The sequence below is a fragment of the Pipistrellus hanaki genome, assembly GCF_964339955.1.
Source record: "Pipistrellus hanaki genome assembly, chromosome: 2".
NCBI lineage: Eukaryota > Metazoa > Chordata > Mammalia > Chiroptera > Vespertilionidae > Pipistrellus > Pipistrellus hanaki.
In genome coordinates this window covers 199,259,358-199,320,305 of record NC_140504.1, presented here as the reverse complement: position 1 = coordinate 199,320,305, position 60,948 = coordinate 199,259,358, and the positions used below count along the sequence as shown (strand labels likewise).

Below are 60,948 nucleotides of genomic sequence, written 5' to 3'. Positions count from 1 at the left end.
CACGGGGAGGGGCGTCCGACGAGGTGGCACCGCCGGCCCTTCGCGCCGAGCACGTGTCCGGCTGGGCCCCCGCGCCCTCTGCCATCCTTGCTGGTCCTGTGAGGCTCGGACGGGCAGCCCATTTCTTGAAAACCCACCCCCGACACTGGCCCCAATGTCTCCCTGGGGGGCGGCTCCGAGTGCCCACCGAGGCCGGGCGGGGGGTGAGCGCCAGCTGGGCCGGCCTCGCTGCAGGACGGGGAGCGTGGGGGTGCGGACGCCCCCGGAGCGGCCACCACGGGGCGGGCGTGGCAGGACTTCAGGGCTCGGTCGTCAGCGTTGAGAACTTTATTAACACAGGGGCTCTGGGGGCGTGGGGCCCTTGGGCCCCGGGGAGGGGAGAGGGTGGGCCCCGGGGAGGGGAGAGGGTGGGCCCCGGGAAGCTGGGCGGCGTGTCTGCCCTCAGGAGGAGGAGGTGTCCGGAGGGGGCGCTGGTGCCTGGGGGAGGGCGGCCCTCCTGGCTCCGGGCTCCGGGGCCTTCTCCCTCGCGGACACCCGGAGGTGCTTGAAGGCCGTGGGCAGCCTGTGGCCCAGGAACGGGGGGTCGGTCACGTCCTGGACCATGATGACGTATTCCCCTGGGGAGACGGGAGGGGCTCCAGCTGGCTCCGCGGCCTCTGCCTGCCGGCGGCTGCCCACCCCGATGGCGCCCGGAGCCTCCCGCCCGCCCCCACCTGCCCAGCTGCTGGGGCACACGGTGAGGAAATGCATTTGGGCCCTGGCTGGTGTGGCTCAGTGGATAGAGCATCGGCCTGCGGACTGAAGGGTTATGGATTCGATTCCCGGTCGGGGCACAGGCCCGGGTGGCAGGCTCGATCCCCAGTGTGGGGCGGGCAGGAGGCAGCTGATCCACCATTCTCATCATGGATGCTCTCTCTCTCTCCCTGTCCCTTCCTCTCTGAAGTCAATCCTATATAATAAAAGGCTAATATGCAAATAGACTGAATGGCAGAACGACCGGTCGCTATGACGTGCACTGACCACCAGGGGGCAGATGCTTAGCTCAGGAGCTGCCCCCTGGTCGTCAGTGTGCTGGGGGGGGTGGGGGGGGGCGCCGGGCAGGGAGCTGCCAGCACAGCCCCCAGGTGGGAGCCTCTCCCGCCTCCGGGGCAGTTGGCACCCCCGAGGCCCCCGGATGTTAACGGGCGCAGGCTGGGAGCCCCCCCCATGCACGAATGTCGCACACCGGGCCTCTAGTAAAAACAGTTTTTAAAAAGAAATGAATTTGGCGAGTAACCCCTGCACCCTCAGGACTCAGGCTCCGGGGAGGGGGGCAGAGCTGGGGCCGGAGGGGAGGGCGGGCTGTGGGGGGGCCGGGCAGGGCCCTGTGGGGGGCGCGGGGGGCAGAGAGCCCCTCCCGCTGAGGGCCACGTGGCCGGACCCTTTAGAAAACATCTCCCCCTTTTAGGAGAAAAGGAATTCGTTTCCTCTAAAGTGTTTTTCCAAATCATCGCGCTCCGAAGGCCTGGCTGCCCCAAGCCTCGCCCCTCGGCGGGGGAGCAGGGGGGGGTGGTGGGCACTGTCGGGGCCGCTCTGCTCGGGAGCAGTGTGGGGTCGTGGGGAGCAGGGTGTGGGGGGCCGCTCTGCTGGGGACGGGGCGGGCGGGGGGGCAGAAAGCACTCCGCTCCGCAGCCAGGACGCTGCGGAGAGCTCCAAAGTTGGGGAAACATAAAAAAGGAAAATAAGGCCTAACAGAAAGTGCGGTTGCCATGGAAACCGCCCTCTCCCTCCCGGCCTCTGGCCGCTCACACAGGAATGCGCTGAGCGGGCGGAGGCGGCCTGGCCCGGGGACCGAGCGCCGGCCAGGACCGGCGGTGCCCGGGCAGGACCGGGGGGGACAGGCCGCAGGGGTGGGCTCGGCCCGGTGGTTCCTGCCGAGCCGCAGGCGGGGGCCCGGGGGCCGGTGCGGCGGGGGAGGGCCGCATTCCGCAGCCGGAGCGAGAAGGGGCTGTGGCAGCGCGTGTTTGCCGGCGGCCCCGTCTAGGTGTCGCCGGAGCTCGGCCGCCGGGCAGGGGCACCGCGGGGGGCGCCATGGGCAGCGGCCCGGCCCGGCCGCCTCTGACCCCGTCCCGAGGCCTCGGGGACGGAGGGAGCCTGGCTGGGGCCACCGCCGGCCTCAGAACCTCCTGCCCGGCTTCCGCCACGTGGCCCCGGGGGCCCCAGGAGCCGGCTGGAAGCCCCTCCTCAGGCCCGGCAGTGGGGCGACCCCACCCCGGCCCCCAAGACGGCAAGGGGCGCCCCCCTCCCGCCCTCACCCCTCTTCAGACACGCCTGGGTCCTGAAACGGGGTGATCCCAGAGCTGCACCCACACAAGGACCTTCCTGGGGGCTGGGCTTGGACCCAGACACCCCTGGGCTGAGGGCGCCCCTCCCCTCCCCCCCACAGCCTCCAGGGACCCCGCCTCTGGGGATGTCAGGCTGGGCAGCCAGGGTGCCTGCCCCGCCCCTCGGCCCGGCCTGCAGCCCGTTCGGAGGAGGGAGCAGGCGCCCGCCTCCCAGCGGTGACAGATGATTGCTGGGTGGGGCGGACGCCTACCTGGGAGCGCCTCGGTCCCCGGCTCTGCCTTGGCCGCCCCGTCCGGCCTGCGAAGAGGAGGGAGGCCCTGAGTGCAGCCTCGTATGTGGCACCCCTCCCCTGCCACGCACACGCATACACACGCACACGCACACAGGCCACAGTGCGGGGCCCTGGAAGGTCGGAGGGCACCCCCAGGCCACCCCCTCCCCTCAGGGTCAGCGTGTCGGCCCCTCTGGCTGGCCGGCCCTGAGGAGAGGGGCGATGAGGCCGGGCCACGCTCTGCCCTCGGCCTTGGCATCTCGATGTCTGAGCACCAACGTGGCACAGACAGCGGTGGCCAGAGGGACAAGCCCCCCCCCCGGACGGCTGACCAGTGACCGGAGGCGGCGGTGGCCACAGGGCTCCGCGGGGGCCGGGCCCAGGGCAGGGCTGCCCTCCGGGAACCAGTCACTGCCGCCTGGCGGGGCGGGGACGGGAGGGCGAGTGGGGGGCGAGGGGCGGCTGGCCCGCGTCTCTGCGGCCCCCGGTGGGCAGCTCCAGACCCACCCGGCCCGTCCGTCCGGAGCAGAGGGCTTTGGGGCCGTGGTCGCTGGGCAGGAGCGAAGGGCCTGCCCGCCGGCTCCTGGGCCCCGGGGTCAGCGGCCCGCGGACCGGCTGTGCCCGGGGACCTGACGCCCGTCCTCAGGGACCAGGCAGGGGCGGAGATTGGGTGCTCCGAGGGGACGCCCGGTCCTTGGCCCCGGGCAGCGGCTTGGGTGGCGCAGAGGCCCCTGGCGTGACGGGCTGGCTCTGCCCTGAACGGCCCCCCAAAGGCCTTGGAGGGAGCCAGGAGCCCCCAGCCCCATGGCCCCCCTTCTTGCCGTCAGAGGGCAGGGACTGGGGCTCCCCGATGGCTTGGCAACCAGCCAGGCTGGCCCTGGCCGAGCTGCAATACCACACGGTGATAAAAATTTAAAGACAAAAGATTTTAAAATTCCTTCGCGTCGGCTCGGCCCCCGGAGCCACGTTTGGGGTTGGACGTGCGGGGAGGGGCGGCGCCGAGAATAACAGAACGGTTATGAGGAGCTGAGGTTTTTACGGGGCCCCCCGGGCGGCCAGGGGCCGGGGCGCGGTGGGGGAGACGCCGGAGGCCCCACGGCCGAGGTTCCCGGGGAGGCGGCTGGAGCCGGGGCGGCCGTGGGCGCCCGACACCCCGATTGGGCACCGGCTGTGTGCACAGCGCCGAGCGAGCCCCCTGCCCCCCCAGAGAGACCGGGCTGGGCCGACAGGGCGAGGGCGGGCGGGCCTGGGGTTTCCTCTCGGGCCGGACGAGGCTCAGTCCTGGGCTGAATGTCAGCCAGGAGCCCAGGTCGCTGGTTCAGTCCCGGTCAGGGCAGGTGCCCGGCGGGCGGGCTCGAGCCTCAGTGTGGGGGGTGCAGGAGGCAGCCCGCCCAGGACTCTCTCCTCATGGGTGTTTCCGTCTCCTCCTCTCCCTCCAAACCCGGGGAGACACGCTGAGGACACAGCTGCTCTGGGCCGGCCGGGCCTGTCCCCGTGTTCCCGTCTGGGGGTTTGGTTCCCACCAAACGTGAGAATGTTTCCGTTGTTTCCTTCCGTGTTCGGCACCCCCTCCTCCTGCCCCACCTCGGAGCCGGAGTCCTCCCACAGCTCCGCCGCCTCTGGCCGGCAGCATCCTCCGTCCGTCCGTCCATCTGTCCATCCTGGAGTTCGCGCGCCCTCCCCCCTCCCGCTGCCCCCGCCCCCCGCCGTCTCCCGGGAGCTGCTGTGACCTCTCCACATCCTGCTCCTCACACCTCCGCGTCCCCACCGCCACGCCGCTTCCTGAACACGGCGCCCGGCCGCGCCCCCTCTCCCCCACCTCACCGCCCGGCCGTGCCCCCTCGTCGCCCCCCGCCCGGCCGTGCCCCCTCCCGGCCCGCGCCCCCTCGTCCGGCTGTGCCCCCTCCCGGCCCGCGCCCCCTCGTCCGGCCGTGCCCCCTCCCGGCCCGCGCCCCCTCGTCCGGCCGTGCCCCCTCCTGGCCCGCGCCCCCTCGTCCCCCGCCCCTCGTCCCCCCGCCCCCTCGTCCGGCTGTGCCCCCTCGTCCCCCGCCCCTCGTCCCCCCGCCCCCGCCCGGCCGTGCCCCCTCCTGGCCCGCGCCCCCTCGTCCGGCCGTGCCCCCTCCTGGCCCGCGCCCCCTCGTCCCCCGCCCCTCGTCCCCCCGCCCCCGCCCGGCTGTGCCTCTTCCCGGCCCGCGCCCCCTCGTCCACCCGCCCCCGCCCGGCTGCGATTGGCTGGGCTTCTGGTCAGGGTCCCCTCCTGGCACTCCCCGGGTGCCGGGGCCAGGCGCTGAGACCCCCCGGGGGCCGGACACCCTGAGTTCTTGTGTTCTTGGTGCTGTACGGGGTCCTGCCCCACGACCCGCGTGGCTCAGGGGCGGAGCGTCGATCTGGGAACCAGGAGGTCAGGGCACCGGCCCGGGCTGCGGGCTCCGTCCCCAGTGGGGCGCGAGCAGGAGGCAGCCGATCCCCGAGTCTCTCTCATCATCGATGTTTCTCTCTCTCCCTCTCCCTTCCTCTCTGAGATCAATAAAAACATTAAAAGGAGGAGGAGAGGAGGAGAGCTCAGCGCGGCTGGCGGGAGCCGGCGAGGCAGAGCCGCGGTGTTCCGTATCGATGCCTCCCGCCGGAGCTGGGCCTGCGGAGAGGAAACGGAGGCGGCGGGAGGCAGCGGCCTGCACACGGAGCCTCCTCGCCTACGTGGCCCTGCGGGGACTCGCTCCGCTTTTCTTAAAGAAACTGGGCAGCAAATAAAGACTGGACTTCACATGTGACTGCATGACACCAAGAACTGGTCACAGTTTCCACTGTGCAAAGGGACAGGCCCCGAAGAGGTGAGACTCTGGCTGAACGACGTAACATTTCTGCTGGTTAAGAACGTTTGGCTGTGGTAACTGGCCTTCAGCTAAAACAGAAAACTGCCTGGAAACATGAAAATATGCTTCTCATGCCGTGGTAACACAGCCCCCATGGGTGCTGCTGGTATAATGGTAAATAATGTCAAGCTCCGTTTCCTAGCAGTTATTATATAACTTCTTCTTCTTCTGTCTGCAGAAGAAGGAGAAGGAGACAGAGTCGGGCCCTTTGGGGCTTTGCTGTTAAGCTTTGCCACGTGGGTTTGAGGGGTTCAATCCCCAGTGAGGGGCCCGGTGCCCACACCCCGTGGCCGCGCCCTCGCCGTCCGAGGCCCGAGAGGGTCCCGTCAGAGCTGCGTGGCCTCCGGGCCCTGACGGCCTCTTCTGGGTCAGGGCCTCAGGGCTGGCGGACGAGGGTGAGCACACGGACCCCGAGCGGAGCCGTGGCCCAGGCGTGGCCATGCACCCGGCGGACCCGGGGCCGCAGCCACGCTCCGTGCCTGGCTCTCAGGCCTCCGAGTGGCCGGGCCGGGATACCCACGGCGGAGCCGAGAAACCGCCACCACCGCGAGGGGGCGGAGCCCCGGCCCGCACAGCCGGCCCTCCGCTGGGGCAGCTGGGACGGTGAGGCTCAGGAGCCGCGTTGGACCCGGGGCCAAGCGCACGGTGGGCGGCGAGAGGAGGGGCCCTTCCCTGGTGAGCCAAGCCCGTCCGCCCCAGCCCAGCCTGCCCTGGGGTGTGGCCTGGCGCCCGAGGTCAGACAGGCGGCCGTGCTGAGACCAGCTCAGAAACCACGGCCCAGCCACCTGGGGGCAGGGGCTCGGCGCGGGTGTGCCCCCGTGGCTGGTGAGGGAGGCCCCCGGAGCCAGGGTCGGGCCCGCTGTGGGGGGGCGCTCGCACAGCCTGTGGTCGCCGCGGTGACGAGGTTCACGTGGAGCGGGGGGAGCCCGCCCCAGTCAGACACAAACTGGGGGAGCCAGGGCTCTCCCCACCTGACCCGCCGCGGGGGCGCGAGGCCAGGCCTCTGTGGGCGCCTCCCTGGGACGCCCAGAACCGGAGCCACAGCCCAGGGCTCAGCCGGCCGAGGAGGCCCCTCTGTCCCCGGGGCAGCGGGGGGGGGGGGGGGCCTCCTTACCCGGCTCCGGGGTCCCGGGGGGTCCCAAGGCCACGCTGAGCCTCCGAGTGAGCCCCCGTACCTCCCCCCCCACACACACACACGAGGCTAATGAACCCCGCCTGGCCTGGGTGAGGGGTTGGCACCGTTTGGGGGCCCCGTCCCGGGGGCAGTGGGCTCCAGGCCCAGGGGAGCCTGCCGGGTGTTCTCAGTTTGGGGGTACCTGCGAGTGGTGCCCCAATGACTGCCAGAGCACCCCCAGCCTCTCTCTGCGGGGTGCCCGCTCCAGCCCTGTCAGGCGGAGGCATTGCTGGCTAAGGGGGGTGGGGTGAGGACGGCCAGCTGCTCCCCCCGACTGCTCCCCTCACCCGCGCTGGGTCGCACGGGCCCTCACAGCCGCTAGCAGTTCCCGGCGTCAGGCACCCGCCCCCCGTCCTCTCCTCTGAGCGCCCCCCGCAGGCCCCGGCCCGGAGGGATGGGGGACAGAGGCCCAGCCCACCGCAGGCCCCGGCCAGGAGGGACGGGGACAGGCCACGGGCCTGCAGCCTGGACGCCCTGTGGCTGCAGCCCCACGTCATGGCCCTTGGCCTCCCCGGGGGCTGCTCTCCCTGTCTGCCCCCCCCATGTGGCTGCTGAGCTCCCAGGAGCTCCCCCCGCTGGGCCCCCCAATTGGCCAGGACACTGCCCGGGCTCAGGCCCCCCGCGGCCAGGAGGAGCCCCCTGACCGCACTCCCTGTGACCGAGGCTTCTCCCGAGGGGCTGGCATCCGAGAGGACAGGTGTCCTCTGGGACCCGGGACCCTGTGGCCGCTGCCCGAGCTCCTGGGCCTGCAGGGCCAGCCGGTGGGCTCCTGCCCAGAGGCTGGGGGCGGGGTGTGTGTGTGTGTGTCCTGTGGCCAGGCTGCGGCGGGTGAGGGGGCGCTGGCCCAGCCACGGGGCTCAGGGGGCGAAGGCTGTGTTTGCTGTGATGCTCAGGGGTCACCCCGGACCTGAGTGGAGGGGGCGCGGGCTGTGGGCCCCAAACACTGACCCAACAGAACCGCTAACCGGCTCCCCCTGTCGGCTAACGACCGCGGAAGCGCCAGCCACAGAAGGAAGTCCCGGTCACACCCGTTCTCCTCCGGGCGGGCGGCCGGGGTCTCTGGAGCCTCACAGCAGCCGCGGGCGAGGCGGGCGGCTTCCCGGCCGTGGCCGTGGCCGTGGCTATGGCGTGGAGCCGGCGGAGGGCTGTGCCGGCTCCGACCCCGAGGCCCCCATCGGTTTAGGGGAAAGAGGCTCCCGGGGAGAGGCCGTGGAATCCAGGCCGGGCTTTGCGGCCCACACCGTCCTGTCATGTTGTGAAATTCCGTCATGTGCCAGGAATGTCTCCGCAGGAATGCCGGCTGCAGCGGGTGGCCTCCCGGGAGCGGGAAGCGGTGACGGGCAGGCTCACCTGGCCCGGGGCGGCGGCTGGGCACCACGGGAACCACGTGGGGAGAGTGTGAAGCCCGTGGGCAGCGGGACAGCCGGTCCCGGCCCCCCCCCCCCCCCCCGCCATCCGGGCCCTTTCCCTGGCGAGGGGGCTGGCCCTGGCTTTGAGGGTCACCGGGCGGAGGAAGGGGCTCCTGGCCCGGCTGAGGCTGTGTGGAGGCCGAGAGGGCCGTGGCCACCAGCCCGGTCAGCTCACAGCCCAGGACTCGTGGCCGAGGGACGGCCTTGTCCACGCGGGTCTCCCCCGTGGGGTGCGACCACCTGGTCGCTGCTTCTCCCCGGCCCTGGACCGGGGGCCGACCAGGAGGCAGAGCTGCTCACGGAGGCTCCTTCGTGCCAGCCCGGGGCTCCGCCGTGGCCCTGCCACCAGAAGCTCCTCGCCCTGTGCCCACGGCCCACAGCCACATCGCCGCTGTGCCCACGGCCATGTGCCGCCGTGTCCAGGCCCCACGGCCACGTCGCCGCTGTGCCCACGGCCACGTGCCGCCGTGTCCAGGCCCCACGGCCACGTCGCTGCCGTGTCCAGGCCACAGACGCAGTGCAGGGAGCAGAACGCAGTGCGGAGAGCAGGGCCGGGCAGCCTGCTGGACTGGGCTGGGCCTTGCGGGCTCTGCCTCTGCCTGAGCCAGCTCCGGGGGGACCCGAGGCGCCCGTACCCCATCTCAGCAGCGGGTCAGGCCAGCTGCCCCTGCCCCCCTTGCAGAAGGAGGGTTGCCCAGAGAACCCGTGAGGGGGGAGGCCTCACAGCAGGTCCTCAGGGCGGATGAGGCAGCCCCGTGCGGGGGGCAGGAACATCGGGCAGAAAGCGCCGGGGGCGAGAGGGGCAGGAGCTGGCACCCCTCCTCCACCTGCGTGTGGCCCTCGTCCACAGCCTGGAGCCCGGGGGGCTTCCAGGGCATCGGGGGGATCCAGCCCCTGCCCCCCCTCCCGCGGCTGAGCCCCTGCAAATGCCCCGCCCCCGGGGACCAGCAGGAACCACACACCCTCGGCCGCGGCCCGCGAGGCAGGGCCTTAATGCGAACCAGACGCCCGTGCGGCCGGCCTCCGCCCGCGGCGGGGAGGCGGCTCCGGCTCCGGGGCTTCTGGGTCCGGAGCCCGTGCGGGCGGAGGGAGCCGGTGCGGGCGGAGGGAGCCGGTGCGGGCGGAGGGAGCCGGTGCGGGCGGAGGGAGCTGGTGCCGACAGAGCCGGGCCGCCGGGGTGGGTGGGGGGGCATCCGAGGCCGAGCAGGGGCCCTGTTGCCCTGGGGGCACAGAGCTGGGTCCCTGGCGGAGGCCTGAGGCCCAGGCCCCTCAGCAGGGCAGGCGGGAGGGTGAGGAGGAGGCCCAGGGCCCCTGAGGACCAGATGGGGTGAGGGTGGGAGGGAGGGGAGGGTGGAAGGGTGAGGGGGGCTGGGGCTCTGAGGGGAGGAGGCCATGGGCTGGCACTCCCACGTGTCCGTGTGGCCCAGCCCGGTGCCCGCAGGTGCCCCTGAGGGCAGCGCCCGCCGCACCCCTCCCGATTCCGGTCATGTGCCCTCATCCCTCGTCCCTCCTCCCCTTGTCCCCGAGGGGCTGGGGAGGGGCGCCGGGCTCCCCTCAAGCAGCAGGCCCGGCGGGTCCCGCTGTCCAGGCCATAGAAGCCTGTGGCGTCTGCAGGGCTGAAGGCGGGGGAAACTGAGGCAGCTGTGCCCCGTGCTCCCCCCCCGAATGTGCACCCCTGGGGCAGCAGACGACCCCCCAGTGCCCCGAGGGCGGCCCCTCCTACCTGCCGCCTCCCGGAGGGTCCTGCGTGGTGGGCATCCCTGTCCCGGGGCCCGGGCCGCCTCTGGGCCGGCCGCTGGCCTCCTGGGGGAGCAGGGGAGGCTCAGGGGCGCCCGCAGCCCCAGCCCCCACCCCGGCTGCCGCGGGGCCGCGTGTGGCCCGGCCGGGGGCTCCCCGCCCCTACCTCCTGCGGGCCGCCCAGGAACGGGACCGGGTGGTGGCCGGGCGGGGGTGCCCCGAGGCGGACGTCCTCGAACTGGGCCCAGCCCTGCCACGCTCGCCGGCAGCCCTCCGGACAGCGCCCCCCAGCTGCGGAGAGAGAGGGGGCCCCCGAAAGACGACCCTGAGCACCCGAGCCCGGCCACAGCCCTTCCCGCTGCCCAGCGGGGGCGGCGGCCGGGGGGCTCCGGCCACAGCGGGGGCAGCGGCGGGGGGCTGGGCGGGGCTCCGGCACAGCAGCCCCCCCAGATCCCCCGGAGCCTGTGACAAGGACACCCCCCGTCCTGGCTGCACAGGGGGGACTCGGCACGGAAATCAGGAGACGCCGAGGCCCTCGGGGTCTGGCCGGGCCTGGTGTCCCTGCAGGGGGTACCCCTCCGTGGCCCCTGCCCCTCGTGGCTCCCAGGTGTGAGGGTGAAGGCCCCGCTGCCCTCCCTCCCCCGCCCCGGCTCCCCCGCAGGAGGGCAGGTCCGCCCCGCCCTCCCTCCGCGCTCCCCACGGGGACGGCGGCGGAGGCTGGTGCAGGGGCTCGGCGAGCGGACGGCGTCTGTCCCCGTGCACTGGACGGGCCCCGGCCGAGGCCTGACCACCCCTCCATCCCTCCCCCCCGAGCCCGCATCTGTGAGGGGGAGAGGCCCCGGCCGAGGCCTGACCGCCTCTCCGCCCCTCCCCCCCGAGCCCGCGTCTGTGAGGGGGAGAGGCCCCGGGCCCAGCGTGTCCCGAGTGCAGGTGGAGGGGCTGACCTCACGCACACGCCCCGCCGCTGTCTGTCGCCGGGACAAGGCCCCAGCTCTGTGCCCTCGGCCCTCTGCCCGGGGGGGCACGCGTGTGCTGGACGGCGGGCACTGAGGCCGCAGCTCCTCCATCACAGCCTCGGACCCCGAGGCGTCTCCAGGGGCTCGGGGCGCAGAGGGCATTGGGGTGCAGATCCCCGGCCGCCACGCCGGCCGAGCCCCCTCCCTCGGCGCCTGGACACGCGTGTGGTTCGCCGCCTTCGGCACCCGCTCTGCACACACACGCCACCCACACGGGCCTGCACCCCGGCCGCCAGCTGGTCCACGTGTCCATCCACGTACGTCCCCCAGCGACACCCGCACCCAGCACCCCGGCCGCCTTTCTGAGGCACAGCCCCTCCCCCTCGCCCGTGCCCCTCCCGGCCCCCATCCCGGCCTCTCCTCGGCCCCACCTTGGGGTGCAGCCAACGGCCCGGCCTCTCACCCCCCTTGCTCTGAGCCCCCACTCCTCACGCTCCAGCCTGGAGTCCAGCCCCCCACGCCCTCCTGGCCCCAGGCAGGCCTCCGGCATGGCCACACCCTCAAGCCACACCCCCTCACCCCCTCTCCTGGGCCCCCCTGGGCCCCTCGGCCTCACACCCCAGCCTGGGCGCTCCCACCCCCTGCAGCCCCTCTGCACCCCTAAAACCCCGAAGCGAAAAGGCTGCGGCTGCCGCCAGCTCCCACGGGAAGGACGGGCGGCCGCCCAGCCGGCAGGGCTCCGGGGACAGAGTGTCGGCCTGCGGACCGGAGGGTCCGGGTTCGGTTCTGGTTAAGGCAGGCCCGGGTTGGATCACCAGTGGGGGGCGTGTAGGAGGCAACCGTCCATAATTTCCTCTCATGGTTGAAGTTTCTCTCTCCCTCTCCCTTCCGCTCTGAGGTCAACAAAAATAGATTAAAAAACAGAGACGCCGAGGGCAGGGTGCCGGCCGCTGCCTCCCTCGGGGGGGAGGGGGGGACACACCAGCCTCACCGCGGCCCTGAGCGGCTCCTGGTGCACTTGGGCGCTGCCCGGCCAGGGCGCCCGGAGCCGGGCCTGCGGGCAGAGCCCCCGGCTCGGAGCCGCCTGCAGCGGCGGCAGCGGAGGGCGGTTATGGCAGCTGCGGCTTCGTCAGCAGGACGGGTCCCCGGAGGGACGGGCAGGCCGAGCGGCCGGGGCGGGCGGCGTGACCTCTCCGAGGAGCGTGTCCGTTAATCACCTTTCACAGGACTCCATTAGCTCCCTAATCGCCTGTGTAGGGCGCGGGGACGGCGGGGAGGCCGCCGGAAACGGGACCCCGGGGGCCGCCGGGCGGGGCCTCGGTGGCTGGGGAGGGGCTGGGCCTCGGGGACGGGAGGGCCCGCGGGGCGAGGACACACGCTCCTCCTCAGGGCGGACACGGGGCCAGGGCCTGGCTCCTCAGACGCCTCCCCAGGCCCGGGGCCAGGCCTGGCCCGTCCGGCTGATGCCCAGACCCCGAGGCCCCGGCCGCAGGGAGGGCGCCCCCGCGGGCCAGGGCAGGTGTGGCCAGGCCGAGGGGCGCCCTGTGTCCCCGCGGGGACAGGAGGGGCCCCTGTGCGAGCCCCGCCAGAGGCGTCCGTCCCCGGGGGCGCAGTCAGGCCGTCCGCCTGCGGGCCGGAGGGAGCCCCAGCGCCCCCTTTCCCCCTGCTGCCCCCTCGCCCCCTCGCCTCTCCCCAGGATCCTGGAGCCTCTCCCCCTGGCAGACCCCACGGAGATGCCGGGAGGGGCTGATGCGTGTGGGTCCCAGGCCGCTGCCCTCTGGCTGTGCCCATGTGGCCGCAGGCCGAGGGAGGCAGTGCCCGGGTCCCCGGGCAGGAAGGAGCGGCCCCGGGTGCTCCCCCGAACCCCAGGCCGTCTGCCCCCCGCCGCCCCCGCCCCCACGCCGCCGGCTCCTCCTCCTCCTCACGGAGCCCCCAGAACGCGGGGCAGCTGGGGCAAGGAACCCACGTCCCGGACAGAGGGAGGGCGTGTGGCCTTGGACCCTCGGGGGCCTGGCTCCCGGCACACACACCCGACACCCCCGGTCTGAGTTCACCCCATGCCGCGTGCTGGCCAGAGCCCCCTCCGTGCCGACCTGGGACAGGGCACCAGGCGCCGATTTCCGCTCCGCGCGGACGGGGGCTGCTCTGCCGCAATTAACCAGGCAATTAGCACTAATGCCGTCGCCCCCCCGGAGGCCCGCGGCTCAGTCGCTTTATGGCCGATCGGCTGAGCGGCAAAGGGCACCTTGGCTGTTAAAGTCCCGACAGCGGCGGGCGCGCCCGGCTCCATCGGAGGACGCAGAGCCACGCGTTCGACAAGGAAAAGGGGAACCACTCGGGCCCGCTGGAGGCACTTCCTGGAGGGTTTCCTTCATTAAAAAAAAGCCCGGCCCATGTGGCTCAGTGGTGAGCGTCCACCTAGGCACCAAGAGGTCAGCGTTCGATTCCCAGTCGGGGCACAGCCCGGTTTCGGGCTGGATCCCCAGTCGGGGGCGTGAGTAGGCAGCTGGTCCATGATTCTCTCTCCTCATTGATCTCTCTCTCTCTCCCCCTTCCTCCCTGAAACCAATAAAAACATATTTATAAAAAGCAGCAGTGCCCTGGCCGGTTTGGCTCAGTGGATAGAGCGTCGGCCTGCGGACTGAAGGGTCTCGGGTTTGATTCCGGTCAAGGGCATGGACCTTGGTTGCGGGCACATCCCCAGTGGGGGAGGTGCAGGAGGCAGCTGATCGATGTTTCTAGCTCTCTCTCCTCTCCCTTCCTCTCGGTAAGAAATCAGTAAGATATATTAAAAATAAAACGTAAAAAGCAGCAGCAGAGCAGCAATCTGAGCTCTGTGCCCGCTGCAGCGTGTGAGGTTCTGTATTCGGAGACGGTGGGACCCGCGGGGCCCAGCCAGCCCGACCAGGTGTCCCCCCAGCGCCCTGGCAACGGCCAGCACGGACATCGGGGCCAGTGGGCTAAGACGGGGTCTCGGCAGACACCCCCTGAAAACAAGAGCGTAAAAGGTCCAGTGAGAGCTGTGGCGGGAACCAGGACAGGGAAGGGACTGAAGGCAAAAACCGTCGGAATAGAAATCAGCGACTCTGTTCCCGGAATTGGTCTGGACTGGATCCCAGCGGCGCTCGGCGGTCTCAGACACACGGGTGTGTCCCCCCCCCCCCGCCCCCCGGCCAGGCAGCACCCACAGGCACGGTGGACCTGGCGGGGTGCTGGCGCCCAGGGCAGCCCAGGGCGGGCAGGGCCAGTGCCCGGCCTCCATGGCCTCCCTCGGCCGCTTCGGACTGACACCCTCGGGCGGAGGTGCCCCCGGGCGGGCGGGCTCCCTCGCAGGGGCCACGAGTCCGGCCAGGCTGCCCTCAGGCCTCCTCCAGGCCGGTCCCCCCGCCCCCCGCAGCCGGCAGCACCTGACCGCCCGCCCGGGGCACCCGCTGCAGGTCCCGGACCTGCGGGATGGCGTTGCGGCCTGGCTCGGCTCACCCACCGCGCCCATCGCGCCCGCAGGCTCAGGCCCGGGCCTGGGTGCCTGGCGCCCGGTGGGCAGCCCCAGCCTGGCGTCTCACCCACGGCAGGGCACCTGGCACCGTCCCCCCTGTGCCGGGCGCCTGCGCCCCCCCACGCCGCCCCCACGCCGCGCTGGCTGCACTCACCGGGCAGGCCGCCGGGGGCGTCTCCCTGGTCACACGGGGCGTCCGGGGTCTGCGCCGCCGCGGGGTCTCCCGTGGGGGGTGACGCGCTGGTCCGGGCACGTTCCGGGCCCGACGGGCGGTCAGACAGCGGGTAGGGGATGCACTGGAACCCACTGCGGAGGGGGCGGGCTGGGCTCCGCAGGGCGCCAGCTGGGGACCCCCGGCCGTGGGAACAGGGGGCCCAGGGCACCCCAGGGGGGAGAAAGGGCCCGCTGCCCTGAGATAAGGGGGTGCAGGCGGCGGGAGGGCGGGTCTCACTCTCGGACCCCCTGAGACCCCGCGGAGCCCAGCCCGCCTCCCCCCGCCTGCGGTGCCCACTCCCCCCCTCCCCCCGCCTGCGGTGCCCACTCCCCCCTCTCCCCCCCTGCGGTGCCCACTCCCCCCCCGCGGTGCCCACTCCCCCCCTGCGGTGCCCACTTTCCCCCTCCCCGCGGTGCCCACTCCCCCCCCTGCGGTGCCCACTCCCCCCCCCGCGGTGCCCACTCCCCCCCTGCGGTGCCCACTGCGTGCCCGCGCCTCTGCCTCCTCCCCGAGACGGAGCATGGGTGCTGGTGGCTGCGTGCCCCGTGCGGGTGGGAGCAGGCGGGGCCGGGGGGGACTTCCCACCCCGGCTGAGGGGCCCTGCCCGCCCCCTCACTCACAACGGGGTCTGGATGGGCGCCTCCCGCCGGCCGGCGTCCACGCTGAAGAAGCTGACCTTGGAGTAGGCCGGCAGCTGCACGTACCGGACGCCCGCGGAGACCCTCAGGACCCGGCCGCCCTCGCCTGGCGGGGGGAGCGCGCTGGCCCAGGAGCGGGGCCGTGGAGCCACCCCGGGGACACTGCCCCTCACTCCCACCTGCCCCCACGGAGACCGGGCGGGGAGGGAGGGCCCACCGAGGCCTGCAGGACCCGGCTCGGGGGGAGTGGTCACGGGGACCGAGACGCACCCACGGGTCCCACGCGAGTGCCAGGAGGCAGAGCGGCGGGGGGCCCGTGGGGCCGGGGGTGACGGGCTGCCCGCGGTGGAGGGCCTGTCTGGCCTGTGAGGTGGAGACGGCTGTCCGACTGCGGGTTTACTAAAATTTACGGAAAACCGTGGGATCACGGATTCAGGTGAGCTTTGTGGTGTGTAAAGGACAGCGCAGGAAGTGGTTACGTAGCCGATTGTGAGTGAACACACGTGGTGCCGCCACCCCTCCGTCCTGATTAACGCCTGCTGAGCTCGGCCGGTGTGGCTCCGTGGCTGAGCATTGACCAATGAACCAGGAGGTCAGGGTTTAATTCCAGATCAGGACACAAGCCCGGTTTTGGACTTGATCCCCAGTAGGGGGTGTGCAGGAGGCAGCTGATCCATGATTATCTCTCATCATGGATGTTTCTTTTTTAAAAAAATATATATTTTATTGATATTTTACAGAGAGGAAGAGAGAGGGATAGAGAGTTAGAAACATCGATGAGAGAGAATCATCGATCAGCTGCCTCTTGTACACCCCCTACTGGGGATGTGCCCGAAACCAAGGTACATGCCTCTGACTGGAATCAAACCCGGGACCTTTCAGTCTGCAGGCCGACGCTCTATCCACTGAGCCAAACCAGTTTCGGCTCGTCATGGATGTTTCTATTGTTTCTATCCCCCCACCCCCACTTCCTCTCTGACGTCAATCTATATATATAAAAGCCTGAGTGACCATCCAACCTTCTGACCGTCAGACCATCCGACCGGTAGCTATGACGCACACTGACCACCAGGGGGCAGACGCTCATCGCAGGAGCTGCCCAACTGCGGTGACTTGGCAGCTGCGGTTCTCGGGTGACACACCCGGAGCCAGAGAGGAGGGGGCCGGTTCCGGGTGCGTCACTGGAGAACCGCCCTCTCACGATCGGGACCCCTCGGCGGATGTCAGAGAGCCTGCCAGCCCGGTCCCTGCAGGCCAGGCCGAGGAGCCCCACTGCCCGAGGGGCAGGGGCAGCCGGCCAGGAAGGGGCCACGGGAGGCCGGCTCCAGGGCCTGTCCAGCCCGTCTCGCCCAGTCCCGCCCTGGGGGCCACCTTCCAATTAATCTCCTCTCAGTGCGCACGAATCCGTGCACCGGGCCTCCAGTAAAAATACATTTGAAAAACCTTGTTGAGCTGAGGCGAGTGTGACATCAGGGATCCTGTGCGGTTATTAGCGGTCCTGCTCCCCCTGTAGCCCCCCACCCCCCGCCGTGGCTCAGGTGGGACGTCGGCCTGTCCCTCCCGGCCTCACCACCGGCTGACCGGTCCCGGGAAGGGCAGCAGGACGGGCTGGGGCCTGGGGGGGTGAGGGGGGGTGACGGGGGGATGGGGCGGGATGAGGGGGGATGAGGGGGGGATGGCTGGATTCCCTCCCAGGCCAGGCCTCCTCCCCTCCTGGCCGGACCGGCCTCCCAGACGCGCCCGGCTGCACTGTCACCGTCCTCTCGCTCTGATTGCGTGACCACCGCACACGGGCATGCACACACACGCTCACACACGTGTGCACACGCACGCACACGCACGCACACGCACGAGGCTTCCTGCTCACCGGCGGCGACCGTCCAGTCGTCCTGCAGCAGCTGCACGTGCACCGAGAAGGAGGCGCCCGGGGCCACCTCCAGCACCGCGGGGCCCAGGATCACGGTCCTCACGGCGCGGCCTGGGGGAGCAGAGGGGCTGCAGGTGCCGGTGCCGGTGCCGGTGCCGCCGGCCTGCGGTGCCCGAGGCCAGAGCCCCCGTGGGCGACACCCCGCGGCGCCTCGCACCGAGGGCCCCGCCTGCCGGTCACACAGGCAGACGCAGAGGCCAGCCCCTGACCGGCCGCTGGGGGGGGGCGTCCCTGAGGCGTCGCGGTGTCCAGGCCGGTGGGTGGCTGCGTTTGGGGTTTTCCCGCCGGGATTCTTTGGGGCAGAACCGCCTGCCTCCACCTCCCGGGCACCAAGTGCTGGGGGCGCGGGCGCGGGGTCTGGGGGCTCACGCTGGACCGGCCCCTGGGCCCCTCCTGCCCGGACCCCCTGCGTCTGCGGGCGGCTTGGTGTGGCCGGGTCCCCGCACAAGGACCCTCTGGGGTCTGCCCCACAAGAGTGAGGCCTCTCGCACAGCCCGACGGGCGCTGGGGCTTCAGGCAGGGACCAGGGAGCAGGGACCGGGCAGAGGGGGCCGGGGACCAGGGAGAGGGGACCGGGGACCGGGGACGGGGGACCAGGGACCAGAGGACGGGAGGAGCGGGGCCGGAGGAGGAGGGAGAGCAGGCCCCGGGGTGGTGGGCCTTCGGGGGGCGCCCAGCAGGGTAACCAACGCCAGAGCCCACTTGGGGGGGGAGTTGGGGCAGTCGCCACCCCGGATCCTGCTGGGGGAGGTGAGGCTGGGTCACACCCAGGGGTTCGGACAGGGCCCCGATGTGGGGGTGATGTGACTGAGGAGCCTGAGGCAGGGGGGCCCCTGCAGGGCCAGGCTCCTGTGGGAGGCTCCGTTGAGGGGGTGCCTGGCTGTGGGGGGGCCCTGCACCCCAGGGGTCCGCCCTCCCCCAGGCCCCGGCACGCCCTTTCCCAGGACCTAGGCCCGGCCGGCTCCGCGTGCCCGGTGGCCTCTCCCCGCCAGTCACCCTGGTCCTGCTCAGGGGGCAGCCCCCCGAGGAGGCCCCTGCGGGCCCCGGCCACCTGTGCTCAGGCTCGGGCAGGCTCAGGGGGGACCGGGCGGGGCTGTGGGTGGGGGACCCCGGGATCGGAGCGCCCAGCGCTGGAGGCCCTGCCTGCACGGCCCCCTTGGGTGCAAGCCTGACGGGCCTCGGAGGTCAAGAGCCTGGGAGTCGCGGGGAGCGTTTAGCTCCTTCAACCGGGCGCCCCGCTCCGCCCGGCGCTGGCCCTGGCCCCTGGGAAACACAGCCAGACCCGGGCGGACCCAGGAGGGGCACCTACCCACGGGGTGGCCGCTGATCCACAGGCCCCGGTAGACGACCCCGGAGCAGTGGGCCACGCTGCCCAGGCCGCTGAGGACGTCGCTGTGCCACTGCCCCTGCGGGGGCGGGGGTGGGGGCAGGGGCGGGGGGAGCGGGGGTTAGGGCCACGCGTGTCCCCTGGGGTCGGAGCCTGCGCGCTGCGGGCCAGACAGTCCCGTCCCCGGTGCCGGTGGGACCACAGACCCTCCCCGTCTCCCGCCAGGCTGCAGCCCCGGTCCCCAGGCCACGGCCCACCGGCATCCACTCGCAGCTGCGGCGTGGGCAGAGCTGGGCTGCCCCCTGGTGGCGAGTGGACGGGCGGCAGGCAGGCACCGGGCGAGCCTGGCGTTGGCAGGAGCCTGCCCCACCTCCCGCCTCTCGGCCTCTCCGTGCCGGTCAGGGAGGCCAGGGGGCGGCCGTGACCACGGCGAGGCCCTGGGCGCCTGGGGGCCGAGGGAGGACCGGGTCCCGGGAACAAAGCTCTTCCTGGCGCCCACTCTGCGGGTCCGCCTGCCCGTGCCCCTCCGCCAGCTCCAGCCCGGCCAGCCCTCCTGCGGCCACTCCCGTCTCCAGGGTTCGGCTCCCGTGGCCACACCGAGCACCGCAGCCTCCAGCCACCAGCTGCCCCTCGTCCACACGTGGCCCCATGACCGGGTGGGGGGCAGCCTGGCTCAGGGGCACATGGGCCTGGGCCTGGGCGGGGGCTCCCCACGCGCCTGAGCCTCCTCACCCATGTGCCGCCCCTAAAGCCGAGGTGGTGCTTTCCGCAGTGACGGGGGAGGAGGGAGGGGGGAGGGGGGAGGGGGGAAGGGGGAGGGGAGGGAGGAGGAGAGAGGGGGAAGGGGGAGGAGGGAGGGGGGAGGGAGGAGGGGGAGGGACACAGGCCGGCCCGGAGGAGCAGAACCGGCACCTCGGCGGGCGGTGGGCCCTGGCGCAGGCAGCGGCGGACTGAGGCCCTGAGCTCCGGCCGCGGGGCGGGGCCGGTGGAGCGGGGCAGCCGGAGCCAGTACCTCGTAGACGGAGCCGTCCGCGCAGCGCAGCTCCCCGTGGCCCTGCCGCTGGTCCCGGACCCAGTCGCCCTCGTACTCGTCCCCGTTCCTGCGGACACGAGGCCGCCTCAGGCCGGGAGCCGCCGGCTCAGCCCGCTCCCTGACCGCAGGCTCTGCTTGGACCGGCGCCGGCAGGAATGGGTGCGCGACAGCCCGGTCCTGAGCGCACTGGCCACCCCCAGTGAGGGACTCGGCCCCCCAGGTGTGAGGGACTCGGCCCCCCAGGTATGGGCTCACCCCCCAGGTGTGGGCTCAGCCCCCCCCAGGTGTGGGACCTGGAGAGACCACAGGGAGGAAGAGGGGGAGGTGAACCCACAGATCCCAGCGGCCGGATTCTGGATGAGAAACCAGCCCAGGAGGGCAGGCCCTCCGTCTGAGGGTCACACACACACACGTACACACGTACACACACACACACACATACACACAGGTACGTACACACACACACACACACGCACACGCACACACACAAGGGCTCGGAGCAGTCAGTGCCGAGGGCCGTACTCACGGGAAGGCCATGTGCCCGCGGCCGTGGCGCTTGTTGTTGTGGAAGTCCCCCCAGTACACGCGCCCGTCCGCGTCCACGAGACACCCGTGTCCTAGGAGAAGCCAGAGCCCAGCTGCAGCCCGGGCGGGAGGCGGGGACCGGGCCAGGGCGGGCCCCGGGGCGGCACAGGGGCAGGAGCAGAACAGGCGCCCAGGGGCTGGGGGGTGACCGGGCGCCCAGGGGCTGGGGGGTGACCGGGCGCCCAGGGGCTGGGGGTGACCGGGCGCCCAGGGGCTGGGGGGTGACCGGGCGCCCAGGGGCTGGGGGGTGACCGGGCGCCCAGGGGCTGGGGGGTGACCGGGCGCCCAGGGGCTGGGGGGTGACCGGGCGCCCAGGGGCTGGGGGGTGACCGGGCGCCCAGGGGCTGGGGGGTAACTGGGCGCCCAGGGGCTGGGGATGACTGGGCGGGGGTGGCTGCCCCGGGGGAAGTGGCTGTGGGGTAGCTCTCCAGGCCCCCGGGGCTGAGACCTGCTTGTGGGGCGTGTGTGCACGCGTGTTCGTGTGCGCACGCGTGTGTGTTTACTGGGACCTGCGTGTGAGTGGCGAGGTCTGAGTGGCCATTCCAGGGCCTCAGCCCGTGGGGACGCGGCTGTACCATGTTCCGGGTTTTCCGGTTTGGACGGATGGCTGAGCCAGGCCATTCCTACTGCTTTCATTTATTTATTAAAAACGTGTTTTTATTGATGTCAGAGAGGAAGGATGAGGGAGAGAGAGAAACATCACTGACGAGAGAGAATCGTGGATCCGCTGCCTCCTGCTCTCCTGCCCCCGCCCCCCCACCCCCGGCCCCAGGATGGAGCCTGCAACCCGGGCCTGTGCCCTGACCGGGAATCCAGCCCTGACCTCCCGGTTCCTAGGCCGATCTCAGCCACGGAGCCCGCCGGCTGGGCCCTCCTACTCCTAGCACGAGCAGCCCTCAGAGGACCGTCCTGCTGGCCTCTGGGCAGTGGCTTCCGGGAACCGTGAGCCTCCGGCCTTCGGGCCGTGCCCCCGCCCACCGGCCAGCCTGGGGCGGTGAGGAGGCGTGACCGCCAAGGCCTCTGGTGCCGGTGCTTCTGGCCTCCGGGAGCCGAGGCTGCAGCGGGGCCCCGCCCGGGTCCGGCCACCGTGGCCGCCGGGGACCGTGGCCACCGTCTGCAGACCCCACGCGAGGCCAGAAGACCTGCAGGCTGAGCCCAGGCCAACCTTGGACCCGGGATTGCAAGCAAGTAAGGAAAGGGGGTTGTTTTCAGCCCCTGGGGTTTGTTTTTTGTGTTAATCCTCACCTGAGACCGTTTTCCCATTGATCTTTAGAGAGAGGGGAAGGGAGGGAGCAACAGGACAGAGAGAGGAACATCGATGTGCGAGGCACATGGGCTGGCTGCCTCCAGTATACGCTCCGACCAGGGCCAATGATGGAGCCTGCAACCTGGGTACGTGCCCTTGGCCGGGATCAAACCCAGGACCCTTCAGTCCTCAGGCCAATGCTCTACCCACTGAACAACACTGGCCAGGGCTGGGCCACTAGGTTTTGGGGGGCTTGTCACGCAGCAGTGGCTGGCGTTACAAACACAGCTCCTGCCCCCCCCCCCCCCACACACACACACTGCGCCAGCCACGGCTCCGGGCACAAGAGTGCACCCTCGCCTGCTCCCCACCCCACAGTCACGCTGGGCCCCCGGTCACCGCGGGGCCGAGCCCACCACCCCACAGGTCGGGCGCCGGGCAGGGGTCGGGCCTGGGGGCCAGACCTTCCCTCACGCCGTGGGACAGCTCCCCCTCGTAGCGGCCCCCCGCTCTGTACTCCATGACGCCCTGGCCTTGGGGTTCTCCGAAGACGAACTGGCCGGAGTAGGTGTTTCCTGGTGGCGAGGGGGGGGGGCAAGGTCAGGGTCGGAGCCGGTGCCCGTTGCCTGAGCGGCGGCGGCGGCAGGGCTGTTCGGGCGGACTTTGGTTTGGGAGGGAACACGGGGCCTGGTGGCACCGACCTGCCCTCCCAGTTCCCGCAGAGCCCACCCCGGTGCCTCGGTGGGCAGCGATGTCCCAGATCCGAGGGGGAGCCTTCTCCCCTGGAACTGACCACACGCCTGCCCCGAGGGCCTGAGGGTCCGAGGCAGCCCCCGGCCACGCTGTGGGGCCACGCCAGCACCCACCCCGCTGGCACGGCGCTGACAGACCCCTCGGAGCCAGGCCCCGTTCACAGCTGGGAGTGCCTCCCGCACCGGGAGGGAGACGGTGTGCCAGAGGGTGTGGGTGTGAGAGGACGGTGTGCCAGAGGGTGTGGGTGTGAGGGGACGGGTTGCCAGGGGGGCCAGCAGGCGCCAGGGTCTGGGTGTGAGGGGACGGGTTGCCAGGGGCAGCAGGCGCCGGGGGCTCGGTGTGAGGGGACGGTGTGTCAGAGGGTCTGGGTGTGAGGGGACGGTGTGCCAGGGGGTCTGGGTGAAGGGGACGGTGTGCCAGGGGGCAGCAGGCACCAGGGGCTCCGCGGGGGCTGACCTGTGTGGGCCCAGTGGCGGCGGCCGCGGCCCATGATCTCCCCGTTGGCGAACTCGCCCTCGTAGTAGCTGCCGTCCTTAAACAGCAGCTTCCCGCGGCCTGGGAGGAACGGACGTCACCCACGGCGGCCAGGACCGCGGGAGCCCTCACGCTTCTCAGGGCGAAGAGCCGAGGGAGAGCCGCGACGTGAGTACCGTGGGAGCCTCGGGCAGAAGCACCGCCAGAAAAGCCGAAAGGCTCAGACAGACGGCGCTGGGCGGCCACGGGGACAGGGGCTCACACGGAAGCACACGGGCCCGGCCGCCTGCTTTGGGGCTGGAGCATCAGCCTGCGGCCCGGGGTCTCGGCCGGGCTCCGTGTCCAGGCAAGGGCACGACCTTGGCTGTGGGCTCGCTTCTTACCCCCCGTTGGGGTGCTTGTGGGAGGGGAGTGGTTAATGTGTCTCTCTCACATCAATACGCTCTCTCTCTCTCTCTCTCTCTCTCTCCCCCTCCCTCCCTCTCTCTCCTCCTCAACAGAACTGTCAGCAGAGCCCCAGGCAGACATGACACTGAGACCGCCAGTGACGGTCAGACACTCGCTTCTCTGCAGCTGAGACGTCCTATGAAAGGAGACAAGCTCTTTCTCGTCAGAGATGCACCCTGAAGGCGGGAAGGTGGAGGCCCGGGCAGGCCCACCCAAGGCCTTTCCTGGGTGAAGGTGGCCGTGAGGGGCCCAGTCCCACCGGCACCCGTCCCCTCTCCCCCCTCCCCCCAGCTCCCCAGGGGGGCAGCCTCGGGGAGAGGCCAGAGACTTCTTACCGTGGGTCTTCCCTCCTTTCCACTCCCCTTCGTATCGGAAGAAGGAGTTGGGGTACACGTAGACGCCGTAACCTGACGTGGACAGGACACGGTGAGCATGTGGCACGGGCAACCCAGATGGCGGCCGGCCCAGGCTCCAGCTGGGCGGGCTGGGGCCCTCCAGGGGTCTGTGCACTTCCCAGCATGGCTGCCCCGGGCTTCAGTCTGGGGTCGGGACTTGACCTGTTTACTGCCCACCCCTCTCCCCTCCCTCCCTTGTTTGCTTATGCACCAAGCATGTTGAGCGGGCCTACTCCGTGCAGAGAGGCAGCCCAGTGGGAGGGCCTTGAGAGTGGAGAGGGGACTTCTGAGCTGAGCCTAGCCAGCAGAGGGAGGTGAGGGCCTGCGGGGGTGGGGTGGGGGTGAGGGGAAGGGGGTAGGGGGAGAGCTGGCCCCTCCGGTGGCCTCCAGGCCCATCAGAACAAAGCCCTCCCTCCTGCCACGCCGCTGAGCGCACCATCCCCCAACTCTTCCCCCCCAGTCCCCTGGTGTGTGTGTGGGGGGCACATTCTGCGGGAGCGGTTTAGGGGAGCGCGGCGTGGACTCGGAGTTCAGCCCCTTTTCTTTGACTCTGAGGACAGCTCCCGTCAAACCTCTGAACCGCGCGTCCAGGCTCGGGTGCCTCCGGCTCGGTCTCCAGGCCCCGAGATCCCTCCGGCCCGGCCCGCGGGGCACCCGCACCCGCACCCGCGGAGACGAAGCCCCTTCCAGGGCCAGGGGCGACCGGCGGGGCTCGTGGAGGTTCGCGTGGGGATCAGGGGCGCGGGTTCCGGACGGAGGCCCGGAAGGGCGTAGGGCAGCCGCCCCCCGCCCGCTGCCCAGCCCTGCAGCCGTTACCGTCCTGTGGTGGCCGCCCCTGCGGGTCCCGACGCTGCGGGCGGGAGCTCCGGGTTCCGGGGCTGGCGGCTGCCATCTTGCCGCTAGCGGTTTACCTTGCCAACCGCGACAGCCTCCTCTATTGGCTGCTTGGTCGCTAGGGGTGTGGTCACGGGCCCAGCCTCCGGGCGATCACAAGATCTGGAGTGGCTTCATGCGGGCCCGGAGCCAGACGACGCGCCTGCGCCTGCGCGGCACAGCGCATTTCCGGCGCTTACGTTCTTTCCGCCGGGAAAAGGCGCCCGCACCGGAAGCGGAAATGGTTGGAGGCTCTTGGCTCCGCCCCGGCGTCCATCTTGGAAGCCCGGAGGCGGCGCCGCGCAGTACAGAGCGGAAGTGCTAGTCTGCCCCTTCCCGGACCGAGCGAAGCGCCGGCGCGGCCCCTGCCCGCGTCCTCCTCCCCGCGGCCCTCGGAGACCGCGCTCGGCCGCTGCAGAGCCGCGAGGTACCGGCGGGCGGCGGGCGGCGGGCGGGGCGGGATAGGCGGGGCAGGAGGGCCGGGCCCCGGGTCGGTGGGTGATCGGTCCTCCCTCCCGCCGCGCGTCTGGGAGGGGCCGCCGCCCGCCCGGTGGTGCGGGCCGCCGCGGTCCTCCGTCCCCGCGCCGGTGTCCGGTGTCCGGGGGGCCCGGCGGGAAGGCGACGGGCTGCAGTCGCGCCGCTCGAGATGACACGTCGGTCCCAGGGCACATCCGAGGGCGCCGCCGTCGGCCGGACCCTGTGCTGAGGCCGGGCCCCGGAGCTGCCCGGAGCGGCGCCTCGGCGGGGCTGTGCGGCGGGGCCGGGCGCCGGGAGGCCTCGGCGGTGGACGCGCTCCGCTGAGCGCACGCGGTGGCCCGCTCGGGTGCAGCGAGGGGCCGGGTGGACACCCCGGGGTGGTCACGCCGGGGCGGGAGGAGCCCTCGGCCGTGCGGGGCAGCCGACGAGGGCTGGACCGGCATTTCGGCGGCGGGAGCGGCGCCGGAGGCCGCAGGAGGACGAGGGGCGGGAGGCAGCCGCGCTGGCGGAGGTGGGAGCCTGCGCTGCTCACTGCGAGGAGAGGGGACCCGGAGACGCCCGACAGGCTGCACACAACCCCAGCCTGGTGCTCGGTCCCGCTTTGTGTGTGTGACTGAGAAGAAAGCGCTTCAGTCCAGCTGACAGCTTACCCGCCGCCTGCTGGTCCCAGGCCTCCCGGGCGACAGGCCCAGCCAGGCCCCCTCCAGGCCTGCGCTCCGTGGAGGAAGTAGAGAGAAGCCAGGAGGGACCGGGGAGAGGTGACTGTGCGTTGTGCTGAGGGCCCGGCCAGGACCAGCCCTCGGGTGCCAGGGAGGCCTCGGGCCGCGGTGAACCCCGCCTGGAGGAGCACCGGGGTGCGGGGATCAGGCTGACGGGCTGGAATGTGGCCCGCCCTTGGCGAGGAAGCCGCAGACTCGTATGCTGAAGGCAGCGCGTTTGACTCCAAAGTTCACATCCTCCGGGTTGTTGACATGTGTGTCTTGGAGACCGGGCTGCTGGTCAGAGGCCGGGAACGGGCCTCCAGGCACCTGCAGCGTCCTTACCGGGCAGCAGATGCTCTCTGTCCGGCTCACTCTGGCCTCGGTGTAAGAAAAACCACTTCCGTGGTGAGAAGGTGCCGCTTGGGACCATCCGCCAGGAACCGCAGGATGGCGACTGCTGGGATGCGCTCCTGCTGCCTGGTCAGCTCCTTAGGAAACGCGGATTCTCCCCGGCGGACGGAGAGCTGCCCTCCGGGACCGGACGACGGGAGGGCCCGGAGCGGCATCCCGTCCTGGTCAGCCCTGTCTCTGTGCGTCTCCCTGGAGCAGAGGGCACCCCAGCCTCCAGGACACTCCCCGGCGCCCTGCCGGCCGGCTCCTGAGGCAGAGGGGACTGCGGTGACCTTTTTTTTTTTTTTTTTTAAATATGTTTTATTGATTTTTCACAGAGGGGAAGAGAGAGGGATAGAGAGTTAGAAACATCGATGGGAGAGAATCATCGATCAGCTGCCTCTCGTATACCCCCTACCGAGGATGTGCCCGCCACCAAGGTACATGCCCTTGACCGGAATCGAACCCGGGACCTTTCAGTCTGCAGGCCGGCGCTCTACCACTGAGCCACACCGGTTTCGGCGGACTGCGGTGACTTTCAGTGGAAGTGGTGACTGGGAAATGTTTCTGTCTGAGACCCAGGACCACAGCCCAGCTGCTGCCCTCGCTGCAGAGAGGACGTCCTGCGTGCTCCTGGGGCGACAGCGTGTTGGAGCGCGGGCTCAGCCGGGGGAGGCGGGCAGGTGCCAGCGGTGAACGGAGGGCTGACGGGCCCCAGACGCCTCAGCCTGTGTCCCGTCTGGGAATGAGAACCCTTTCCCAGATGAGGAGCGGGCCATACCGCACAGCTCAGCGGCCGTGGAGACAAACCGCTGTGATGGGGGAGGTGCCGCCTGTGGGCGGGGGCAGCGGGGAGCTTAGGGACAGCAAGCGCCTGGGTCCCGGGTCCTCACTCGGAGGACCGGGCAGCGGCCGGCGGGCCCGTGCTCCTGACCTCGGGCAAGGCGCTCGCTGCCTAGACCTGCTCGTCCGGTGAAGTCGGCGATGCTGCCCACTCGCTGGGTTGCGGGTTCTCGCAGGCCCGTCCCCAGCTGTTGAAATAGTCATGAGCAGCTAGCATTACTCCACCTGCCGATAAGGAACTGGGGCACAGAGCTGACCCCTGGTCGGACGCGGCCATTCCTCTCGGAGGAGGGAGGATGCGGCCTGAGGGGACAGGAGAGCCCGCTGGTGTGGCCGCGGAGAGGGGGCTGGGCCAGAGGAGGGCGTTCAGGAGCCAGGCTGTGACAGGAGCAGGTGCTGGAGGAGCGGCAGGCGTGGGTGCGGTGGCCCGGCTGTGGCAGGGCGGCTCTGGGTGACGTGGAGAAATGAAAGTCCACCCAGGGCTGCTTTGCATGTCACGTGTCTTCCTGGCCCTCCACCAGCCGTGTCACCTGCTGTTCTGCCAGGCAGCGCACGGAAGGCGCCCGGCAGACGGGTGCGGGGAGGCCGGCCATGGGTGGCACGAGGCCCAGCCGTGCCTCTTCCTGGTTAACAGCGTGTGCGCTTGCTCAGTTACAGGATGTCCGAAGGGGACAGCGTGGGAGACTCCGTCCACGGGAAGCCTTCTGTGGTGTACAGGTTCTTCACACGCCTCGGCCAGGTGGGTGCCGGTGCCTGTGCGCGTTTGCACGGAGCTGTGACTGAGGTGTCCTGGGGCGGGGGTGTCTATGGAGCGGGGGTAACGGGGGGGGGGGGGGGGAGGGCGGGGGTGTCCTGGGGCGGGGGTGTCTGTGGGGTGGGGGTGTCTGTGGGGCGGGGGTGTCTGTGGAATGGGGGTAACGGAGGGCGGGGGTGACTGCGGCGGTGGGGGTGTCTGTGGGGCGGGGATGATGGGGGGGTGGAGGTGTCTGTGGGGTGGGGGTGACGGGGGGGTGGGGGTGTCTGTGGGGTGTGGGTGACGGGGGGGTGGGGGTGTCTGTGGGGTGGGGGTGACGGGGGGGTGGGGGTGTCTGTGGGGTGGGGGTAAGGGGGGTGGGAGTGACGGGGGCGGGGCAGGCAGGCACAGGAGCCTCGCACTTGCTCTCAGGACCGGCTCCTTCTGTCAGGAGCCGTGTCTTCTAAGGGGCCATGGATGACCCTGGGCTTTGCCACATACTTGGTTTCTGGGTTGTTTTCCAACCTTTAATAACGAGGAAACCATCTCAGCTTCCAAGTGGTACAGACTGAGCGGCGCCCCTTTCCAACACCTGCCTCTGCACCGTGGCCCCGCGCCGTGTGCACGCCGTGCTGGGCAGCGTGGGCTGGGACAGTCTGTGCGGCCAGCGGCGCCTCCACGGTGCCCAGCACCACGCGGTCTCCGTCCCGGCGGTCAGCCCCGGGCGTCTGCGCGCCATGCTGCCCGTGCCGTGCTGTCCGTGTTAACGTCGAGGAGGATTTGAACAACTCGACGGAGTGGGGGAGGGGCCTGGGTTCGCACATTCTGTACCTTTATGAGCGGGTGAAGGTTTTCACAATTAAAACCTAAGTGTTAAAATTGAGCAATTTCAAAAGAAAGTTGGAGACATGCTTGCTATTATACATGCATGCGTGCATACATGCGTGTGTACATATAAACTCAAGTTCCTCTGCAGACTCCACGGCTGCAGGTCCGCCGCCTGCGCCTGCGCCTGCTCCACTGTGCCGGGCGGGGCGGCCCCGGGCCAGTGGGCGGGGCACTGTGGAGTCCCGTGTTCCTGCCTCGGCTTCCCCGCCGGTGCCAGGACATCTGCTCGGTGTGTGCTTGCCCTGCGCTGGCCCTGCCTCCAGTTGTCGCCGTAAACGGGCCGGCTGCCGCCGCTGTGCTGCCCGGGGTGCTCAGCCTGGGCCCGCTGGGAGGTGCTCTGCGGGCGGTGGGCGGGCGGGGCGGGTGACGCTGCGCTCCTGTCCTTGCAGATCTACCAGTCCTGGCTGGACAGGTCCACACCGTACACGGCCGTGCGATGGGTGGTGACGCTGGGCCTGAGCTTCGTCTACATGATCCGGGTCTACCTGCTGCAGGTGGGTGTGAGGCGAGGCCGCGGCCGGTCCTGAGCATGTGCTGGTGCCTGCTGTCCGCCTCGCGGGCCCTGGCTGTGGTGGCTGCCTGGCCCGAGGCGGGTTCTCTTGGGGAGGTGGGCTGGTTCCCAGGCTCAGGCCGCTCCGGGTTCTCTCTGGAGCGGCAGGTGTTTCCTGGCCTTGCCCGGGACGGAGGAGGGCATGTCCGCAGGTGGACACGGCGTTTGCTGGGCCTCTCCCGGACGCAGAGCGGACACTCCCTCGGCGCTCCTCCTGGCTGTGCCCGGCCAGGCAGCCACGGGCTCCGGGCCAGCGCAGCGGGAGGGCCGAGGACGGCCGCCTGCGGTTCGCGGTGAAGTCACTGCCGCTGGGTTTAGTTCTGTTTTCAATCGGAACTCGGTCCGTTCTGTGACGTAAAGAACGAGCCAGGAACCTTGCGTTAGAGAGTCCAGGCGGGGTCATGTGACTGTCCCAGTCACACCTGGTGGCCCCTCGGCCTGGGCCTGTGGAAGCTGTGGGCGGCCACGGCCTGTGCACCGGCTGCTTTCTGACCTGAAGGGTGGCCGGGCTCCCCAAGGGGGCTCAGTGCAGGGTTCCTCCGCCTCGTCTCCCGAGGCCGTGGGGCTCCAGAACACTCTTAACTGCATTCTTGATTTCCGGATTTGTTGGTTCTGGTTTCTCCTGGGATTTAGGAAGGCTCTCAGTGTGTGTGGGGACAGGTTCAAGGTGCAGCGGGGCTGTCAACAGTCACAGGCAGACGGGGCCCAGGCACTCGGCTGTGAGGACCCTCCCTCTGCGCTCCTAGGAGCCGGTGGCTTCAGGATTTGGGCATCTCACTGGCCCTCTGGCTTGTCTTCTGAGACACAGAGCAGGAACTGTCCCCATGGACGGTCGCCACACTTTGCTGTCCCTCGTGACCCCCTCCGTGAGGGACGTGTCTGCTCTGAGTTTGGCCGGCGGACCGGTCTGCGGCCGGGCGAGGGCAGCGTGCCCCCGGCGCCTCCGGCCTGACCTGCGGGCTTCCCTTCCAGGGCTGGTACATCGTGACCTACGCCCTGGGCATCTACCACCTGAACCTCTTCATCGCGTTCCTGTCTCCCAAGGTGGACCCGTCCTTGATGGAGGACTCAGGTAGGCCCCCCGCGGCTGCAGGGCCCTCCGTCCTCCGGACACAGGCCGCGGCGCCTGCTCCGAGCGCCGTCCTGGTGCCGGTCGTGGGCTCCCTGAGCCCCTCGGCCGCGTCGCTGGGTGCGCCCTCTCACCCCGAGGCTCGGCGAGGAGCTGTGAGGCCGCGTGCAGAGGGGTGCAGGGTGAGGTGGACGCCCTCCGGTCTGCTCCCCCGCAGCCGCCGGCCGGCTCGGAGGCACCTCCACCTCGTCAGGTGGGCCTCCCGTAGCCAGAGCTTCCACGGCAGCAGCTGGGCCCGAGCCCCGGGCCAGCTCTGTGGGTGGCGCCCTGGTTCCCGGCCCTGGGCTGAGAGGGCTCGGCCCTGCTGCTCCGGCTGGTCCTGGGCGGGCGGGCAGCGGGGAGGGGTGGGCAGCGGGAGGGGCGTCCCTGTCCCAGCACCTGCCCGCCTGGGGGCGCCCTGGCTGCGGAGAAAGGGCCGGCGTGTCCTCGCTGTGCAGTGCTCACCCGAAGCCCCTTCTCTGCAGACTATTGATCGGAGATGTTGCCCCTAGCGGGAGGGGGAGAACCTGAGGCCGTGTCTGCGGCCGCAGCTTCTCCAGCAGCTGCACCTGCCTCGGCGTGGTGGGGGTGGGGGTGGGGTGGGGTGGGGTGGGTGGGGCGGGCGGGCTCAGCCCCCCGCAGACGCCCGTCTCCTCGGTGTGGTGGGGGTGGGGTGGGGTGCGGGTGGGTGGGCTCGGCCCCCGAGGACGCAAGTCTCCTTTTGCCCCTCAGTGTGGTGCTGGTGGTGTGTGCGGAGGTAACCCAGGGGCAGCTGAGTTTTTAAGAAACTGAAACCCGTGCCAGTTCTTCCCGAAGGGTTTCTAACGGGCTTTCTGTAGTAGCGGGCTGAACTCTGGCTGGAGGCCCGCTCTCCTTGTTCGGGGGGAAGGTGTCGGGCGGGTGGGGAGGGGGTGTCGGGGGAAGGTGGGGGGGAAGGTGTAGGTCGTTGAAGTAAGAGGCGCCAGGTGTGCGCCTTTGCTGATGGCGCTCTGCCTTTCAGATGACGGCCCCTCTTTACCGACCAAACAGAACGAGGAGTTCCGGCCGTTCATCCGGAGGCTCCCCGAGTTTAAGTTCTGGTGAGTGCCCCCGGAGCGGTCCTCGAGGCTGTGGTCCGCCTGAGGCAGCGGGGGGCGTTTTCGGAGAAATGAGCGCGTCGTCACTGGTTAGAACAGGGCTCGCCCCAGCAGGAGCCCGTGCTCGCGGGCGGGGAGGCCAGGCCCCTGTGACGGCTGCCTGGCCTCTCCCAGTTGAGGCCAAAGGTCTTTGAAACGTGCAAAGAGGTTTTTCCAGGCAGAGCCTCCGGGTACGTTGCTGACTCGCCCCGCAAAGGGTGGGCTGTGTGGCAGTCTCTCTCCTGCTCCCCTCTGGTGAGGCAGCCGGACAGCTCCCCTCCGCTCAGGTGTCCCCGCGCTGGGCCGCCCGGGGAAGTGCTGGGCCCGGGGACGAGGCTGGCTGCTCCCCAGACCCCCTAGAGGCAGTGACTTCTGTGAGGGGGACCCCAGTCGGGGTGGGGCTCTGGGCCCTTTGTCTTGAACTTTTGGGTCAAAACCTTGAAGGACTGAGCCACCGTGTGGGGGGCCTGGTGGCGCTCAGCGTGCTGGGACTGAGCGTGACATGCCGGGGGTGGGGGTGGGGGGTGGGGGGGGTGGTACCTGGGAGCCCCGCGGAAGCTGGCCTTGCTCTGTAGGAAGGGGAGCCAGGAGGAGGGTCAGTGGGGCCGTGGGCCAGGCTGCATGGTGGAGCCCTGGTGGTCCCTGGGGGAGCGAGTCAGCACCCGCACTGCGGTCAGATGGGGGAGTCGGGAGCACACGGAGCTGCGTCCGGCCAGAGCCCATGTCAGATGCTCCCTCCCCTCCCCCCCATCCCCCAGGCACTCGGCCACCAAGGGCATCCTGGTGGCCATGGTCTGCACCTTCTTCGAGGCGTTCAACGTGCCCGTGTTCTGGCCCATCCTGGTCATGTACTTCATCATGCTCTTCTGCATCACCATGAAGAGGCAGATCAAGGTACCTGGGCCCGAGCCCCCAAGGCGGGGCCTGCACAGCGGCCACAGCGCGTGGGGGGGCCGGCGGCATGGGGAACCGCCTCGTCTGCGCGGGCGGCAGGAAGCTCTGCAGGCCTGGGGCGGGGACACGGGCTCGCCCCCTCTGCCTGGGGTTCTGGGCCACGGCCGGTGTCGGGAACGGGCCGGGCAGACAGCCCTGGGCTGGGTGGAAAGGTCCTGGTGGTGCCCTCCTCCTGGCACGGCGTCCTGTGGGTCAGAGCCAGGACCTGCCCGGCAGTGCAGGGTTATGCACACGGACCCTACAGCGGCCTGGGCAGACCACCTCCTGTTGCCAGGGCGCCTCCCGGCCCGGCCCCTCCTGCTCTGGGACCTTTCCCGCCCGGACCCGCCCCGCCCCGCAGCTCTGGAGGGACCCTGGGGTGGAAGCTCGCTGCCGGAGCCCTCTTATCGCCTGACGCGTGTCCTTCTGTCCCCAGCACATGATCAAGTACCGGTACATCCCGTTCACGCACGGCAAGAGGACGTACAAGGGGAAGGAGGACGTGGGCAAGACGTTTGCGAGTTAGACGCCGCCCGCCGCCCTCGGAGCCGCGGCGGTCTGAGCCATTGTAACCGCGCCTTCTTTCCACATAAAGTAGTTGATGGCGAGGGAGTCGGATTTTCTTTGTAAAAGAGACTTCACTTATTTGTTACTGAAATAACGGGTTCTCAGGAAACTGCACTGAACCTGATTGCATTGATTCCTTTGCAGTGACGCCAGGTGTAACGGACAGATTGGGAGTCGGGCTGGGCCGTGGCCGAGGGGCTGGGGGCGAAGGACCGAGGAGGCCGCGCCCAGCCCAGCGGGAGCAGAGCCACAGCGGGAGCCGCGCTCACAGGTTTGCAGGACGCCGGTCCCAGCCGCCTCCCAGCCGCCCTCACCAAGGCGGTCCCACGGCCTCATGACTGGAGCTCTGTCTTAGCCACATGATTGCTGCGGGGCCTGGAATTATAAATATATATTATATTTTAATTGTTTGGATTATTTTGACGTTCTTTCATACGTAAAGAGTTGCTTGGTTAATTGAGTTCCCACGCGGCAGCCCCACAGCAGCGAGCGGGAGGCCCAGTTCTGTGGGTCCCCGGCTCTTTCCAGGATCGACGCGGACCTGCATGCCGACTTTCTGATGTACTGAAAACAGATACTCTGACCCTTTTCCTAAGTGACTTTTTAATTCAAACTTTATTAAAGACGGTGTCCCCTTCCGCACGGAGTCTTTATCGAGAAGCGCCCGCGGGACTCTGCCAGGCACAGGGTGGGCAGAGCGAGGCAGGGCGGGGCAGGTGCGGAGCCGGGGGTCCTTCCTCGGGGGTCGGGGCTCAGACTCGGGCTGAGCAGCTGCCCGTGTCCTGGGGTTCTGCCATCGGGTGTGGACGGTTTCTTGGCCATTTTGCCCACCTGGACTTGAGCTCCTCCTGCTTTCTCACCCGCCTCCCCCCAAGGATATGTGTCCATTTGATTTGATTTGAGAGGAGGGGGGAAGAGAAACATCGATGTCAGGGACTCCTACGGCTGCCTCCCGTACGTGCCCCTGGGATCGACCCGAAAACCCCCTTGGTGCACGGGACGGTGCTCTCGCCGCCGGAGCCGCCGGCCAGGGCTGCTCTTGCTCGAAGCGGAGTGCTCAGCCCTCCCCCTGCCGCTGCGGAGCCTCGAGCGGACGGCCCGAGCAGCATGTCTGCGGCCAGGCCCGGCCCTCACCTCGCGCACCGTCGGCCCAGTGCGCGCCAGGCCGGCGTGGCGGGCGGCTGTGCTTGGCCAAGTGTGAGGATTCTGGGCCGGTGGCGGCCACCTGGGCCCTTGGCGGGAGGTCTCTGCTCAGTGGCCGGTCAGCGGCCATGACCGTCATTCCCTCGGAGAACAGCGTCTGTGGCTGGACAATTCCCTCTAGGGAGCGGCCTGCGTGGCCACGGCCCCAGGCCCTTCTGCACTCCAGCGGGTGCCACGCAGACCCGAGGTCCTGGCCGGGGGTGGCCCCACCCTTAGGGCTCTCAACACGCCTCCTTCTGTGGGTTTGGCTTTTAAGGGGGTTTATGGCCAAGTTCTGTCTCTGGTGCGAGTTAAACGGTTTCAAACCTGACAAATACAGTGTGTGGCTGTGGCAGGAAGTAGGCGGACACAGGTGGCGGCTGTCCTAGTGCCAGACTCGGAGGGGGTCTGTGCCTCAGTGTTAAGAAAACTTCTCAGGCAAGTTGGCTCTGCCCCAGCGGGCGCCCCCGTGGGGGGAAGGGCCTCAGAGTCTGTAGGGACCAGGACAGACCCCAAATCCTAAATGGAGAACAGACTTGACATATGAATAAAGGCTGGTGTGGTTCAGCGGTTAGAGCTTCTGCCCACAGACTGAATGGTCATGGGTTCGAGTCTGATCAAGGACATGTACCTCGGCTTCAGGTTTGATCTTGGCCCAGGTAAGAGGCAACCAATTGGTGTGTCTCATGTCCATGCTCTGTGTCTCCCCTTCCCTCCACAGTCTGAGGAGATCCTCAGGCGGGAAAGGCACCTGCTGGACAGGGTGTGGGCGGGCGCCCTGGTCTCCACGTCTGTGAGGGCTGTGCCTGGCGCTCCGCAGCGGCTGCGGTGGCTCTGTCTGTCTGTCCTGTCACCGGAAGTGCCGCAGGTAGACCAGCTTCTGGGGAGGGAACCTCTCCCTGCACAGGGGACACTCCGTCTGGGGGGAGGGAGAGGTCACATGGACTGTATCCCTGCGAGGCCACTGCGCCCTCCCCACCGGTGCCACACCGGCATCCATGTAAGACAGCCAGCATTTCTCCAAGGCCTCCCGCCGGGAGGGCCGTCACCCCGGCCGGCCTGCCCCTCAGTGACGGGCGGGGGCTGACACCCCGGGGCTGCCTGTGCCCCTCTCCGTCCCATCCCTGATGCCGGGCGGCCCACCCCAAGACCACCTGGGTGCGACCAGGTCAGCTCCCCTCCCGCCCTGCAAGGCCGGCCGCTCGCCTGCCAGGCACCCATGGGGCCCAGAGCGGGGACGGGGACAGCAGCCGAGCCTGGTGAGCCGTGAGCACCATGCCCCATGTTTACCTCCTCACCCGGTGGCCCTCCCACTCCCCTCGGCCCGCCCTGGAGACGCCACGAAGGTGAGGGGCCCGGGACCGGCCCCCTGGGTCAGCAAGGAGGTGAGAGGCTCTGCTGTCACCCGGCTCCCGCACCCTCGCCCTGCGGCCCGGGCTCCCGCACTCTCACCCTGCGGCCCGGGCTCCCGCACTCTCACCCTGCGGCCCGGGCTCCCGCACTCTCACCCTGCGGCCAGGAGCTCCCTCACCCTCACCCTGCAGCCACGAGCTCTCGCACCCTCGCCTTGCAGCCCAGGCTCCCGCACTCTCACCCTGCGGCCCGGGCTCCCGCACCCTCGCCTTGCAGCCCAGGCTCCTGCACTCTCACCCTGCGGCCCGGGCTCCTGCACCCTCGCCCTGCAGCCCGGAGCTCTCGCACCCTCGCCCTGCGGCCCAGGCTCCTGCACTCTCACCCTGCAGCCAAGAGCTCCCGCACGGCCGTCATTGGGTTTGGGGCCTGTCTGGCTGGAGGGGTGGGTTTGGCGTGTGTGACCAGGAGCCACCGGGGAAGGGACACCTTCCCAGCAGCGCACGTTCTCGGGTGCTTTTGGCAAAGTGTCCACACATACGGCAGCCGTGGTGCCTTGACTCCGAATCCGACCCCGCTTACCAGGGCTTTCAGACACCCCTGCCCCCCAACCCCCGCCCGCCAAGCTCAGGGTGGCCGCCTGGCGGTCACGGCGGGCCTGCGCTCGGGGCGTGCTGACCTTGGTGTCGCACCACTGGGTGATGCACTCCCAGCAGAACAGGTGGCCGCAGGGCGTGGCTGTCGAGTGCCTGCGCTCCTCCAGGCACAGGGTGCACAGCGAGTTCCGGGACACGGCTTTCTCCTCCGTGAGGCTCCTGTGGGTGGGGGAGAGGATTGAGCCCCCAGGTCCTTGCTGAGCACCCTGAGCCCTGGGGCCGGCCCTGCACACCTGCGGCGAGACATCCTGCGGTGCAGCTTCCACTCGCGCTGGGCGCGCTGCCTCTGCCGGAAGCCGTACAGCTGCAGCCCCAGGGACAGCGCCAGGTGCAGCAGGGAGACCAGGCCCAGCAGCCGGTAGCTCGCCCGGGCCCGCAGGTCCTCTGCCGGCGGGCGGTGGAGGCGGAGCTGCCAAGGACCCCCCGGAGACGGTCACACGACCGGACAGACCAGGAGGCCAGCCTTTGCCTGCACTCACTGTGCGTGTCCTGTCAAATGAGCCCCCCCTCAGTGCCCACAGGGAGGGAGAAGGGCAGGGCACTTCCCAGGGCCTGAGCACAGGGGGACAGTCAGGGCGCTACTGGACAGCTCAGGGCTCGTCCCAGCACAGAAGCCAGAAGTGTGCTGACCACGCTGGCTGCATGTGAGGATGTGGGGTGGGGACATCCAAGGATCCATCTCAGAGAGGCGAGGAGCCAGCAAAGAAGCCTGAGAAAGAGCACCCTGCGGGGCGGGAGCAGCTCTAACCAGCTGTGTGGCAGGAACAGGTGCCCATGCCACTGGTGTGACAGGTCAGCAGCCCCTCCTGCAGCCAGTGACGGGGAGGCCACGGCCCGCCTCCCTTCCCTTGGCTGGGGATGAGGCAGCCAAGCCAGCAGACCGGCCGGGCCTGGTGCCTGGCAGAGAAGAGCCCAGCAGAGGGCAGAGCCTGGGGCTGAGCCTGAGTTTCCGGGCTCCTGGTCAGCAGCTCAGCAGCACACAGCAGCACGTGGGGACGTGACTGGACCCACAGGGGAGGCACCTGCCCGGGACCTGCTGCTGAGGGAGGTGGAGAGGGGCAGGGGAGTCGGTGTAGCTTTCTCAAAGGGAGCGCCATGCTGAGAGCAGCTGTAGAGGGGGCCGGAGACCCTCTGTGGGCAGGCAGGTCCGGGGGCAGCTTCTAGGCAACTGGGACCAGGGGACTGGGACAGGAGGCTGTGAGCTGTCGCCCAGCAGAGCTGGCGGGCAGACAGCGGGACGCTGTCAGCCAAGGCGCTCACATTCCTCAGGAAACACCTACACGTGACCCACAGTCAGGGCAGGCTGGGAGGTGTGGCCACAGGCCTGCGTTCCAAGTACAGAGCAGGCGCAGGGCCTGGCACCAAGCGTGGCCCCAAAGGCAGACGTGCCCGACCCTCAGGGTTTGTGGAAACTAAACTTCCCCCGTTTTTGTTTTTTAGCAAAATGTGAACCAACGAAGCCCAGTGGAGGGTGTGGCCAGCCCGTGTGCCGGTCCACAGAGGCCCAAGGAGCCACCTCCACGCAGGCAAGCCAGGTCCGGCCGTGGGCGCGCCGGCACTTACGTAGGTGACGCCCGTGAGCCGCTTGGCCAGGTGGTAGAAGGCGCCGTGGATGTAGAACCAGGCGACGTGCAGCCGGTGGAGGCAGCCCAGGCCCTGCCTGAGCACCAGCACCGCCCGCAGCAGCGCCCTCCTCTGCGGCTCCGGCAGGGCCGCCACCTGCCTGTGCACCCAGCGCCGGGCTCCTGACCGGCCCCTCGAGGCGCCGGGAGCCGGGCGGGCGCCGTTGCCGTCGGCCTGCAGCTCCTGCTCCAGGTGGAGCAGCGCCTTGTCCAGCACGTAGGGCAGGACCGTGTGCAGCGCCACCAGCACGCCGCGGCGCAGCCTCTGGGGCACCTGGCTCCGCGACGGGTCCACCTGCACCAGCCCCACGTACTCCTCGCCGAGGGTCTGGTAGCCTGGGGGCGGGAGACACGGGGAGGGGCTGAGGCAGGCCGAGTTCTCCTGAGCTCCCGAGACGGGCTGAGGCAGGGCCCCTCTCGGACCACGGGGTCGGCGGTCTCCATGGCACCCGGGGACCCAGGAGAAAGGCCCCAGGGACACAGAGAGGATGAAAGGAGGAACCCGACAAGACAGGTGCACGGCCGTCAGAGCTCTGAGGCCCTGTGGCTCCGGGCCTGGCCTCCCCTTAGAGGGTAGGGTTGTGGGGTCCGGCTCCGAGGAGGCAGGGAAGCACCCCCGGGAGCTGTCAGCCCCCCTCCTGTCCTCTGGGCTTGGCGTGTGTTGTGGCCCTGGGTCCTGGGTCCCACGGGGAGCCCACCTGCAAGTGTGGTGAGGCCGAAGTAGGCCACGTCCGACAGCAGCTCGAGCTCCTTCCTCCACTCCAGCCACTTCCTGGCGCCTGAGAGCAGAGCAGTATGTCACTGGGGGCTCAGGGGCTCAGTGAGGTCCTCCGGCTGTCCTCGAAGCGGAGACTGTCCCAAACGCACACCCTCTCCCTCCACCGGCCTCCGAGCGGCCCATTCTGCTCCCCCTGCACCTGCCTCACCAGGCCCCGGGTCTCCCCAGTACCTGCCCACCCGGAGTCCATCTCCCCCCGGATCCTCCTGGGAAGTGTCCTGGCGCCGGAGGGCCACAGGACAGACTGTAACAGACCGAGTGGCGGCCCAGCGCCCACCCTGCTCCCCGCCCTCGTCCGGCCTCGGCAGTTCCAGGGTCCCAGGACCCCCCGCTCCCAATTCGGAGGCCGGGCACGCCAAGGCCCACTCTGCAGGGTGTTCGGGTTCAGTGAGTTATTCGTAAGGCGCCCACTCGCGCCCGGCCCACCCCCGGCGGCCGGGCGCCCACGGCCTCGCTTCCTCCTCCGGCAGTCTGGGGGTGCGACGGGCGGGTCCGGGGGCGCCCAGGACCACCCACGGGCCGGTCACCGCCAGCGGCGCCTCACGCTCACCCGCCAGGCTGTGCAGGGCGCTGCCCGCCGCGCTCCGCAGCCCGCCGCGGTAGTAGTCGTCCTTCTGGGCCGCGCGGACCACCTCGGGGGGACTGGCGGCCGCCGAAGCCATGGCTGCGGGGACCCGGGGACCCGGATGGCCACGCCCACACGGCGCTGCCTGATGACCGGCTGTGCGTGGGGCGCACACCTCGCGTCACGGATCGTGGGGCGGGGCCAGGCTGGGGCGGGGCCAGGCTGGGGCGGGGCGGGGGACAGCCGGGCTCGCGGGTTCGGATTGGGCGGTGAGAGGGGCGGGGGCGGGCGATTGAGGGGCGGGGCTGCGCGGGGACGGGAGCGGGATCTTGTTGGGCGGCTCTCGGGCTCCGATTGGGCAGTGAGAGGGGCGGGGACGGGCGACCGAGGGGCGGGCCTTAGTGGTAGGCGGGCCATCCGGGGGCGGGGCGGAGGACAGCCGGGCCCGAGGATTCGGATTGGGCGATGAGGTGGGCGGGACAGGACGGGGGCGGGGCCCGCCTCCAGAGGCCAGGGCTCAAAGGGCGCCGACCCGCGGGAGCCTGGCGGGCGCCGGGCGGGTCCGGGTCCGAGGGCGGTCTAGGCGGGTCCGAGGGCGGGGTTCCGGGTCTGAAAGCGGAGCCGCTGCTCCCGCGCGCGTGGACTGAGCGGCGGCCTGGAAGCCAGAGGCGGTGTGACCCCCCGCGAGGCGGGGAAGCCTCGCCCGCCTCCCGCCCTCCGGGCCGCCCGGACCCGGGACTGAGGAGGGCGGTCCCGCGCGGGGCCGGCTCTCCTGCGCTGATGCCCTCCGCCGGCCCCACCCAAGGGGCTCTGGGGACCCGGTTTGGGAGCGGGGGCTCCGAGGCTTGGGGACCAGGGTCCGTAGGACCAGACCGGCACCTCCGCTCCCCGCCCGCTGCCCGCCGGAGCGCAGACCCGGGGCGGCCGGGGCTTGTCAGGGCCACACCCCGGGGGGTTGCCAGGGGCACAGCCTCAGGCTGGGCTGAGGGCCGGGAGGAGGGACAGTGGGAGAAGGCGGGGGTGGGGGTCAGAGGCCGGAGCCTCAGTGCCCACGGCCACCTGTGGGGAGGCAGGGCCCAGCGTGGCCTCGGCCGGCTGCCGGCAGGGAAGCGCCCGCCTCACAGAGGTCGCCTCCGTTCCCTCACGGGCGCCCACAGCTGCTGTTTGGGTGCCACTGGCAAAGAAAAAAAGTAATAATTGCCTTCCTTTTTTGCTCCAAAGTGACTAAAAATACATATTGATTTTTACAGAGAGGGAGAGGGATAGAGTTAGAAACGTCAATGAGAGAGAATCACTGATCAGCTGGGGATGTGCCCGCAACCAAGGTACATGCCCTTGACCGGAATCGAACCTGGGACCCTTGATTCCACAGGCCGACACTCTATCCACTGAGCCAAACCCGTCAGGGCCCAAAGTGACTTTTTGAAAAATTAGGTGCCTATACTTGTATACTGATCTCTGAGGCCCAGATTAACCAATCAGATGCAACTTTATCATGGGAGGTGGCCAATAAAGACGCAACGCTATTGTACCACCTAACTACAGGGTGTCCTCCCCGCCCCCCGAAATCTATGCACATTTAGCAGCTGCAGCTCCAGGACTTGGGGTCAGACTCCAGCACGGCCAGCAGGTGTCGCCATGGGCTCATGGGCTCCACCACGTGAGCGGGTTGGGTTCAGGGCGTGAGTTACACCTCCACGTGTGAACTTAGATGGGAACCAAAGACAGAGCGGAGTGACCGCTCCCTGGCCTCCGTGTCAAGGTGTGGACATGGCTGAGGGGGTGACCGACTAGTCCTCAGGTCTTGGGACTCTGGGATGGGCGAGGCGGGCGGGGTGGGGGGCAAGCGGGGGTGGGGCCCCTGGTCACCACTAGCCCTATGGAGGGCTAAGATATTTAACATTTTTCCTCCCACCTTCCAAGTTCCAGCTGGGTCGGTGTTCAAACCAACAGAGACAGGGTCGTGGGAGAAAGTCGGATCTTTTTTTTAAAAAAAAATACATTTTATTAATTTTTTACAGAGAGGAAGAGAGAGGGATAGAAAGCTGGAAACATCGATGAGAGAGAATCATCGATCAGCTGCCTCTTGCACACCCCCTACTGGGAATGTGCCCGCAACCAAGGTACATGCCCTTGACCAGAATCGAACCCCGGACCTTTCAGTCCGAAGGCTGACGCTCTATCCACTGAGCCAAACCGGTTTCGGCAGAAAGTTGGATCTTAACGCCCAGGCCTGTGGGCTGTCCAGGAAGCATGGACATCCCGAGGAGAACAGGGCAGCACCTTCCTGGACGAAGGAGCAGGGGCGGGGCTGAGCTATCAGCACCCGAGCGAGTGACTGACGGGGTGGCGGGTGGGAACAGACAGAGGACAGGCGTGTCGCACTCAGAGGCCACCGCGGGCCGAGTGACCCAGGTGTGAGTGGGCGTGGCCACAGCAAACCAAGGCTTCCATTTTCATAGGGACGTAGGCTCATTCCGACAGAGACCATCCGGGTACGCGGGGCTGAGATACACGAGTCGTCATCAACATAAAATAACAGGTCAGCTTACTAAAAATTAACATTCCTTCTTGAACGTCAACTTACCAGACACTGAGTAACGGCACAAATTTATAAGCGTCTCGCACGTAAACCTGTTTTTCCTGCTCTCTGGAAGCGAAATGTTTCCCACTGCGCTCACCAAACGGTCGGTCCCACACTAATGCCGCGGCCATCGGCTGCTGGGATATTCGCTGCCGAGAGAAGTGGTGCGCCTGTGCGCGAGGGGAACGAAGGCAGCACGATGACAGTCACCAGTCGTTAGCGAACGTCGCAGCTTGTTATCAATAATTATGTGTGACCGGATGTCGTAAAAATTAAGTGAGGAAACCTTCATTAAAACGCTCCTCGCACACCATTACGTTGGCGGGGCCGCACAAACATTCGCCGTGGGCGCGTGTGTCCCACTCGCTCGTAGCAGGAAGCCTCTCGCCAGGCGGCTCCGAGCCCCGGGGACACACGCGTCTCGCTAACCGGCCTGGAGCCCCGGCCGGAGGGAGACGGGGAAGGGCTCCGGGAGGCGATTTTCAACCCATCAGCTCACAGACACGTAAGCGAACAACTAGCATGCTGCATTCTCTGCTGATCCGACAAAAAGTGGTTATAAACTTCATAGATTTAATAAAAAAAAAGTCACTGCCTTCGCTTTCTGTTCCAAAGTGACTTAAAAAAAATATATTTTTTATTGATTTTTTTACAGAGAGGAAGGGAGAGGAGAGAGTTAGAGAGCCAGAAACATCGATGAGAGAGAGACATGGACCAGCTGCCTCCTGCACACCCCACACCAGGGATGTGCCCGCAACCAAGGTACGTGCCCTTGACCGGAATCCAACCTGGGACCTTTCAGTCCACAGGCCGATGCTCTATCCACTGAGCTAAACCGGTTTCGGCCCAAAATGACTTTTTAAAAAACCAGGTGCCGCCCCACTGGCGGGGCTCAGGGATTGAGCATCGACCTAGGAACCAGGAGGTCAGGGTTCGATTCCTAGTCGGGGCACAGGGCCTGGTTGCGGGCTCCATTCTCAGTGGGGGGGTCTGCAGGAGGCAGCCGATCCGTGGTTCTCTCTCATCGTGGATGTTTCTCTGCCTCTCCCTTCCTCCCTGAGATCAATAAACGATAAATTTAAAAAAAAATCACGTAAGGATTTCTGGTACCAAATTAACCACTCAGATGCAGCCTTACTCTGTGACTGACAGAGAGGAAGCGCTATTTATCGGCTGTCCCCCCGAACCTACGTGTGCGCCCACCGCGGGCGGCTCCGTGTGAAGATGGATCCGTCTTGTGCACACGCCTTTGTAATCGTCCGAAGTGTGTGCGTGCATTGGGGGAAACCTGTGTTTGCGGCTGAGACAGGCCTTCCCCAGCACGGCGAACGGTGAGCTGCCGCCCTGTGATTGGACAGGCTCAGGGGGAGGACCCGGCCTGTGGTCAGGGTCTTGGGGCACACCAGGGTGCCGGGGCACCCCGGGCTGAAGACCCCGCCCCAGGGTGCCGCGGCCGAGGCTGGCTCCCGGGTAGGTTTCTCGGATCCTCTCGGGCAGGAAGCGTGGCTCAGGCGTTCTCTCCGACTCTGTCTTCTTGTCCCGAAGGGCAGCCTCAGCCCTCGCTCCGGTTCCTCCTGCTGATCGGCGGGCGGAGGCGGGGGAGGCCCTGCTGGGCCGCAGGCAGGTGGCTGTGGGGGCGTCCCAGCCTGCCCCCACCGCTGTGGCCGCCCCTCCCTCGCATACGGGCCTGGGCCGGGGCTTGGGGGAGGTGGCCGGCAGGGCTCAGCGCTCACCTCACCGCTCACTGGGATGAACCCGGGAAACAGGTTTCTCCGCCTGCAGCCCGGAGGCCCGCCCCCTCCTTGGGTGGCGCAGGCCTGGCCCTGGAGGCACTGGGGTGGTGGCCAGGGGGTGGGGCTGGGCCTGGCACAGGTGGGCCCCAAGGTGTGCCCTGTCGGGGTACAGACAAGGGCCCGAGCAGAGCAACCTGGGGCCCTTGGGGAGCTGGGGGCCTGGGAAACCCCATCCAACCAGGAGTCCGCCTTCCTGTTCTGGCCATGAAGCCAGAGCCCCAGCCCCCCCTGCACCCCGAGTCACCCCGCAAACTCCGGCACCCCTTCCTCATAGGCCCAGGCCCCAGCGTGACTGACCAGGGCATCTGTGTCCCCTCCCCCTGTGTCCCCTCCCCCCTGTTTCCCCTCCCACCTGTGTCCCCTCCCCCTCTGTGTCTCTCTCACCTGTGTCCCCTCCCCCTGTGTCCCCTCCCCCTCTGTGTCCCTCCCCCCTGTGTCCCCTCCCCCCTGTGTCCCTCCCCCTCTGTCCCCCTCCCCCTGTGTCCCCTCCCCCTCTGTGTCCCCTCCCCCCTCTGTCCCCTCCCTCCTGTGTCCCCTCCCCCTCTGTCCCCTCCCCCTGTGTCCCCTCCCCCCTGTGTCCCTCCCCCTCTGTCTCCTCCCCCTCTGTGTCCCTCCCCCCCTGTGTCCCTCCCCCCTCTGTCCCCTCCCTGGTCTCCTCGCAGAGAACAACTGAGCCCCGTGAGCTCTGGGCTGAGGCGGAATAACCTGGTCACTGCGGAGCGCGAGCTCTCGGTGCCCCGCTCCTGGAGCTGCCGCCCAGTCGGTGCCGGGCCACCTGTTGGGGTGCCGGGCCACCTGCTGGGGTGCCGGGCCACCTGCTGGGGTGCCGGGCCTCCTGCTGGGGTGCGGGGCCTCCTGCTGGGGTGCGGGGCCTCCTGCAGGGGTGCGTTATTAGGAAACACGTCAGACCGCCTGGGCCCTGAAAGTTTCTGGGGACCCCTGGGGTTCCTTGGGCCACACTTTGGGAAACGGATGCTCTCTGAGCAGCATGGACCCCACACGTCCCTCCCCCCGGCCCCATGCACCCCACCTCCCAGCCCCACGTGAGCGAGGGGCTTGCCATGGCCTGGCGGGTCTGGCCCAGCGCCAGCCTTCACTCTTCGCCTCCTTCTCCTCCTCCTCTGGGTCTGGGCTGGGGGGTGGGGGGGTAGGTGGCTCCCGGGAGAAGCTACAGCTTTCCTCACCGCCGGCCGTGGGGGTGCCCTGAGCTGCCTCCCCGTCATTGGGGTTCCTCCTCCCTGGACCCCACTCCCAGCCTGGAGACTGAGCTGGGGGCACTGGCCAGCGTGTGTGTGTGGGGTGTGGGGTGTGAGTGGGGGGAGTGGGCACCTGGACAGCAGACTCCTCAGGCAGCCCAGGGGAGTGGGCGGGGCTGGCTGGGGCCCCAGGGGGAGGAGCAGGGACAGGCAGTGACAGGGGTGCAGCCTGAGAGAGGGAGGGGGACCCAGGAGGACTGGGCCAGGGAGAGCCGGCGGAGTTTGGGGCGCGCCTCCGGGTCCCAACACAGCCACCTGCCAGGTGGGGGCCTCGCCTCCCCGGAGCCGGATCGCAGTCTGGGTGGTCGGGGGAAGGGTGGACGGGGAGGGGGTCGGGGGAGGGTGGTCTGGGAGGAGAGGACGCCCCACCCAGACACTCGATCCTGAAGCAGCAGGGGTCCCGGCCGGGATGCCGGTGGCGGGGGTGGCGCTCGGCTTCCTGGGCGCTGCCAGGGGAGGGGGTGGGTGGGGGCTGGAGGGAGCAGGCTGGGGCCTGCAGAGGGCCCCCCCCGCCACGCTCTGTGGCAGCCACTCCGGAGCCTGGAGTCCTCAGGATGGGAGAGACTCGGTGGGGGTAGGGCCCCAGCAAGCTGGCCGGTCTGGGCGCCGGGGCTGGGCCCTCAGCTCTGGGCTGGGCCCTCTCCGGTCTGTCTGGGCCCCACGTCCTGAGGAACCGGGACCCGCTGTTGGGGGGACACTGTCTGTCCTCCAGCCCGCCTGGCATGAGGTGCCACCTGTGCGGGCACCGGGGGGCAGGGGCCGTCTCCAGGGCCTGAAGGAGCCACTGTGTCTGGGACGAGGTCTGAGCAGAGGCCTGAGGCCTGAGACGGGAGGTGCCTTCCTTAGTCCGGGGGGGGGCGGGGGGAAGGGAGGGGCCCAGGGACAGGCTCAGCGTGGCCAGCTCAGCCCCTCAACTCCCTGGCCACCCCACGTGGCCACTAGCCCTGGGGACACCCCCTCCTGCTGCCCCGAAGTGGTGCCCGGGGCTGGAGGGCCTGTGAGGGGCCGGCAGAGCTTGAGGGGCGGGGACAGGCAGGTAGGGTGAGGGACGGTGGCATGGTGCCCGCCTGGGGGCTGGCCGTGCCGGGCCAGGCGGGGCTGGTGCCTCCGGAGGGTGCTGGTGCCAGCCCGCTGAGCCCCACGCCCGGCCTGCGCCCGGCAGACGTGTCGGGACACGGCCGTTCCCGCCGCCAGGAAGCGCCGCCCGGGGACCAGGCCGCGAAGAGCCTGGCGGCCAGAGCCTGGCGGCCAGGGGAGCCGGCGGAGACCCCCGTGAGGGTGAGCCCGGGCGGCAGCGGGCCCAGGGCGGGGGAGGAGGGGCCGTTCTGAGTCCTGCCGGGTCCACGCCCACGGGCTCCTGAGCCAGGACCCCAGGGGCCCGCGGCGAGTCCAGGTCTGTGCGGACCCTGGAGGGAGGGCCGGGCTGGGGCGGGCAGGAGGAGGGACAGCCTGGAGGGGGCAGGAGGGGAGCTGGAAGGGGGCCGGGCAGGGGGCTGGAGGGGGCAGGAGGGGGGCCGGGCGGGGGCAGGCAGGAGGAGGGACAGCCTGGAGGGGGCAGGAGGGGGGCCGGGCTGGGGCGGGCAGGAGGAGGGACAGCCTGGAGGGGGCAGGAGGGGGACCAGGCTGGGGCGGGCAGGAGGAGGGACAGCCTGGAGGGGGCAGGAGGGGGACCAGGCTGGGGCGGGCAGGAGGAGGGACAGCCTGGAGGGGGCAGGAGGGGGACCAGGCTGGGGCGGGCAGGAGGAGGGACAGCCTGGAGGGGGCAGGAGGGGAGCTGGAAGGGGGCCGGGCAGGGGGCTGGAGGGGGCAGGAGGGGGACCAGGCGGGGGCAGGCAGGAGGAGGGACAGCCTGGAGGGGGCAGGAGGGGAGCTGGAAGGGGGCCGGGCAGGGGGCTGGAGGGGGCAGGAGGGGGACCAGGCGGGGGCAGGCAGGAGGAGGCCGGGAGGAGGCTGGGAGGAGGTCGGGGAGCAGACTGTGGGGAGGTTGGGGGCGGGGGGAGGAAGGGGAGGCTGGGAGGAGGCCCGGCAGGGAGGGGTGGGCACCCAGGGGTCTGCGGGAGGGGCTGGCCTGGGCACAGGAGGTCCTGGATGGAGGGAGAGGAGGAGGAGGGGGCCCCAAGCAGGAGGGGAGCCTGAACAGTGGCTGGGAGGGCTGAGCTCAGTGGGACCCGGAGGAAGAGGAGGAGGAGGAGGAGGCGGAGGAGGAGGAGAAGGCCTGGGCCTCTGCGGGGAGAGCTGGGGGCTTGGAGCTCGGCCAAGTGGCCAAGGGGCAGATGGCGGCCTCGGAGCCAGAGCAGCCCCACCTCATGGCACAGACCGAGAGGTGCCCACAGGGCCGTGCGGGACCCGGGTGTGACCTCAGTGGGACCGGATGTGACCTCAGTGGGACCGGGTGTGACCTCAGTGGGATGGGGTGTGACCTCAGTGGGACCAGATGTGACCTCAGTGGGACCGGGTGTGACCTCAGTGGGACCAGATGTGACCTCAGTGGGACCGGGTGTGACCTCAGTGGGATGGGGTGTGACCTCAGTGGGACCTGGGTGTGACCTCAGTGGGACTGGATTTGACCTCAGTGGGACCTGGGCGTGACCTCAGTGGGACCAGATGTGACCTCAGTGGGACCTGGGCGTGACCTCAGTGGGACCGGGTGTGACCTCAGTGGGACCAGGCGTGACCTCAGTGGGACCGGACGTGACCTCAGTGGGATGGGGTGTGACCTCAGTGGGACAGGGTGTGACCTCAGTGGGACCAGATGTGACCTCAGTGGGACCGGGTGTGACCTCAGTGGGACCGGGTGTGACCTCAGTGGGACCAGATGTGACCTCAGTGGGACCGGACGCGACCTCAGTGGGACCGGACGTGACCTCAGTGAGACCTGGCATGACCTCTGGGGCCTGAGTGTGACCTCAGTGGGATGGGGTGTGACCTCAGTGGGATGGGGTGTGACTTCAGTGGACCCGGGGGTGACCTCAGGGGGACCTGGGCCGGGGGCGGGGGAGGGGGGCGTGTGGTCCAGGGGGCAGGTCCTGTCCAGGCAGCACAACGGCTTCAGTAAGAGTCCGAGTCCCAGGCAGAGGGAACCCCGCGCCTGACAGACACCCCTGCCCCCGCCAGGTGCCATGAGCGGCAGACTCCATCACGGCGGGGGACCCCGGCACAGAGGGACCATCTGCTGACAGCGCACCCCAGCTGGTGACAGGTCACCCCACCTCTCAGCGGCTGGCCCCTGCAGAGCCCTAGACCTCGCCATGGCGCCCCCTCCCGGGGACCCAGGGCCCCCCCTGCGGAGCCAGCCGCCTTTCCTGAGCGCCAACGTCCTGCCCGTGGGTGAGTGAGGCCCCCGGCCCTGCGAGTCTCTGGGGCTGTGGGCGCCGTGGGGGCGGTGGGGGGCGGTGGGCGCTGTGGGGGCGGTGGGGGCGGGGGGCGCCGTGGGGGGCGGTGGGGGCGGGGGGGGGCGCCGTGGGGGGCGGGGGCGCCGTGGGGGGCGGTGGGGGGCGGTGGGAGCCGTGGGGGGGGCGGGGGGCGCCGTGGGGGGCGGGGGGCGCCGTGGGGGGCGGTGGGCGCCGTGGGGGGCGGTGGGGGGCGGTGGGAGCCGTGGGGGGCGGTGGGCGCCGTGGGGGGCGGTGGGGGGCGGTGGGAGCCGTGGGGGGCGGTGGGCGCCGTGGGGGGCGGTGGGCGCCGTGGGGGCGGGGGGGCGCCGTGGGGGGGGCGGGGGGCGCCACGGGGGGCGGTGGGCACTGTGGGGGGCGGGGGGCGCCACGGGGGAGGGCAGTGGACAGGCTGCTGAGGGGCCCCCCGCAGGTGCACACTCGCTCTGCTCCGGGTCCTCAGCAGCTTCTGATCCTGGCGGCCGCGCCTCCTGGGTGGGGCCTGTCCTCTCCGGGACTTGTATCTGTGACCTGTGACCTCCTGAAGTCGGTTGTGCCAGTTTAGGTGACACTGTCTTCTCTCTGGAGCTGGAAAGGGGCGCTGGGAGGGGCACAGTGTCCTGCAGGGGCCTCCGTGCACAGCCTGGTGAGGGGGGCAGTCGCCACCCAGACGGGAAGTGGGAGGTCCGCCTGCCCCTCCCTGGGCTGCCCTGAGCCCCAGGGGGCCCGCTGCTCTGACTGCCCCGTTTGTGCAGGTGAGGCCCGCCCACGGCACAGACCCCTCCCGACGCCACCGTGTCATTAGCTCCGGGTCCAGCGGGTGGATCTGCCCACCTGGGAGGATCCCTGCCACCCAGGCGGGCGCGGTGGCACAGGAAGTGGGCGCTGGCCTGCCCCCCCGCACACTCGGCTGCTCTGGTGTCCCCAAGGGGCTGAGCTGAGGCCGCCCATGCCTATGGCGTGTGTTTGCCCCGGGCCCGGGCCCGGCAGCCTGGACTCAGCCACCCTGAGGGATGGGGCCCTCAGCCCCCGGGGTCGGGGGCCCCATGGGCCCTGGGCTGCTGGGTGCATCAGGGGTGACCTCGCTGCCGGGTGGGGGGCCTGGGCATGGGCCCCTCAGACAGGAAGGGGTCCCGCTGAGGGGCGGGTTCTGGGTGTGGACCTGGGGCCGGGGAGCCTGTCTGGGGTGGGGAGCCCCGGCTTCCGGCTGGCTGGGCCCTCTGCTCAGGCCCAGGCAGGCTGCTGGGGGAGTGGAGGGTGGTGGGGGTTCCGCTGGCTCAGCTGTCCCGGGAAGGGGGAGCGAGGAGTGAGGGTTCACGTGAAGCCCGGCCAGCCTCTTCCCGGGGGGCTTGCCCCCCAGGACTTGCTCTTCCTGGGGGGCCTGCAGCTTGCTCGGCGACGGCTCCCAGGACAGTGGTGGCGGGAGCACGCACACATGTGCAGCGTGTGCTCTGCGTGTGCCGTGCGCTCTGCGTGTGCGTGCATGTTCGCGCTGCTGCGCCCGCCCGGCCAGCCCGGGCTCGCTCCTCCATGCTCCCCAGATGGGCCCGGACAGGCCTCCGTCTGCTCGGAGCTCACAGCCCCGTCTGCTCGGAGCTCACAGTCCCCTCCTGGGCTCAGCAGGGAGGGAGCACCGTGGGAGGAGCTGGACGGGGCAGGCGGCTCTGGGCTCAGAGACCAGGCCGGGCACAGGCAGGGCCCTGGGGGGCGGAAGCCTACAGTCCTGGGCGACCGGATCCAGAGGGGATGGTGCCCGAGACGGGGCTCCCCTCCACCTGCTGTCCCTCCTGGGGCCCCTCCCTTCCTGCCCTCCCTGTCCCCCCCGGCCTGGCTGGCTCTGCTGACGTCTGTCCGTCTGTCTGTCTGGCCAGCTGGCCAGCCGGCCAGTTCTTGCTGGGTGCTGGGCTGAGGGATGGACACCTCATCTGGCCCCCAGGTCCCTCTGGCAGCACCACTGACCAATGGGAGGCGTCCCAGCCAAGAGGAGGGCGGGCCCAATGCCGGAGCCGGCCCCTGTCCAGGGCTGCCTGACAGTCCCCCTGCCCGGCAGGCGCTCCCCCGTTTGGGGCCGGTGTCTGGGCTCCTGGAGCTGCAGCCCATGGGCGAGGCCTGGGTGGGCGTGTGGGGGGGGCACGGCGGCGTCCGAAGGTGCGGCCTGCGGTCTGGCCTGCGCCCCCGCCTTGCAGACCACAGGGTCCCGGGCAGGCGGCTCACGTGCAGCCATGGCACTGCCCGGTGCCTGCTCCGTGCCAGCCCCGTGGAGACTCGCGGTGGCCATGCCTGACTGGGCGGCGAGCAGGGCTGGTCTGGCACGGCCTTGGCCCCTGGCCCTGGGCCCGGAGAGAAGCCCCCTGCTGGCCGGGCTGGGGGTGGACATGCGCATGGCCCGCGGCTCGAGGTTCGGGCCCCACCGGCAGCCCCTGCCCCCACCCTGCGCGTGCTCACCCCAGTTCTCAGTCTCCATGGTAACCGAGGGGGTGTCAGAGCTCCTTAATCCCATTCCCGGGGCTCGGGGTTGGGGAGAATGCAGACGCGCGAGCGAGAACTCCCGGGGCCCAGGGGGGAGGGGCCGGGGGCCGAGGGCGGGGTCTGGCCCTCAGCCGGTGCCGGGCCTGGCACATGGCTTCCAGCCGTGCCCACAGCTACAGGCACCAAGGGCCACACTGGGTGTGGAAAGGCTTCAGCTGCCCGAGGCTGGGCCCCTGTCCTGACAGCACCCTGTCCCCCGCCCCCCCCCCCGCCCCCGGGATCCAGGGCACCGGCCCCAAGACGCTGTGGGTCACGGATGCTGGACCGGGAGGACCAGGGGGGGTGGGCGAGGGCGGGACACAGTGCTGGACCCACCGCCCAGGGACTAGAGACAGCAGGTCTTGGTGGTGGGAGGGGGACGGGGGGGCGGGGAGGGGGTGCTGGGGTCCCCATGCAGGGCAGTGCCGCCTGGGTCTCAGGCCTCTGAGGCTGACACATCCTCCCGGCACCACTTGGGGGGCAGGGCCGGCACCAGGACGCCAAGGGGCAGGGCCGGGAGGCCCAGCTGAGCTTGGAGCAGAGGCCACTGGCTCAGGCTCATGGCCCGGCGTCCGGTCTGCAGGCTGGGAGGTGGGTCCTTCTCCTTTTAAAACATGTGTTTGTATTGATGTCAGAGAGGAGGGAAAGGGAGAGAGAGAGAAACATCAGTGATGAGAATCACTGACCGGCTGCCTCCTGCATGCGCCCCACTGGGGATCGAGCCCACAGCCCGGACATGTGCCCTGACCGGGAATCGGACCCTGACCTCCTGGTTCACAGGTGGATGCTCAGCCACGGAGCCACGCCGCAGGCCAGCATGGGCGGGGGATGGAGACCGGCTCTGCAGGCGGACAGGGCGGCAGGTGAACCCCCACTGAGGCTGGCTCCGTCCGGGAAGGTCGTGTGCTGCCGGCCACCGCGTCAGGGAAGGGGCCGGGAGTGGTCAGCAGGTCTTGGGGGCCAGCACGCAGGCCAAGGCCGGTTGGGCTCTGGGGTGTGGGCCTGGGAGCGGCTTGCTGTAGGGGAACCTGGTCTTGGGGTCCCCTCGGCCAGGGCAGGGGCACCTGGGGCTGATGCACTGACCCACATGCCTCTGGGCCGACCAGGGCGGGGCGCCCTCCCCCCACTCCCCTCCCCTCCCCCCCACTCCCCTCCCCCACTCCCCTCCCCCTCCCATCGCCGGCAGACAGGGCAGCAGTTGGGCCAGCACCCGGGTGGGGGAGCTGCTGTGAGTGTCTGGGTGCTGAGGCCGGCTGTCCGGCTGGCTGTTTGGAAGGTGGGGTGGAGGGGGGGGGCAGGCAGGAGAGGCTTCATGCAGAGGCTGGGGAAGCGCCACCCAGGATGGGGTCCCCTGGCGAGGCTCCGGTCGCGGGGACAGCACCTCCGTGCGGGAGCCAGGGAAGGGAGCGGCCGCTCGCTGACGGGCTGTGCAGGAGGCCGTGCCCTGGCCCAGCTCAGAGGCCCGGTCCCCGGCCCCATGGGGAAGCCTTGGTGCCCCCCTCCGGAGGCCCCTCCCCAGGGCCCCTCCTCCTCTAGTGGGCACCCCCTGGCACAGCAGAGCGCCCGGCGGTCTCAGGCCGGGGGGTGGGGGGCGGGTCACCCTCTCCTCCTGAGCCCCTAGGAGGGCCTGTGACCCCGGCCCCCAGCCAGGCAGCGTGGCCTGGGGCTGCCCCGGCGGGCGCTGTGTGAGGGCGGAGGCTGGGAGCCGGCCGCCCGCCGTCTTGAGCTCCGATTGGGAACGGGACGTCTTAGGACCAGATGCTCGTGAGAAGGCGAGACGCACACGTTCTAAATTTGGCGTCTGATTGCACATTTACCCAGCGAGGCTCGCGGACGGGTGTGAGCGCTGAGGGCCCGCTGCGCCTCTCGCTGCTGCCTCTGTGCGTCCCGGCCGAGTCCCGGCTGCTGACCTCGGGCTGCAGAAGGTTCCGGAGCCGGGCCCTCGCAACGGCTGCCTGCTCGGCCGGAGGAGCCCTGCCAAAGGGCCGTCTCAGGGCCACGGGCGGCAGGTCCACCGGACGGGACTCCTCGCTGCCGAGGCCGCCAGAAGCCGGTCCGGCCAGTGTGTCCGGGGGGCAGTGGGTGGGCAGAACGCAGCAGGTACCTCAGGACCTTGCTGGGCAGCGCCAACTGGAAGCAGGGCAGAGGCCCCGCCGCCTCCCGAGTGAGATTCTGTGGCTCAGAGGAGGCGAACGAGGGAGGAGGGAACCCGGGAGGCTCCCTGGAGGAGGTGCCGTGCCCCAGGCCTTGGAGGCCCTGGGTGCCAGGCTGAGGGGCAGATGCTCCTGGTGGGCGGTGGTGGAGTCCCTGAGCAATGGGAGCCTGGAGCACCGGGTTCGGCCGTGTACCTGCATCAAGGCGGGTGCATGGGGGGAGGCCGGGAGGCCAGGCCAGACAGAGGCAGCCCCAGAGTGACTCCGGGGCCAGGGGAGGGCGATGCTGGGCTGCGGGCAGGCCCTCTGCCCTGGCTGCGGACGTCACCCGCTCGCTGGTGGGTATGGGGGTGTCCGCAGAGGAGCCGCCCACACAGGCTCCCCTGAGGTGCCTCTCCCCGGTTCCTGGAGTCCCTGGCTCGGAGAGAGGTTTCTTTCGTGGTTTCCAATTTGCATTTCAGTCTCGGCTTCTTGAGGGAGGAGGCCCGGGCTTCTCACCGCAAAGTGGCCCCGGTTTCTGGTTTCCGTCTCCGTCTCCCTCTCTGGTCGCACTGGCTCTGCCTCTGGCCCTGGTCCTGGGTCTGGCACTGGGTCTTGTGCTCTGGCCCTGGCTCTGGGTCTGGGCTCTTGGCCAGGTGCCCGGGCACCGAGGACCCTGGTTCCTGGGCTGCACCCCCAGGGGCTGCCGAATGCCCCTGTCACCCTGCTCCCGGCCTGCGTCTCTGTCCCTGTGAGGAGAGCCCCCCCCCCCCCGTCCCCTCCCTCTGTGGCTCCTCGGGCTCCCAGTGGCCTCAGGAGACCGTTCACCCACCCTTCCTGCACTCAGCCTCCTTGCCTGCCTCCCTCCTTCCCGCATGTCCTCACTCCTGGGGCCCTAAGCTCCTGCTCCAGGCGAGGGGAGGAGAGGAGTGGGGTCACCTGGCGGGGGTGGGAGGGCACAGCATTCCAGGAGAGGAAGCCAGGAAGTGGTGGCAGGAGCCCTGGGGCGCACAGCTGGGCCCAGGGCTGGGAACTGGGGTGCAGGCCTGTCTGGGGGGCTGGGAAGTGGAAAGGCTCAGGAGCTCAGCTGGCCTGCAGGTGTCGAGGCGAGGTGCCCTCTGGTGGGGGGGGCGGCCTTCAGCTCAGGCCAGGAGCTGCTGTGTGGCGTGGGGGGAGGCAGAGGCCTCTGGGCAGCAGCGATCTGCAGAACCTTAGGCACCCGCAGGTGCTTCACCTGGGGAAACTGAGGCCCAGAGGGGCGGGGCTTGGCTGGGGCCACCAGTGGGTCTGCAGGAGCCGGGACAGGGGCTGTGGGGTGTCTCCTGTGAAGTCACAGACTGCTGCCCGCTGAGGGGACTGGGAGGGGCTGGTGGGCGGGGGGGGGGGGGAGGGACCAAGAGGGGCTGGAGGGGCTGCAGGGACTGGGAGGGGAGGGGAGAGCAGAGGGGTGCTGGGGGAGGGGCTGAGGGGACTGGGCGGGGGGGCTGGGGGGCTGGGAGAGAGGCTCCTGCAAAGGAAGGAGAGAAGGAAGGAGCGTCTGCAGAATCCAGGGTCCGTCTGCTTTGGGGCCAGGAGGGCCCGGGGAGGAGGCGGAGAGCCGGCCCAGGCAGGGGTCAGATGGCCCCCCAGGCAGCCTGCCTGAGGGAACAGGGTCGCCTGGTGCCAGCTGTCCCCCTTTCCCCCCAGTCCAGGCATCTGCACAGGTTCTTGCGAGCCCCCCGCGTCCTGAGGGCGGGGCCAGGGGCCGGGGGGCCAGGGGCCAGGGGGGCCCTGTGCGAAGCATCAGGTGTCAGGACGGGCCGGCCCTCCGCCCCCCTCCCAGGTTGCTGCGGGGAGGGGGACCGGGCGGCGGCGGAGCCTCTCCGGGGACAGCGCTTGGGTCTGGGGAGCAGTGGGGGGTGCTGCTGGCTCCAGGTGCGCCCCCCGCTCCCCGCCCCCCGCTCCCGCTCGGAGCCCGCCGGCCCCCTCCCCACGCGGGGCGGGCAGGGGGTGTGTGCAGCGCCGAGTGACAGCGGCGGCTCCGCTCGCTCCGCAGCTCGGGCGCAGCGCGGTGCGCACAGCCCGGGGCCGCTGGCGCGGGCGCTGCTGCCGGAGCGGGAGCCTCAGGCCGGCGCTGAGGACCCCCCCACCTCCCCCCCCCGCCCCCCGGCCCCCCGCGCCCCCTGAGCCGCTGCCGCCGCGGAGACAATGGACGCGGGAGCCGCCCCTCGGAACCACAGTAGGTGCTGCGCGCGCGGAATGCGCCCTCCCGCCTGGTCCGGGGTCCGGGTCCGAGACAGGCAGCGCCGCTGCCCTGGGCGCCGGTGGGTCCGGGCGGGCAGGGAGGGGTGCGCTGCTCCCCGCGCTCCCAGCTGCCGGGCCCGTGCACCGAACCGCCCGCGCCCTGGCATCCAGACCCGACCCGGAGGGGCGCCCACCCGGAGGGGCGCGGGGCAGCGGGTGGGCGGCGGGAAGTGAAGGGTCCTGCGCTCTTGGCGCCGCAGGTGGGGCAGAGGGATGGGCCCCCTGTGCCAACGCCTCCCCTGGGCCGTGACTGCTGAGTCCAGGACGGGACACCCGGGCGGACACCGGTCCCCGCGGGGTGCGTGAGGGCAGGGGGACTGGGCTTCAGGAGGTGCTGGTGGACACGCAGCAGCTGCCCGCTGGGCACGTGAGTCTGGGCAGCAGGTGCGGTTGCTGGCCCTGAGCCCGGCTCCGGCTCCGGCTCCGGCTCCCGCAGCCCAGCTCAGGGGTGCGGTGGGCACGGAGGGCGGGTGGGACCCTGGGCTGCAGGGTGCTGGTGGGGGCACCGCTCCCCGGGGCCCAGGCTCCCTCCAGGGACACAGGCACCCGGGACCTGGCGAAGTAGAGGAGCCATGGAAACAGGAGTCTGCGTCCCCCCCTCTGTGACCCCGGGGTGGGGCGGACAGAGGGCCGCTGCCTCCCCCGAGGCTGCTTCCTCCGGTGACACCCTCCTGCCCGGGTCTGAGGGGCACACTCCGCTGCCAGGCGCCGGGCCGTGGCAACCCGTGCTTCTGTCACAGGAGCCCATGGGCACCCTGCCGGGCCCTCAGCCCACAGGCTCCATCAGAGCTGCAGCCGCAGAGCCAAGGGGAGCCCAGGCACCAGGGGACTCGGGTGTGGGGGGGCGGGGCAGACCAGAGGTCAGAGGTCACTGTCCCTTCTCCGGGTGGAGGGGGACACCGCCCATCTCCCCTGCCTGAGGTGACAGAGCAAATAGACCCTAAAGACCCCCAGCCACCCCGTCCCCTCGGACCCTGCACCAACCTGGTAGCCACGGCCGCTGCGTGGCCCTCGGGGAGGCGCTGGGGCTCCAGAAAGGGGAGGGGGAGGCAGGCAGAGAGTGTGTGCGCTTGTTTAGGGGTGGGGGGTCCCCACGGCCTCCTTCCCCGAGGCCCTGCGCTGGGGGCCCGGTCTGGTCTGCGCCCTGCCCCCAGGAGGGGAGAGCTGGCCTGCTGGGGGGCTCCCCAGGGCCTGGTCTGTGGCCCCGACTTCGTGGTCCCCAGCCCACGCAGGGCCTGCGGTGAGCAGGAGGCCAGAGCGGACTGGCAGGGGTCACCCGGGCACCCAGCCAGGGCTCCCTCCGTGGGTGACCAGGCCGATCGGCCCCCAGGGTCCCCAGAACAGGAGCCAGGGGGGCCGGCAGGGGGAGAGGACCCCATGGACCCTCGGGGGGGGGGTGCTTGGAGGGGCAGGAGGCCCTCGGGCCCCGGCGGAGAGTTCGGTTACGTAACCCGCCCGGGACACGGATTGCCGTCGTAAGCAGCCGCAGCAGCTGACAATAGGGTTGTAATTGGATTTTAATGTTTAATGTCCGCGGCCGACGGAGAGCTCGGGCCGCGGCCAGATTCTGTTACTCCGCGCCGAGCAGAGCCCTTCCTTCGCCGGGACTCCCGCCGCCAGCCGCCCGCTCCCCGAGGGCGTCCCCGGAGCCTGCTGCCTGCCACCTGCTCCCGGGGCAGCGTGAGGGGTGGGCTGCCAGCGGCTCCTGTGTCTGCCAGGCCAGCCCCCTCCCTCCCCCTCGTCCACCCGGCCCCTGGCCCTGTTGGGGGGGGCTGTGTGGGTGACCCCTGAGAGGGCAGCCATGGGGACGCAGTCACGGGCCCATGAAAACCCAGCCTCCTGGCTGCTGCTCTTGGCCAGTCAAGGCCCAGCCGGGACTTTGGGAACCGGGGCCACTGGGTAGACGGCCCGGGACCTTCTGGGCTCCACCGGCTGGTCCCACCGCAGGCCAGCCCCCCCGGAGCCGGCGGCGTCAGGACTCCCAGACCCGGCGTCCAGGGGCCGGAGGTGCACCGGGCCCCCTGCCTCTGGCTGGTCCTGGCCTGGCAGGAGTGTGTGTGTGTGTGTATGAGTGTGAATGTGTGAGCGTGTATGAGTGTGTGTGTGTGAGTATGAGTGTGTGTGAATGTGAGTGTGTAAATGTGAGTGTGTGTGTATGAGTGTGTGTGAGTATGTGAGTGTGTGTGTGTGAATGTGTGAGAGTGTGTGTGTATGAGAGTGTGTGTGAGTGCACGTGAGTGCGTTTGTGTGAGTGTGTGTGTGAAGGTATGTGTAAGTGTGTGTGCATGCGTGTGTGTGCGTGTGTGCGTGCTCACGCCGCTGGCCCATCACCCTGTCTCTCCCCCCAGCGCCAGGCCCAGGAGGAGACGGCTCCGCGGCCGCCCTCGGCTTATTCTTAGCTGTTGTGTAACACCGCATCTCGCATCGCGCAGGGAGGAAGGGCGCCTGCAGACGCGTCTCCGCAGCTGCCACCAGCGGCTTTGTCCCTCGGCTGCCCGCACAAAGGGACGGAGGCCGTGGTCACCGCCCAGCAGAGCGCCCGGCCGGGCCCTGGAGGGGCTGGGCCGGCGGGGTGCCCGCACTGGCTCCCAGGGGCTGCGTCCGGGGGCGCTCCTCCAGCCGCTGGCCCTGCAGCGGGGTGTGTGTTTGTGTGTGAGAGAGTGTCTGTGTGTGTGTGTGTGTCCTCCCTCCTCGGGCACAGCGGCCCTTCCTGCCCCCCGCCGCGCTCTTCCTGCCGTCTGTGCTCCCAGCAGCCTCCGCACTGACTCAGGGGTCCCGCCCCCACAGATCAGCGCGGCTCCCACACCTGTTTCCCGGCTCCTGCTGTGCCTCAGGCCCTGGGGTGGGGGTGGGGGTGGGGGTGGGGGTGGGGTGGAGGCCTCCAGGAGGCTGGGGGGGCACCTGGTCCCACCTGGGTCTGGGAGGTCGGACTGGGCACCCACGCCCCTGCGTCCACAGGACAGCACCCACCTCGCTGCCCCGGGACCCGGCACAGGGCGCTCCCGGCTCCTGCCTCCTCCTGAGTGTCCGGGTGCTCAGGGGCCCATGGGAGCAGCAGCGGGACAGGGTGCGGGGTCGGGAGGCGGCAGGTGGCGTGGCTCCAGGTGACGTGGCTGTAGGTGACGTGGCTCCATTTGCAGCCCTTGAGCGCCTGAGCCAGCGGCCTGCAGGCAGGACTGCGGGGACTGGGGCAGGTCTCTGCCCGGTCCCTCTGCTCAGCCCCGGCCTTGCAGCCGGATGCAGGGGGCCATTGTGGTGGCCCCCAAAGATGATCCACACCCAGAACGTGCACACGCGGCCTCATTGGGAAGCAGGTCTTTGCAGGTGGATCCCGAGGAGCCCGGGACTGCGCCCAGGGAGGCGGTCTCTGGTCCAGGCCCCATGCCGGAGGCTCGTGGGGTTTGGGGGGCACAGAGGGGGGTGGGAGCCCAGGCCCCCCGCTCAGGCTCAGAGCCTGGCAGAGGCAGCCCCACCCCTCTGGCCGCCAGCTGTGGCCGCCCTCAGGCCGCTGGGACGGGGCCTGCTGGCCAGCCCCAGGCTTCCTGACTGGGGTGCTGGGGTGTAGGGCCCAGCAGGACCTTGGGGCTCCCCTGTCTGATGACGTCCTGGATTGGGGGAGGGAGGACGTGGGTGCTGGGGGTCAGGCTGGCCTCTGGGGACCCTGTGGGAGCGAGGCCAGTGGGCGCCTGGACCCGGGCTTCGGCTACTCTGGGGTCGGAGCCTCCAGAGGCCCGGCAGGCGCCCATCCACCTGCCCTGCCTGGACCCGCACCCCGGCCTGGGAGAGGCCCGAGCTGGGTTGCGGGGTCCCACCACCCCTCCACCAAGCCTGATGGGCCCACCCTGCCTCCCGGGGAGGGGTCCCCACGCTTCAGCAGCTCACAGGCTGTTTCGGGGCTGGCAGGCGGAGCGCAGGGGAGCAGGGCGGGAACCTCGCCCAGGCGGGGGGAAGGGTCGAGTGCAGGTGCAGCCTGGGCCCCCTCCCCTCAGAGGCCCACCGCTGGGAGAGTGCTCCTTCCTGAGGTCCTGGGGCACAGGGAGGACTCCACTGCAGAGGGGGCCCAGTGCAAAGGCAGAGGCCTGAGGGCTTTGGGGGTGCCCGTCCCCCTTTCCCCCGTGTCCTCACCTTCACCCCACATCGGAGCTGTGGGGGAGGCGACCTGCTGGTGGAGGCGGGAGCGTGTGTGTGTTTTTAAAGCGACTGCAGCTGTGCGTGCCTGCTCCACTCTCCGGGGTGCACGGGGCGCTGTGTGGACTCGGGGTGCTCTGTGTAAGGAAGAGCACCCCCGGACCAGCAGACTGAGTTGGGACAGTGTGGCCCAGAGAGGGGGAGCCCACGCCGTCTCTCCCTGGGGCTGCCCCTGCCGGCCTGACCTCTAGGAGGGGGTGGGGGATGTCACCAGGGCAGCACCCCTCCCCCGCTGGCCCTCCCCGCCACCTGCGTCTAAGTCCCCGGGCCACTCAGTGAAGCGCTGAGCAAGAGCGGGCTGGGTGTCCGGAGCGGCACGGCCCCGGGGCCGCAGTAACTCCCGCGGCCGGCCCCGCACCCCGAGTCCTGCCGGCTTTTAATATCTGCGCTTATGCAACCGCCGCTCCCCAGCGCTAAAGTGATTACATCCGGACTCGGCGAGCGCGGTGTGCGGCGGCTCCCGCTCCGGGCACCTCTCCCGGCTGCTTGGCAGGAGCGCCCGGCACCCGGGGTCTGGGCTGTGGGTGCAACACCCCCACCCCCCACGCCTGGCGTCCCCTCGCCACGTCAGCCTCAAGCTCCCTCCCAGGCACCTGGTCCCTCCTGGTCCCTCCTGTCCCTCCTGGGCACCTGGTCCCCTCTGGTCCCCCTGGTCCCTCCTGGTCCCCCTGGTCCCTCTTGTCCCCCTGGTCCCTCTGGTCCCCCTGGTCCCCCTGGTCCCCCTGGTCCCGCTGGTCCCACCTTGTCCTCCTGGTCCCCCCTGGTCCCCTCTGGTCCCCCTGGTCCCCCTGGTCCCACCTTGTCCCCCTGGTCCTCCTGGTCCCTCTTGGTCCCTCCCGGTCCCCCCTGGTCCCCCTGGCCTCCCCTGGTCCCCCCTGGTCTCCCTGGTCCCTTCTGGTCCCTCCTGGTCCCTCCTGGGTGCACGGTCCTGGAACCTCGCAGGTCCGGCCGCCTAGAGCAGCCCCTTCACTCCCCAGATGCCCCACGGGGGCTAAACCGCAGCTGTGCCCCCGTGCCCCTCCCAGGGCGCCTGGCCTTGCCCCGCTCCCCCCCCGTGTGTCCTGGCGACAACGTCTGTGGCCCGGCCTGTGACGGCTGACCCGTTCTGTTCCCGGTGTGAAGATGATGGTGTGGACACCGTGTGAGCAGCCCCAGCGCAGTGCAGTCAGGAATAATTTCACTCAAAACGCGTCGTCACAGAGACCAGCCGGCAGCGCTGAGGACGGTGTCAGCGGCCGCTGTGGCCTCCCCTTGTGGCCCCGTGAGAGGGGCAGGTGCTGACATCCAGGGTGGGGCCCGGCGGACAGCCCCCGACCTTTGCCCTCTCCCCTCTGGGTCCTCCCTGGGCCACCAGATGGGCCCCAGCGGGCACGATCCCACCCTGTCCAGGACCCCTGGGGCCTCAGCCCCTCCCCTCCTGCTCCGCCAGGTCCTGGTCCCTGGGACAGTGCTCTGGTCTTCCCTGGGCCTGTCAGATCCTGTGACCCCCCCTCCAGGACCCCGCCTCTGCCCACCCCCACCCAGGGCTCCCCAGAGCCAGGGCAGGCTGATTGGTACATCTGCATGCGCGCGCCTTTGGTTCCGAGGATTTATGCATTTTAATCAGTGCAATGGCCCAGCGGCTTCCCACCCAGTGCCCAGGCGGCACCCAGGCCGGTCAGCGGGGCTGCGGGCTGCCGGTCCCGGGGCTGCTGTGGCCCAGGTGGTGGGAGGGTGGGGGCAGGTCACGGGCAGCTCCCCGCTGACCTCGCGGGGGCACTGAGGGGAGGGTGCCGCTGGCTGGGGGGGCTGGTGGCGTGGGGCTGTGCTTGCCCTGGAATCGGGCCTGCCTGTCCTGGTGCCAGGCTGGCTGTGGTTCTGCTTGGCTGCTGCCCGTGGTGTGGAATCTAGGTCAGCCTGGCACAGGGCGGCAGGCCGGGCGGTGCAGGCAGGGCTGCTCCCGAGGGCTCCCGCAATGAGGTCAGAGCCGCCCCGGCCGGGCCCTGACCCCGGGACCTGGCCGGGCCCCTGGGCTGAGTGGGGGCTCAGGACTGTGGGAGGGAGGAGGGGGGAGTGACGAGAGATGTGGCTGAGGGTGCTCCCAGCAGGGTCTGTATCCGTGGGGACCCGGCCCCTGGACACCAGGGGGAATGGACATGGCTGCTATGCCCACTCAGGCAGAACCTTCCGGAAGCCCTGTCCCCCTGGCTGGCTGTGGCCTCTATTTCCTGACCTTTGTTACCCCG

The 60,948-nt window shown here is 70.1% G+C and overlaps 4 protein-coding genes across 6 annotated transcripts in view; 2 read left to right on the top strand and 2 right to left on the bottom strand.

The window, feature by feature from the left end:
* Positions 1 to 320: 320 nt before the first annotated feature.
* Positions 321 to 24,278, bottom strand: MORN1 (MORN repeat containing 1). Of its 2 annotated transcripts, XM_084874319.1 has the most exons (14): positions 24,097 to 24,278; positions 23,221 to 23,292; positions 22,421 to 22,519; positions 21,676 to 21,786; positions 19,907 to 19,997; positions 19,360 to 19,447; positions 18,330 to 18,426; positions 16,961 to 17,071; positions 15,076 to 15,199; positions 14,396 to 14,547; positions 9,956 to 10,080; positions 9,776 to 9,855; positions 2,576 to 2,622; positions 321 to 617 (listed from the first exon to the last, which is right to left on the bottom strand). In XM_084874319.1, the coding sequence occupies exons 1-14, from the start codon at positions 24,170 to 24,172 to the stop codon at positions 442 to 444; spliced, it is 1,449 nt and encodes a 482-aa protein (XP_084730445.1). In that variant the 5' UTR covers positions 24,173 to 24,278; the 3' UTR covers positions 321 to 441. The 2 variants fall into 2 exon arrangements, with proteins under 2 accessions (XP_084730445.1, XP_084730444.1); XM_084874318.1 differs by lacking the exon at positions 321 to 617 and having other exon boundaries at positions 2,211 to 2,622.
* A 140-nt stretch (positions 24,279 to 24,418) lies between these two features.
* Positions 24,419 to 33,096, top strand: RER1 (retention in endoplasmic reticulum sorting receptor 1). 2 transcript variants are annotated; one of them, XM_084874322.1, is made up of 8 exons: positions 24,428 to 24,580; positions 27,216 to 27,303; positions 28,575 to 28,679; positions 29,708 to 29,807; positions 30,844 to 30,922; positions 31,717 to 31,852; positions 32,328 to 32,459; positions 32,603 to 33,096. In XM_084874322.1, exons 2-7 carry the CDS (start codon positions 27,223 to 27,225, stop codon positions 32,415 to 32,417), a joined length of 591 nt encoding a protein of 196 aa, XP_084730448.1. In that variant the 5' UTR covers positions 24,428 to 24,580; positions 27,216 to 27,222; the 3' UTR covers positions 32,418 to 32,459; positions 32,603 to 33,096. The 2 variants fall into 2 exon arrangements, with proteins under 2 accessions (XP_084730447.1, XP_084730448.1); XM_084874321.1 differs by having other exon boundaries at positions 24,419 to 24,580; positions 32,328 to 33,096.
* Positions 33,055 to 38,762, bottom strand: PEX10 (peroxisomal biogenesis factor 10). The gene is made up of 6 exons (XM_084874320.1): positions 38,597 to 38,762; positions 37,967 to 38,047; positions 37,210 to 37,604; positions 35,880 to 36,055; positions 35,670 to 35,805; positions 33,055 to 34,559 (listed from the first exon to the last, which is right to left on the bottom strand). Exons 1-6 carry the CDS (start codon positions 38,706 to 38,708, stop codon positions 34,491 to 34,493), a joined length of 969 nt encoding a protein of 322 aa, XP_084730446.1. The 5' UTR covers positions 38,709 to 38,762; the 3' UTR covers positions 33,055 to 34,490.
* An 8,620-nt stretch (positions 38,763 to 47,382) lies between these two features.
* Positions 47,383 to 60,948, top strand: part of PLCH2 (phospholipase C eta 2) — a 45,111-nt gene continuing 31,545 nt past the window's right edge. The window contains exon 1 of the mRNA XM_084875745.1: positions 47,383 to 47,571. Coding sequence (XP_084731871.1) covers positions 47,493 to 47,571 — 79 coding nt within the window. The 5' untranslated portion in view covers positions 47,383 to 47,492. The remainder of the gene's footprint in view (positions 47,572 to 60,948) is intronic.

Coding starts and splice junctions, on each gene's coding strand:
- MORN1 (XM_084874318.1), bottom strand. CDS start 24,172: ATGGCAGCCGCCAGCCCCGGAACCCGGAGCTCCCGCCCGCAGCGTCGG. Junction 21,787..22,420: donor CCGCCACTGGGCCCACACAG/GTCAGCCCCCGC, acceptor CCTCGCCACCAG/GAAACACCTACTCCGGCCAG. Junction 17,072..18,329: donor GATCAGCGGCCACCCCGTGG/GTAGGTGCCCCT, acceptor CTGCTCCCCCAG/GCCGCGCCGTGAGGACCGTG.
- RER1 (XM_084874321.1), top strand. CDS start 27,223: ATGTCCGAAGGGGACAGCGTGGGAGACTCCGTCCACGGGAAGCCTTCT. Junction 27,304..28,574: donor TCTTCACACGCCTCGGCCAG/GTGGGTGCCGGT, acceptor CTGTCCTTGCAG/ATCTACCAGTCCTGGCTGGA. Junction 28,680..29,707: donor TCCGGGTCTACCTGCTGCAG/GTGGGTGTGAGG, acceptor CTTCCCTTCCAG/GGCTGGTACATCGTGACCTA.
- PEX10 (XM_084874320.1), bottom strand. CDS start 38,708: ATGGCTTCGGCGGCCGCCAGTCCCCCCGAGGTGGTCCGCGCGGCCCAG. Junction 38,048..38,596: donor CGCCCTGCACAGCCTGGCGG/GTGAGCGTGAGG, acceptor CTCTGCTCTCAG/GCGCCAGGAAGTGGCTGGAG. Junction 35,806..35,879: donor CGCAGGATGTCTCGCCGCAG/GTGTGCAGGGCC, acceptor CCCCACCCACAG/GAGCCTCACGGAGGAGAAAG.